This window comes from Magnolia sinica, chromosome 3, assembly GCF_029962835.1.
Source record: "Magnolia sinica isolate HGM2019 chromosome 3, MsV1, whole genome shotgun sequence".
NCBI classification, from domain to species: Eukaryota; Viridiplantae; Streptophyta; class Magnoliopsida; order Magnoliales; family Magnoliaceae; genus Magnolia; species Magnolia sinica.
Genome location: NC_080575.1, coordinates 47,772,882 through 47,844,970, shown reverse-complemented (window position 1 = coordinate 47,844,970; position 72,089 = coordinate 47,772,882). Strand labels below are relative to the sequence as shown.

Below are 72,089 nucleotides of genomic sequence, written 5' to 3'. Positions count from 1 at the left end.
CCATTTAAAATCATGTGAAGTCATGCCTAAACATTAAAAAAAAACACTTGGTGGGGCCTACCTGAAATTTGAATGCGGCTGAAACTTGGTCTGAACCCTCAGCCAAGTGGGATGCACCTAATGAGTGGGTTGGATTTATGAACCACATCATGGTGGGCTCCCTGTCCACGTGATAAAAACATAAAAATAAATAAATAAATAAGTCACGGTGGGCTCCCTGACCGTGTGACCCTGTCAACAGGTTGCATGGCAAATAAACGTTACGGTGGGCCCCAGTCCCACCCAGGTCCACGTGGCCTTGTGAACAGATTGGATGTAAATAAACGTTATGGTGGGCCCTGGACCACGTGATCTTATGTACAGGTTGGATGTAAATAAACATTATGGTGGGCCCTGGTCCACGTGACCTTATGCATAGATTGGATGTAAATAACCATTACAATGGGCCCTAGTTGGGTGGAAAATAAACATTACTGTGGGCCCCAGGTCTGAGTGACCTTATCAATGGGTTGGATGGAAAATAAGCATTTTGGTAGGCCCCACATGGGACCCACTTGTGTATGTATTATAATCCATACCCTCTATTAGTGTGGGCTCCATCATGATGCATGTGTTTCATCCAAACCGTCCAACCATTTTAGAGATAATTTAAGGCCCATTGTTGAGGCCCATCTTGATGTATTGGTAGTCCTTGTTGAGGCCCACCTTAATTTGTATAAGGCCCATATTATGAGGCCCATTGTGATGTATGCAAGGCCCATGTGACTAGGCCCATCTTGATGCATTGTGGCCCGTCGTTGAGGCCCACCTGGATATATATACGAGACCCATGTATGAGGCCCATTTGATGTACTGGAGGCCCATGGGTCAAGGCCCAATATGACGTATATAAGGCCCATTGTAGTGTGATTCCACCATGGTATATGTGTTAATTTTATAGCGGACTATACCTTGGGAGCAATAATGGTTTGATGTCCACATTGTAAGGATGATGTTGGTTAAATGTCTGCATTGTCACTCTCTCCCATGGGCCCATTAATAGGCCCATACCTGTGATGTGTAGGTCATCTAGGCCCATATTCGTTTTGATCAGAACCCATCACCACATAACATGCTTAGTATAGATTCATGATTCATGATCATACGCATCATATGTATGCCTGATGTGAGGATTGACTGATCATTGCACATGCCTTCGGGTAGATGGTTTATGGACTCCCTGATAGGCGGAGTTGCCCTACATGAGCGCGCGGTACGCACAGGATTGTTGCATGTCTGATGGTATGATTCATGCACTTGTATTCTTGTGATTGTGCTCATTGTATGCCCTAGTGACATCAGGGCCATAGCCTCCACAGACACATCGTGGGTGGCTGAATTGATACTGAAAATGTTTGGTTCTAGCATAAGGGGGCCATAAATGTCCCTGGGTGAAAATCTCTAAACTCGATGGTACCAGAGGATGACTCCAACGTCGAGACCGAGTGGATATATGAGCGCACGAGGGCCGAATACTAGGAGGCGACGTCTCCCACTGTGTTGTGGTCGGTTGGAAAGGGGTGTGGCCTTACTCGCCCGAGGGTAGGGGGCAATACTAGGCTGAGTTTGACTAGCTCTGAATGGGTCCGCTATCGACGTCCCGGATAGGTATTGGCAGACTATTGGCCAGCGGATAGTGAGGTTTCTTACGCTCACTTGGACTATGCGGCTAGGAGAGCGACATGCCATTTGGAGTGTACTGAACCCCGCTGATTATCTAGAATGAGAACTGTACTGATACATGATGAGGATTGACATGCTTGAGTTGCATCTCGCATCGCATGGCCGTGTTATGGCCGATAGCATTCATATCTTGCACCGCATAGCCTTGGTACGGCTGATTGCATTCATGTACTCATCACCATGATTTCGCTTTACTCTGACCATGCATTCTGAGCACGCTTATATTACGCACACACTTACACCACCCTCTAAGCTTTCTATAAGCTTATGCACGATTGATGCCTACAGGTGATGCCAGGACGTAGTCGCAGCCATAGTCTCACCGCAGTTGGAGCGTGCAGCCGAGCTTCTGGAGTTTTGTTACTTTTGCTATATTGTATTTCCTTTTCATACGCATTGTACTCAAAAGTTTTTTATTATAGTGGATTTTGTGATGGTGTTTTTGTGGTTATTGTTCGTGGGTTATATGTTTATTTATGCTCATTACAATTAAACTGATGATTTAAAATCCTCCTTATAGCATCCCAGGATCGGAACCTGGTGTATGGGTGCCGGGAGCCGAGAATGGGGTACTACGGAGGCTGTCAGCACCGGATTCGGCGATTGAGAATTTTGTGAGCCCGGTTTCCGAGTTCAGGGCGTAACACTTCTTCCCCTTAAACTTTCCATTACCAAATTAGCCTAAGGTATAGTTTTCATTAGAATTACAAATATTATCTTATAACTTATGGACACTTACACTAGTTATCTACTCTTAAGGGATGACTTACATTTGAATTTTAATTGATAGCTTATAAACCATGATCACATGCAATAATTACTTACATGTTAGCTTCCATCTAAATTCCAATTGATAGCTTATATATTTGATTTATGATCTATTGTGATAATTATGAACTTAATGTTTGACATATATCTTGCATGTTGTATCCATATACTTTCACATGTCAATGAATTGTTTGTAAGTCGCTTATGGAATTCACTTCACCACATCTATTAGTGGGAAACTCCACTTATGTATGTGAACCTGTGATGTAATTGGATAGAATGTGTTAGAAATGGACCCTTAACTTGGAGGTTATCTTGGATGGTGGAATATCAACATGGGTTTACCATCTATAGTTTGTCTTGCCTATGTGGGTCTGGGAATAACTTCTTTACTGCTTTAATTTAACACTACCCTACACAACCTCTTTACCATTTTGATTTAATATTTATTTCATGTAACCTTTTACCGCTTCGACTTGCTATCTGTCCCATGGTTTGATATTTGCCCTGTGTGGCTTCGACAGTTCATTCCCATATAGCCATGCGATGGTAATTCCCACATATTAAATTTGATTGGCCACTAGTCGATGGACTTTCATTGAACATCCTAAGGTGGGAAATCTCATGAGCTAGGGATGGTGGGAATGAGACACTATGCCCAACCTATCGGCCTACGCTAGGTGACGAGCCTCCTGTAGTGACCTTTAAGCTTTCTTAAATTGGTTGGTTGTAATTAGAATAATAATGGTTTAGCTAATCATGTATTCATAGCATATGGACGATGATGGGTGGCTAATTCTGGATGCCATAGCCCTTGCCTTTAGGCCTTACTGTGGTATCGTTTCGCTTACTCCCAAATCATCAACTATCGACTCACATACGTGATGTACGATGGCTTGGTCATTATGCTGTACATGATGTACTCTTGTGATGTGCTATGCTGGTGACCAATCATATGCATGGATGGCGAGCCCAAGTCTGACTGGATGAGCATCCCTAGGTCGATGTGCATTCACATATCCATACATTTAAACAAGACTGCATCATGTATTATTTTGAATGCCTTGTTGTTTTTTTTAACTATACTTAGCTAAGGCGGCGGTGTATAATCTTGAGGGGAATTCACAATGAGTTGACCACTCATTCATTGAACATATAACCATACAGGTAGTATAGGTAGCTTAAAAGATATTCATGTCCAGATTGATTAAGAGCAGGGTACAATTATCAGGGATGCATAGCTGTATCTGCCAAGAGAAGTTGCATGATCTTGCAGCTCAAGTTTATATGCATTTTATTATTTCTCATTTGTAAATTATTTCTTGTATTTGTTAATATATAGACATTGATTTGTATAAGTCATTTGGGCAGCCACTCGTATATTCTAAATGTAAATAAAAATTTTCCTTTATGTTTGATTTATCTATCTTCTGTTAAACTACTAACTCTGAAAGAAAAAGGAAATTAAAAAAAAGACTTGAATTTGACTATCTTTAAAGGTTAACACTCGGGTTTTTGGAGAACGAGTCATATACTCGGGTTTTGAAAACTCGGGGCGTTACATTACGTGTCCTAGAGAGGGGTGAATAGGATAATGCCAAATAATCAAAATAAGTGCTGAATATATAAATAAAACAAAGATTTTAATTACTTGAGTATTGAAACCTTAATTCCAAATAATTCGTAGGACAACATTCACCTAAAGTTTTAGGCAAGCCAACCTTATTTCACAAATTTCTTTAAAAGCAAAACTTCAAACTTGCAAGAGTAAATTAAAGAATTACAACATTCACCATACAATTGAAATTAAATACATTCAACCCACCACAAATAAAAATAAGGCATTCACCATATGGCGCAAAGAATTATAGTGGTTCGGTGCTTTAAAAACAGCCACACCTACTCCACTCCCAAAATTATTTCCCTCGTAATTTTGTCTTTCACTATCAAAAGGTTTTCACAGGGTCACCTTAAAAACCTAATACAATTTCTTGTGATTTTCACAGGCTATCACAATAAAAACCCAAATTGAGATTTTACCAGGCTATCTCAGACAAAACCTTAAACCGAGATTTTCACAGGAGATCTCAAAAAACCTAAAAAGAGTTTAAAGAAGGTATACTTATCTTCACCATAGAAGACAAAGCAGAAACTTGTAGCAAAATGACCTCTTTCTTGAATGTAGAAGGTGCTGAGTTCAGTCAGATAGAAAGGGTCTAGGGTTCTATTGATTTTAATTTTGTTAAACCAAAAAGCTACTTAATTCAATTCTCTTAGATCTCAATAAGTATAGTTTACTCTCTTAGATTAAACTTAAAAGATCTGAGACTGAAGGAAATTGAAAAAGCTATTTAAATAAATTATAGATACTGTCCAATAGCTTTCTAATAACTTGAGATTCTCTCTTTCTCTCTCTCTTATAGAAGAATTCTGATAATTAAATTGTGTAATTCGGAATGAGAGAAGAACTCAATTTATAGGCAAAGAAGTTAGAACTTCGGCTACCCCAAGATAGGCTTCGACTAGCCTAAATTCAGCGGATTCGGTTCAACAAATTTCAGATTGCGCGGGATGAGGATTATCCAAAATTAGGTTGGCTTGAGGTCAACTTTGGCTGGCTGAACAATACAATTCGGCTAGCCAAATTTGATCTTCGACTGGCTGAATTCCTCCAAATTCCAAAAGTTGAAGCTTCTGGAATTTGACCTGAACTTTCTCGGGCTAGCCGAATTCCAAGCTTGAGCTAGCGGAATTTACAGCAAAAGTTATTATTCACTTCGAGCTTGAAGTTGGGCTGATCGAGGAAGCTTAGGCTGGCTGAATTCCACGCAAAATAAGTATAAAATCTCATATTTAAACAATTTTGAAAGCACCTAGTCCTAAGGTCTTTTTAGGGTTTTATATCACCTGAGATATATCAAATATTTGATTCAAATTGGCTTGATCTTTGTCTCAAAATTCATCTTAAATTTAAGCTCGATCTTTATCTCTGATTTCATCTTGAATATGTGCTTGAACTTTTCTTGAACATTAGCCAATCTTGAGCTTAATCTTCTCTTGAACATGGACCGATCTTGAGCTTGATCTTCTTTTGAACATAAATTGATCTTGAGCTTAATCTTCTCTTGAACATAGACCAACCTTGAAGATCTACTATAAAGTGGTTTTGTCTTTATGAAATTTGACAAAAAATCTGTGCTCAACATCCTAGCACCTTCAATCTCTCCCTTTGTAAATTTTGTGACAAAACACTTAACATTACAAATATGCAATTACACACATCTTTTGAAATCATTGTAATCTGAAGTCTTGAAATCTTCAACTCATTAATAGATGATGCTCAACTGACACTTCCCCTGTGAAATACACATATTGCATTCCATACACAAATCATTGCATTCATTTCATACATTTCATAGCATCATCCATGCCATTCATTCCATTTCAAACTCTCCTAAATTCTCTCCCCCAAACTATAACATTGCATATTACGCATATTACTAGCATTGGTATCATTTTCCCCCATACTAGCATATCTCTCCCCATATTTTGTCACAAGTTGACAAAGGAATAATAAGATGAATAAAAAGAGCATGAAGTAAGAGAATAAGGGTAAGCATATTAAATTTTCAAACATATGAAATAATAAAGGTAAGCTTATGAAATCATTAATAAAAAAGGGCAAGTGTCTAGCAAAAGCATTCAATGTACCAAGACAAACACAAATTAAAGTTTAGTACATAACAAACATAAGTTTGAAAAATAAAAGTAATCTAGCTTAATCCGACCCAGAGGAAGAAGAAGTAGGCATCAAGGGATCATTTTAGCTTAAACTCCAGGTGATGTGATGGAAGTACTTCTTCATGTACTTCATTGTAGACTTTTGGGTTTGGGCCAATGAAGCCTACGATACATGCAAGGACTCCACTTTCTCCTCTAGTGCAGTAAGTCTCTCATCAAACTGAGAGAGATGATAGTCAGAACCACTTGGATCATCTGAATCGTCCAACTCATTAAAAATGTCTTCCATGGTGGTGTCTACAACTGGCTGCGCTTCCTCTTCTTCTTCAATTTAACCAGGAAGAGGAGTGAGGTTCATCATATTCAGATTTAAGTTGTTAAATAGGAGTTCTAATTCCGGTGCCTCATATGTAGGAATTTGAACATTGTAGTGAAATGCAATGCAAGTCATGAGATAAATAAAGGGAATTGAACTGTACTTGAGATGCAAGCGAAATTGAATGATGATGTAATAGATTAAGGAAGGCAGGCAGACATGAATACTTGATACAATGGAGTGAAATACTCTAAGCATGGAGGGAGTAAGATCAGTCTTATTCCTGGCTCGAGGATATACATTAGACGCGAAAATCTAATGTAATATGCCATTTTTTGGGAGTATTTGGTTTGCAGGAAAGGCATTACCCAATCGCCATTTAGCATTAAAGCGACATAATTTACGATGATGGCTTTTTTTCAGACTTTGACATTTTCTCTAATAATGTGGCAATTGGTATTCCATCATCCATACAAACTATATCCATTAATGCCGAAATAACGGGCAACGTTATTGTGAATGTCTCTTCAACAAATTTAATTGAGAATGTCAAATTCTTAAGTGAAACATCACAAATGGATGCATACATGCCCTGCATGATGGACAAGTAAGCCATTCTACCCCAACTCAAGATGCGTTCCCATCCAACCTCGAAGAGAATTGGAGCAAGACCAAACTTAGCAATGTGGTCTAAGTTGACAGATTTTTCTATGATTATGTCCCTTGTGCAGAAGTCTCGAACATAATTCAGATCATCCTTCGGTGTCCGTACACTAAGCAAGGTTGATCTAGAAGATGAACTGACATGATTCTTGCGAGCCGTTTTCTTAGTTCTATGCTCCATATTAGATTGCACAAGAAAAATATCAAAGAAAAATAGAAGAAAAAGAGTAGATCATATTTGGATCAAAATCCACAACAAAAAGGGATTCAAATGATGAAAAATCCACTTAAATATGATTTTCTAGCATGAGACCACTAAATACTAGAAGGAATTTGAAAATAAATCACTTACAAGTGAGTTTGTAAGATGGGTTGGTTGAATGGGGCACCGGTTAGCCGAGGAAGAAGATTGTTGAATGAAATAAATTTGGGGATTTTCCACTTTTTGAGTCAAATCCGTGCGATCTTCGGCTAGCCCGAGCCCATGCTCAGCTGGTTAAAAAACCCCAAAATTTTTGAATTTTGAATTTTTTATTTTTATTAAAATTTTATTTTCAATTCATGCATTTCATTATTAAAAATAAACATAAATATAAATGCATAAAAAGAAATAAAATAATTATTTAACGATACATAATCTAATATAATGCTTCAAAATTAAAAATTCAACTTTATTAAGAGGCTTAGTCAGTATATCTGCAAGTTACTTCTCAGTTTGAATGTATTCTAGCATATTAGATTGGTCTTCAACTAATTCTCAAATATAATGGTATCATGTGTTGATATGCTTCGTATGAGAATGTTGAATTAAATTTTTAGAGATATTTATTGTACTAGAATTATCGCAATATAATGTCATCGTATCTTGCATAATTCCAAAGTTAGCTAGCATTCTTTTCATTCATATTAGCTGAGTGCTAGCATTTCCTTCTGTAATATATTCAGCTTCAACAATAGAGAGAGATATGGAATTTTGTTTCTTGCTGAGCCAAGATACTAAACAGTTTCCAACATAGAAAATCCATCGCTGGTAGATTTTCTATCATCAACATTTTCTGCCCAGTCTGCATTTGTATATTCGGTAATTTGTACAGACGTATCATGTGAATACCATCACTACAAGAAATCCCACTTTTACCAATGAAAATTTTCATTGCTAAAAGATAAATTTTCGTAGGTAAAAAGTTTTCCCGACGAAATTTTTTGTCGGTAAAAGACCGACAGTAAAGGCTTTTACTGATGAAAAAAAATTCATCGGCAAAGGTAAGACTTTTACCGACGAAAATTTTCGTCGGAAAAAAATAAGTTAAAAACTTTTACCGACGATTTTTTTCATAGGTAAAACTATTTACAAAACTTTTACCAACAAATTTTTTCGTTGGTAAAAAATAAGTAAAAAACTTTTACTGTCGAATTTTTTCATAGGTAAAAATATTTACAAAACTTTTATCGACGAATTTTTTCATCGGTAAAAAATAAGTAAAAAACTTTTACCGATGAAGTTTTTCGTAGGTAAAAATATGTACAAAACTTTTACCGATGAATTTTTCCATCGGTAAAAAATAAGCAAAAAACTTTTACTTACGATTTCTTTCATAGGTAAAAATATTTCGCGATACTTTTACCTACAAAAATTTTCGTATGTAAAAATATTTACAGAATTTTTACCGACAATTATTTTCGTAGGTAAAATATTTCACAATACTTTTACCTACGAAAATTATCGTAGGTAAAAATATTTACAAAACATTTAAAACATGGATGCGACTTTTACCTACGAAATATTTCGTAGGTAAAAGTCTCCTTTTTTTTTTTTTAGCACAAAATTCCTGATATACACCTGTTACAATATATTTCATCATATTCTTCCTGATATACACCTGTTATATAATATATTTCATCATATTCACATTCACATCCATCTAAACCCAAACTACGTAAATCTATCCAAACATAAACTACATTCATCCAAACATAAACTACATCCATCCAAACACAAACAATCTTATCCACATCACATTCATCCACGCATAAATACATATAAGTTTAACATCATAAATAAAATACAAAAATTATTCATAGCCTATTTCCTAGTGGGGCTCACAAAATTCAGTGTGGTGAACACATCGCCGACTGTGCACACACACCTAGGTCCTTACTCATGCCTTTATGGTAGATTCAAAATAGTTTTAATACAAGGTCATGAGTTCAAGTACCCATTGTGGCCATAAGCGACTCTGGTGTATGAGTGTGTGTTAAAAGAAAAGGAAAGAAAGAAAATGTTGATTTATCTTTTGGGTTGAGCCTAATGGTACTTGGTGATTTCTCATCAGGTAGAAATTATTATTAGTTGTTTTTAGAAAGGTAAGATTAGGCCACTTATAATTATATTAATATGATAAAATGTTGTACATATATTTGAGCAGACACCACAAAATAAACAATCCTATGGAAAAAAAAATAAATGAAAAGAGAGAGAACATATGAGAGGTGATCCTTTATCTCCTTTGATGGATTCAAGCTGCATGTGCCCTACCCAACTTCCTATAAGGAGAAGTTATATGGGTCTTGGAATAATGTTGACAAATCTGCCTTGTCTATTAATATTATCATATTGTGTTAGGACATGAATCTAAAAATGAGATAAATCCAAATCTCAAATAATCTATGCTATAAGAGATATATAGTGGAGATGGAAATAGATGCATTGTGATGCTTGAGTTCGAGTATGCTTGCCAATAAAGCAAGATTTTCTGATTTGTCACCATGTGATTGGGCTACATTATTACATCAATCGGGTTTGGGTTTGAGATTGGGTTTAGGTTTAGGTTTTCAAGTTTAGGTTTAGGTTTAGGTTTAGGTTAGGGAGATGAGATTAGGATTAGGTGTAGGTTTAGGTTTAGGGATTTGAGAATACATTTAGGTTTTAGATTTAGGTTTAGGTTTTAGATTATAGGTTTAGGTCATAGTTTTAGGTTTAGGTTTTAGCTATAGGGAATTGAGAATAGGTTAAGGTTTAGGTTTAGGAAATCGGATTTGAGTTCGGGATTGGGTTTAGGTTTAGGTTTTCAAGTTTACGTTTAGGTTAAGGAGTTAAGATTAGGATTAGGTGTAGGTTTAGGTTTAAGGATTTGAGAATACATTTAGGTTTTAGGTTTAGGTTTAGGTTAAGGTTATAGGTTTAAGTTAAAGGTTTAGGTTAGGTTTAGGTTTAGGTTATAGTTTATAGGCTATATGTTATAGCTTTAGGGAATTGAGAATAGGTTATATGTTATAACTTGAAAACCCAAACATAAACCCAACCCGAACTCGAACCTGATTTCCTAAACCTAAACCTTAACCTATTCTTAATTCCCTAAACCTAAACCTATAACCTAACCTAAACCTAAACCTATAACCTATACTTATAAACCTAAACTTATTCTCAATTCCCAAAAGCTATAACATATAACCTATAAACTATAACCTAAACCTAAACCTAACCTAAACCTATAACCTAAACTTATAACCTTAACCTAATCCTAAACCTAAAACCTAAATGTATTCTCAAATCCTTAAACCAAAACCCACACCTAATCCTAATCTCAACTCCTTAACCTAAACGTAAACTTGAAAACCCAAACCTAAACCCAATCCCGAACTCGAACCCGATTTTCTAAACCTAAACCTTAAACTATTCTCAATTCCCTATAGCTATAACCTAAACCTAAACCTATAACCTTAACCTAAACCTAAAACCTAAATCTAAACCTAAAACCTAAATGTATTCTCAAATCCCTAAACCTAAACCTAAACCTACACCTAATCTTAATCTCAACTCCTTAACCTAAACATAAACTTGAAAACCGAAGCCTAAACCCGATGCCGAACCCGAACCCGATTTCCTAAACTTAAACCTTAACCTATTCTCAATTCCCTATAGCTATAACCTATAAACTATAGCCTATAACCTAAACCTAAACCTATAACCTTAACCTAAACCTAAACCTAAAACCTAAATGTATTCTCAAATCCCTAAACCTAAACCTACACCTAATCCTAATCTCAACTCTTTAACTTAAACCTAAACTTGAAAACCCAAACCTAAACCCGAACCCGAACCCGATTTCCAAAATCTATAACCTACACTTATAACCTAAACCTATAACCTTAACCTAAACGAAAAACCTAAACCTAACCCTAAAACCTAAATGTATTCTCAAATCCCTAAACCTAAACCCAAACCTATAACCTATAACAATAATATAAACTTATAACCTAAACCTATAACCTACAACATTAACCTAAACCTATACTTATAACCTAAACCTATTCTCAAATCCCAAAACCTATGACCTAAACCTAAACCTATAACCTAAACCCAAACCTTAACCTATAACCTAAACCTTAACCTATAATCTATAACCTAAACTCAATTCCCTAAACCTTAACCTATAACCTAACCTAAACCTAAACCTATAACGTACACTTATTACCTAAACTTAAACCTAAACCTAAACTTGTAACCTTAACGAAAATGTAAAACCTAAACCTAAACCTTAAATGTAAATGTATTCTCAAATTCCTAAACCTAAACCTAAACCTATAAACCTAAAACCTATAACCTACAACATTAACATAAACTTATAACCTAAACCTATAACCTACAACATTAACCTAAACCTATACTTATTACATAAACCTATTCTCAAATCCCAAATCCTATAACCAAAACCAAAACCTTAACCTTAACCTAAACCCATAACCTAAACCTAAACCTTAACCTATAAACTAAAGCTTAACCTATAACGTATAACCTATAACCTATAACCTAAACTCAATTCCCTAAACCCTAACCTATAACCTAACCTAAACCTAAAACCTAAACCTAAACCTAAACCTAAAACCTAAACCTAAACCACAAACCTAAATGTATTCTCAAATCCCTAAACCTAAACCTATACCTAATCCTAATCTCAACTCCCTAACCTAAACCTAAATCTAAACTTGAAAATCCAAACCTAAACTTGAAAACCCAAACTAAACCCGATCCCGAACCCGAACCCGATTTCCTAAACCTAAACCTTAACCTATTCTCAATTCCCTAAAGCTATAACTTATAACCTAAACATAAACCTTAACCTAAACCATAACCTAAACCTATAACCTAAACCTAAACCTTAACCTAAACCTAAACCTATAACCTTAACCTAAATCAAAACCTATGACCTAAACCTGAACCTATAACCTATAACCTATAACCTAAACTTATAACCTATAACCTAACCTTAACCTTAACCTAAAACCTAAACCTAAACCTAAAACCTAAATGGATTCTCAAATCCCTAAACCTAAACCTATACCTAATCCTAATCTCAACTCCCTAACCTAAACCTAAACCTTTGAAAACCCAAACCTAAACCCGATCCCGAACACGAACCCGATTTCCTAAACCTAAACCTTAACCAATTCTCAATTCCCTAAAGCTATAACATATAACCTATAAATTATAACCTAAACCTAAACCTAACCTAAACCTATAACCTTAACCTAAACCTAAACCTATAACTTAAATGTATTCCGAAATCCTTAAAACTAAACCTACACCTAATCCTAATCTCAACTCCTTTACCTAAACATAAACTTGAAAACCCAAACCTAAACCCGATCCCGAACTCGAACCCGATTTCCTAAACCTAAACCTTAACCTATTCTCAATTCCCTATAGCTATAACCTAAACCTAAACCTATAACCTTAACCTAAACCTAAAACCTAAACCTAAACCTAAAACCTAAATGTATTCTCAAATCCTTAAACCTAAACCTACACCTAATCCTAATCTCAACTCCTTAACCTAAACGAAAACTTGAAAACCGAAACCTAAACCCGATCTCGAACCTGAACCCGATTTCCTAAACCTAAACCTTAAGCTATTCTCAATTCCCTATAGCTATAACCTATAACCTATAACCTAAACCTAAACCTAAACCTAAACCTAAAGCCTAAATGTATTCTTAAATCCCTAAACCTAAAACTATACCTAATCCTAATCTCAACTCCTTAACTTAAACCTAAACTTGAAAACCAAAACCTAAACCCGAACCCGAACTAGATTTCCTAAACTTATAACCTACACTTATAACCTAAACCTAAACTATAACCTAAACTTGTAACCTTAACCTAAACGTAAAACCTAAACCTAACCCTAAAAGCTAAATGTATTCTCAAATCCCTAAACCTAAACCTAATACCTACAACATTAACATAAACCTATAACCTAAACCTATAACCTACAACATTAACCTAAACCTATTCTCAAATCCCAAAACCTATAACCTAAACCTAAACCTATAACCTAAACATAAATCTTACCTTATAACCTAAATCTTAACCTATAACCTATAACCTATAACTTATAACCTAAACTCAATTCCTTAAACCTTAACTAATAACCTAACCTAAACTTAAACCTATAACCTACACTTATAACCTAAACTTAAACCTAAACCTAAACCTGTAACCTTAACCTAAACGTAAAACCTAAAACTAAACCTAAAACATAAATGTATTCTCAAATTCCTAAACCTAAACCTAAACCTATAATAGACAATATTAACATAAACTTATAACCTAAACCTATAACCTACAACATTAACCTAAACCTATATTTATAACCTAAACCTATTCTAAAATCCCAAAACCTATAACATAAACCTAAACCTTAACCTAAACCTTAACCTATAACCTAAACCTTAACTTATAAACTAAACCTTAACCTATAACGTATAACCTAAACTCAATTCCCTAAACCTTAACCTATAACCTAACCTAAACCTTAACCTATAACTACACTTATAACATAAACCTAAACCTATAACATAAACCTAAACCTAAAACCTAAACCTAAACCTAAACCTAAAAGTATTCTCAAATCCCTAAACCTAAACCTACACCTAATCCTAATCTCAACTCCCTAACCTAAACCTAAATCTAAACTTGAAAACCCAAACCTAAACTTGAAAACCCAAACTAAACCCGATCCCGAACCCGAACCCGATTTCCTAAACCTAAACCTTAACCTATTCTCAATTCCTTAAAGCTATAACATATAACCTAAACATAAACCTTAACCTAAACCTATAACCTAAACCTAAACCTTAACCTAAACCTATAACCTTAACCTAAACCAAAACCTATGACCTAAACCTTAACCTATAACCTATAACCTATAACCTAAACTTATAACCTATAACCTAACCTTAACCTTAACCTACACCTAAAACCTAAACCTTAACCTAAACCTAAACCTAAAACCTAAATGCATTCTCAAATCCCTAAACCTAAACCTACACCTAATCCTAATCTCAACTCCCTAACCTAAACCTAAACCAAAATTTGAAAACCCAAACCTAAACCTGATCCCGAACATGAACCCAATTTCCTAAACCTAAACCTTAACCAATTTTCAATTCCCTAAAGCTATAACATATAACCTATAAATTATAACCTAAACCTAAACCTAACCTAAACCTATAACCTTAACCTAAACCTAAACCTATAACTTAAATGTATTCTGAAATCCTTAAACCTAAACCTACACCTAATTCTAATCCTAATCTCAACTCCTTTACATAAACGTAAACTTGAAAACCCATACCTAAACCCGATCCCGAACTCGAACCCGATTTCCTAAACCTAAACCTTAACCTATTCTCAATTCCCTATAGCTATAACCTATAACCTAAACCTATAACCTTAACCTAAACCTAAAACCTAAACCTAAACCTAAAACCTAAATTTATTCTCAAATCCCTAAACCTAAACCTACACCTAATCCTAATCTCAACTCCTTAACCTAAACGAAAACTTGAAAACCGAAACCTAAACCCGATCTCGAACCTGAACCCGATTTCCTAAACCTAAACCTTAAGCTATTCTCAATTCCCTATAGCTATAACCTATAACCTAAACCTAAACCTAAACCTAAACCTATAACCTTAACCTAAACCTAAACCTAAAGCCTAAATGTATTCTTAAATCCCTAAACCTAAACCTATACCTAATCCTAATCTCAACTCCTTAACTTAAACCTAAACTTGAAAACCCAAACCTAAACCCGAACTCGAACCAGATTTCCTAAACCTATAACCTACACTTATAACCTAAACCTAAACCTATAACCTAAACTTGTAACCTTAACCTAAACGTAAAACCTAAACCTAACCCTAAAAGCTAAATGTATTCTCAAATCCCTAAACCTAAACCTAAACCTAAACCTATTACCTACAATATTAACATAAACCTATAACCTAAACCTATAACCTACAACATTAACCTAAACCTATTCTCAAATCCCAAAACCTATAACCTAAACCTAAACCTATAACCTAACTATAAACCTTATCTTATAACCTAAACCTTAACCTATAACCTATAACCTATAACCTAAACTCAATTCCTTAAACCTTAACCTATGACCTAACCTAAACCTAAACCTATAACCTACACTTATAACCTAAACTTAAACCTAAACCTAAACCTGTAACCTTAACCTAAACGTAAAACCTAAACCTAAAACATAACTGTATTCTCAAATTCCTAAACCTAAACCTAAACCTATAAACCTAAACCTATAACCTACAACATTAACATAAACTTATAACCTAAACCTATAACCTACAACATTAACCTAAACCTATATTTATAACCTAAACCTATTCTAAAATCCCTAAACTTATATTTATAACCTAAACCTATTCTAAAATCCCAAAACCTATAACCTAAACCTAAACCTAAACCTTAACTTATAAACTAAACCTTAACCTATAACATATAACCTAAACTCAATTCCCTAAACCTTAACCTATAACCTAACCTAAACCTAAACCAATAACTTACACTTATAACATAAACCTAAATCTATAACCTAAACCTAAACCTAAAACCTAAACCTAAACCTAAAACCTAAATGTATTCTCAAATCCCTAAACCTAAACCTACACCTAATCTTAATCTCAACTCCCTAACCTAAACCTAAATCTAAACTTAAAAACCCAAACCTAAACTTGAAAACCCAAACCTAAACCCGATCCCAAACCCGAACCCGATTTCCTAAACCTAAACCTTAACCTATTCTCAATTCCCTAAAGCTATAACTTATAACCTAAACATAAGCCTTAACCTAAACCTAAACCTTAACCTAAACTTAAACCTATAACCTTAACCTAAACCAAAACCTATAACCTAAACCTTAACCTATATAACTTATAACCTATAACCTAACCTTAACCTTAACCTAAACCTAAAACCTAAACCTTAACCTAAACCTAAACCTAAAACCTAAATGTATTCTCAAATCCCTAAACCTAAACCAACACCTAGTCCTAATCTCAACTCCCTAACCTAAACCTAAATCTAAACTTGAAAACCCAATCCCGAACCCGAACCTGATTTCCTAAACCTAAACCTTAACCTATTCTCAATTCCCTAAAGCTATAACATATAACCTAAACCTAAACCTTAACCTAAACCTAAACCTAAACCTATAACCTTAACCAAAACCAAAACCTATGACCTAAACCTTAACCTATAACCTAGACTTATAACCTATAACCTAACCTTAATCTTAACCTAAAGCTAAAACCTAAACCTTAACCTATAACCTAAAACCTAAACCTAAACCTAAAACCTAAATGTATTCTCAAATCCCTAAACCTAAACCTACACCTAATCCTAATCTCAATTCCTTAACCTAAACTTGAAAACCCAAACCTAAACCCGATCCTGAACCCGAACCCGATTTCCTAAACCTAAACCTTAACCTATTCCCAATTCCCTAAAGCTATAACCTATAACCTATAACCTATAACCTAAACCTAAACCTTAACCTAAACCTATAAGCTAAACCTATAACCTTAACCTAAACCTAAACCAAAACCTATAACCTAAACCTTAACCTATAACCTATAACCTATAACTTAAACTTATAACCTATAACCTAACCTTAACCTAAACCTAAAATCTAAACCTAAAACTATAACCTAAACCAATAACCTAAAACCTAAACCTAAATCTAAAACCTAAATGTATTCTCAAATCCCTAAACCTAAACCTACACCTAATCCTAATCTCATCTCCCTAACCTAAACCTAAACCTAAACTTGAAAACCCAAACCTAAACCCAATCTCGAACCCGAACCCGATTGATGTAATAATGTAGCCCAATCACATGGCAATAGACCAAAAAATTTTCCTTTGTTGGCAAGCATACTCGAACTCAAGCATCACAATGCATCTATTTCCATCTCCACTATATATCTCTTATAGCATAGATTATTTGAGATTTGGATTTATCTTATTTTTAGATTCATGTCCTAACACAATATGATAGTATTAATAGACAAGGTGGATTTGTCAACATTATTCCAAGACCCATATAACTTCTCCTTATAGGAAGTTGGGTAGGGCACATGTAGCTTGAATCCATCAAAGGAGATAAGGATCACCTCTCATATGTTCTCTCTCTTTTCATTATTTTTTTTCCATAGGATTGTTTATTTTGTGGTGTCTGCTTAAATATACACACAACATTTTATCATATTAATATAATTATAAGTGGCCTAATCTTACCTTTCTAAAAACAACTAATAATAATTTCTACCTGATGAGAAATCACCAAGTACCATTAGGCTCAACCTAAAAGATAAATCAGCATTTTCTTTCTTTCCTTTTCTTTTAACACACACTCATACACCAGAGTCGCTTATGGCCACAATGGGTACTTGAACTCGTGACCTTGTATTGAAACTATTTTGAATCTACCATGAAGGCATGAGTAAGGACCTAGGTGTGTGTGCATAGTCAGTGATGTGTTCACCACACTGAATTTTGTGAGCCCCACCAGGAAATAGGCTATGAATAATTTTTTGTATTTTATTTATGATGTTAAACTTATATGTATTTATGCGTGGATGAATGTGATGTAGATAAGATTGTTTGTGTTTGGATGGATGTAGTTTATGTTTGGATGAATGTAGTTTATGTTTGGATGGATTTATGTAGTTTGGATTTAGATGGATGTGAATGTGAATATGATGAAATATATTATATAACAAGTGTATATCAAGAAGAATATATTGTAACAGGTGTATATTAGGAATTTTGTGCTAGTAAAAAAAAAAAAGAGACTTTTACCTATGAAATATTTCGTTGGTAAAAGTCCCATCCACGTTTTTTACCTACGAATAGTTTCGTAGGTAAAAGTCTTCCGTAGTTTGGGTTTAGATGGATGTGAATGTGAATATGATGAAATATATTATATAATAGATGTATATCAAGAAGAATATATTGTAACAGGTGTATATTAGGAATTTTATGCTGGTAAAAAAAAAGAAGAAAGAGACTTTTACCTACGAAATATTTCGTTGGTAAAAGTCCCATCCACGTTTTTTGCCTACGAATAGTTTCGTAGGTAAAAGTCTCCTCTACGTTTTTGCTAATAATTTCTAAGTGAAAAATATAAGACTTTTACCGATGAAATTTTTTGTCGGTAAAAGTCCCATCCACGTTTTTTACCTACAAATATTTTCGTAGGTAAAAGTCTCCTTTACGTTTTTGCCAATAATTTGTAAGTGAAAAATATAACACTTTTACCGACGAAACTTTTCATTGGTAAAAGTCCCATCCACGTTTTTTACCTACGAATATTTTCGTAGGTAAAAGTCTCCTCTATGTTTTTGCCAATAATTTATAAGTGAAAGATATAAGACTTTTACTGACGAAACTTTTTGTCGGTAAAAGTCCCATCCACACGAATATTTTCATAGGTAAAAGTCTACTAATACTTTCACCGACGAAAAGTTTCGTTGGTAAAAGTCCCATCCACATTTTTTAGCTACGAATATTTTCGTAGGTAAAAGTCTACTTTTCGGTAAAAGTGGTTTTCTGCTTTTTACCGATGAAAATATTCATCGGTAAAACTCTTACCGCTAAATTTTCAAAATAACATGAAAATTTAAAATACTTTTACCAACAAAAATTTTTATTAGTAGAAGTATTATTACCGACGAAAAAAAAAATTCGTCGGTAAAAGTGCAATTTTACCAACGGAAAAAAATTTCGTCGGTAAAAAAGTACTTTTACCGATGAATTTTTTTTTGTCAACAAAAAATTCGTCGGTAAAAGCGCTGTTTCTTGTAGTGCATAGACCTAAGTTTATAGAACTTAGTACATATCTGATTATCCATTTAATTGTAGTTAAGTGTGATTCTTTAGGATTAGATTGATATTTAGCACAAATTCCAACACTAAATGCAATATTAGGTCTACTAGCAGTAAAGTACAAAAGACTACCAATCATACTTCGATATAGTCGAGAGTTTACACTTTTACCTGATTAATCTTTTGAGAGTTTAAGAGTCATACTCATTGGAGTATCAAAATTTTTACTATTCTCAAAGCCAAACCTTATTACAAGGTTTAATGCATATTTAGTCTGTGAGATGAACATTTCATCTTCAAGTTGTTTAACTTGTAATCTAAGGAAATAATTTAGTTCACCAACCATACTCATTTTAAAATTGGATTTCATTAGATCTGCAAACTCAATAGATAAGTTAACGTGCGTAGATCCATAAATAATATCGTTAACATAGATTTGAACTATCAAGATGTGATCAGTATATTTTTTGACGAATAGGGTTTTATCAACACTACCCAAACAAAATTATGACTAAGTATGAATTCAGTCAATATCTCATACCATGCTCTGGGAGCTTGTTTCAAACCGTAAAGATCCTTTTTAAGATGGTAAACATGATTTGGAAGTTTGGGATCTTCAAAACCCTTTGGTTGTTTAACATATACTTCTTCATTCAAATCACCGTTTAAAAATATACTTTTTACATCCATTTGATAAATTTTGAATTTTTATAGCGTGCAATCGAAATAAATAATCTAATTAATTTAAGGCGCACAACTAGTACAAAAGTTTCATCGTAATCAATACCTTCTATTTAAGTATACCCTTGTACAACCAGTCATGCCTTAATTTTTATTATGTTTCCCATTTTATCAATTTTATTCTTAAAAATCCACTTGATTCCAATCACATGTTTATCAATAGGTCTGGAAACCAAATACCATACATTATTTCTAATGAATTGATTTAATTCTTCTTACATGACATTAATCCAACTTTCATCAACGAGTGCTTCATTTACATTACCCAGTTCAATTTGAGAAGTAAAGCAGACATGGTTACATATATTTTTTAATTGTCTTCTTGTCTAAATGTCAGTGCGAGGGTTACCAAGTATTTGATTAGTCGGATGGTCTTTGACTAACCTTAGCTCAGTATTGCCTGATTTAGATGAAGAGTCAAGTATATTAATCAAATTGACATCATCATCATCATCATCATCTTAATTAGGACTGGGTGTGATCTGTTGATTATCTATCACAAAATTTATAGATTCTTGTATCACCCTAGTTCTTTTGTTAAGAACACGGTATGCCCGACTATTTAGAGCATAACATAAAAACATTCCCTCATCGCTCTTGGTTTCAAATTTTCTCAAATTTTCGCGGTCACATAATATAAAACATTTGCTTCCAAAAGTTTGAAAATATTTAACTGTGGGCTTTTTATTAAACCACAATTCATAAGCTGTTTTGTTTTTAGCTTTTCTAATATAAATATGATTTATTATATAACATGCAGTACTAATAGCCTCAGCCCATAAATTTTTTGGTATATTCATACTATTTATCATTACACTAGTAATCTCTTAAAGAATTCTATTTTTTCTTTCAATAATTCCATTGTATTGAGGTGTTTTTAGAGTAGAAAATTCATGTGGTATATCATGATCATTGCGGTATTTCTCAAAATCTCTATTTTTGAATTTGATACCATGATCACTTCTGATTTTGACCACAGATAACTCTTTCTCGGTCCAGATACATTTTAAAAATTTTCTGACTTCATCAAGAGTATCTGATTTTTCTCTTAGAAAGGCTACCCAAGTATATCTACTGTAGTCATCAATTACAACTAGAAAATATTTCTTTCCACAGCTACTCTCCATTCTAATTGGTCTGATTAAATCCATATGGAGAAGTTTAAGAGGTCTAGCTGTGGCTAAGGAGTTCATTTTCTTGTGATTGCTCCTAATTTGCTTGCCTATTTGACATGCGCCACAAACTTTTTCTATCTTTTTCAGTTTTGGTAGGCCACGTAAGTGATCTCTTTTGCTCAATTTATATAGATCTCTATAATTTACATGTTCAAGACGTTTATGCCATAGTTCATTCTCATCTATTTGGACCATGTAAAATGAATAGTTGTTGAGCAAGAATTATCAATTATATAGCAATTTTCAGACGTTCTGTGACCATTTAATATTATACTTCCTTTCTCATTTATAATCTCACATCCGTGATTTAAAAATTTTACACTATGCTTATTATCACATATCTGAGATATGCTCAGAACATTATGTTTTAATCCTTCAACATATAGAACATTTTGAAGAGAGGTAATTAGGAAGTTGTACATTACCTTGGCCAATTATCTTGCAGTTGCTTCCATCTCTGAATGTAATTGAGCCACCATTTACTTTGTTGATGTTTGAGAATATAGCCTTATCACCTGTCATGTGTCTCGAACATCCACTATCTAAGTACTATCTTGAATGGCTATTATTTTTGAAAGTTATGTGGGCAACAAGACACTTAACCTTTGGAACCCATTTCATTACGGTTCTAGTTTAGGAGGATCTCTTATTTTTCGTTGTATTTGGGAGTTAGGATTTCTTCTTTTTTCTATATACTCCGGTCTTATCTGAGTTGGATTTCCATAGCACTTTAAGCAAGTCCACAAATTTTTCAGCTAAAGGAGGTTTATTATTCCTTTGATGTTTGTAAACATTGACATTATTTATTACATTAGAGACTTGAAAAGATTTTGAATTTTTGAAGTAATTTCTTTTACAATTTGAATATCTTAGAGTCTCAGCTTTAGAGTTCGAGGATTCTCCTTTTACAAAGGTATGAGCAGAATCCTTAGATTTCAAAGAATTATTTTTAAGATAACCCAGACCAAACTTGTCACCACATCGTCTCGATAAGGTTAACAATTTTTCAAGTTTTTGGTCACTAAGGGCATATTTCCAAGTATCCTTTGAACTCTGAAGGGAAGAAACTTCAAGTTTTAGTTTCTCATTTTTGGTTTAAGTTTTTGCAATTCAGAAGATTTAAAACTCAAGTCTAATTTTGTTTTTTCAAAACAATCGAAAAAATGAGATTTTTTCTAAAATAACTTTTTCAAGTTCTAATTTTAATTTAGCTTTATTTTCTTTTTGAAGTTTCAATTTGAAAACAATTTGACAACTCTCTGTATAGGGCATTATAAGCATCTTGAAGATCGTCTTCATTTTTAGGGTCACTTCTTAGAGTTTTATAGTTAGACATATTACAGCTATATGATGAAGTGACTCTGGCTATCGTCATAAAGGCTTCCAAATCATTTGCATTTTTCTGGTCTAATTCATCAAATTCAGAATTAGTTTCAGAGTCTAATGATTCATCCCAAGTAGCTATCATGCCTTTTCTTTTAGATTTATCTTTTTTAGGACATTTTGAAGCCAAATGCCCATATTCATAATAGTCGAAACATTGACTGTCTTTTGTTTTAGATTTTCAAAAATTTGATTTTCCTTTTCTTTTATCAGATGGTTTTTGAAAAATATGTTCTTTTCTTATTCTTGAAAAATCTATAAAATTTCTTTGCTAACAATGCCATATCATCTTCATTTTCTTCAAAATCAGAATTTGTATTAGTTTCCTTTAAATTAGATTTAGAAGATTTAAGAGCAATGGACTTGACTTTAGGAGCTTTGAAATTCAGCTCATAAGTTTGAAGAGAACCAACTAACTCCTCGACTTTCATAAAATCTATATCCCTTAACTCCTGTATAGCAGTAACCTTTGAATTAAACCTATCAGGTAGTGATCGCAGTATTTTTGCGCAAACCTTGCTTTCAGGGATTCTACCTCCAAAATCCCACATGGAATTTACTATGTCATTTAATTTCGTAGAGAAGTCGATAAAAGACTCATTTTCTTCCATACAAATCTCCTCAAATTTGGTTATGACGGTTTGAATTTTAGATTTTTTTACTATAGTAGTTCCTTCATGTGTCATTTCAAGAATATCCCATGCTTGTTTAGTTGTATTGTAATAAATAAATTTTTTGAATTCATCAGGTGATAGAGCACAAGTTATAGCATTCAAGGCTTTTTCTTTTGTACTGCTTTCACATTTCTAAACCGTAATCCAAAAAGCAAATGCGGTTTCTTTCATTGATATGGTTCTATCATTGGCTACTACTTCCATCATAGGAGGGATCCACTTAGATACAGTGGCTTGTCACACACTTTCATCTAAGGATTTGAGGAAAATCCCCATCCTGAATTTTCAGTATGAATAATTAGAGCCATAAAATGGAGGTGGCTTGGTAATGGATAAGCTTTCGAAATTTGAAATTTTAAAGCTCTGGATCTAGCTCAAGGAGGTAAATTCAAAAAATAAAAAAAGCAACCCTCTCTGATACCACTTGAAAAGGAGAGCTTATGATGTCTTAAAGAGGTGGTGAATAGGACAATGCCAAATAATTGAAACAAGTGCTGAATATGTAAATAAAATAAAGATCTCAATTGCTTGAGTATTGAAACATTGATTCTAAATAATTCGTATGACAACCTTCACCTAAAGTTTCACTATGCCAAAATTGCGAATTTGCGACAGACCAGATCCGTCGCAAAACCAAATAAATGACGAATTTCATCTGTCGCTTTGTCTGTGGTTGTTTTCTAGGTCGTAAATTTTTTACGACAGTTAAAATCTATTGGAAAAATAAAAAAATCTGTCGCTAAAATTCGGAAAAACCCACCCAAAATATTCATCATTAAAAATATTTGCGATGGATACGGTCCATCGCTAATATGAGAAGAAGCAACAAACCTCAAATCCGTCGTTGATTTTCAACTTGTTCAGAAATTAGTGATGGATTTGGTCCATCACTAAAATATCTGCAAAAAAAATATCATCACATTAAAAAAAATAAAAAATCTTACACTTGATAGTCATTCAAAAAATAATTCACATGATTGTTTAATAAGAATCCCATTCACAAAATTCAAAAGATTGTGCTGAATATGAAACTGGACTAAATATTGCTCAGTAGGCCTGAATAAGAAACTGAACTAAATATATAGTAAATAGCCAAAATTAGGTCATCTACTGATGAAATATGGGAATGTAAAATTGTTGCCTCAATAATATTCAAAGATTAGACATGTGGCCCAATGGTACTAGTCACTTGATCATAATAACTTGGTCTAGAGTTCAGACCATGGTATATCTACAACAGTGTTTAAATATAAAATAGCATGTAGCGTAGTGTTCACCTATCTAAAGCATGAGGTACAAGCTACATAAGATTGTTCTATTCAGTAGATCTTTGGGGAGGCTAATAAATCCATTGGGGCTCATCAGATCAATGATGTGGATAATCGGTACAAATTATACATACTACACGCATATCTTATTAATATCCTTGCTCAAGGATCATATAATTCCTCTTCCTGGATTACCATCTTTCTTTATCATATTGAAACATCAAGAATGCAGCAATAAGCTTGAAATGGCTATATTCCTGAATAAGTTTCTTCAGTGAAGAGGTTTTAAAAAAGAAAATGAAAAGAAAACAGATGGAATGACCTTTAGGAAGTTTGCTGTTGAGCTGGACAATCTAGATTGTAAACAACCTGCACATGACTTGATCCAATATGTAAACACCCCATATTATAGCACAAGTCATGGACTCAAGTCCATTTGTTGTAGACATTTAAATCCGGCCTCAAATGATATGTAATCCTACCATCTAAAAAAGACAAGAGAGGGCTTAAGACCATTTGATATGTAAAACTTTGAACGAGGTTCTGAGTGGCTGTGAGACATAACAAAGGGGCTCAAGTATAACTATTGAAATCCTACATAGACTCAGAAGCAGGTCCACCCACGTATTTCAAATTGGGGTAAACATAAATATCAGGATCATCCTTGAAATCTGTGGATATCATACTAGGTTAGAAAAATATATAAAATAAGAAAATTGGGAGTAAGAACCTGGGACAATTTAATAAAAAAATGTAAAATCTGCATGAACCTGGATTGTCAATCATCAGAGCCTTCCATTTTCTCTTGTAGTTGGGGATTTTAATTTGTTGTTAATGGATGAAATAGAAAATTCAAAATCGTGGTATCTAAAACTCAATTTTTATCTGGATTGGCATTACTAGTTCACAAACCTTTGGGTTCCACGGACCCTTATATTCAGGATTTGGAATGGTTGGAGCTGTCCATTCACCATCTTCTTCATCATCCCAGTCTTCTGGCTACAGCAAACCAATTCAAGTAAAACATACATGTATTGTAAGGAAGCAATTAAGCAAGCCATTCATAAACTGGTGTGCTTCTAGGGAATTGTATTTGTTAAGACTGGGTTGTATTATAACACATGAAAATTATAAATCAGCTACCTTTTTTGGCATCAGCATTGTGTATCTCTTTGGGAATGTCATCGTACCCCTTGTCAAACAGAAAGAATCAGTCAGTCCCTTTGTAAAGGAATGTTTCCTAAAAGTTCAGTCAGTCCCTTCATGAGGGAATGTTTAAAATGAGAAGACTCAACATTACACATGCAAGAGTTTCAACAAGATAGGGACGTCACTGAAAACACCCCATTCTACAGTTTGAATGAGGATCATGTCGCATAAGAATAACCATTAGGCTCAATCCACTAAAACCATCGATTAGCTTAGCAAAATAGAAAAACTAGAAGTTAACTGTGGGGAAAAGGAACAAATAGAAGGTCAAAATCGGTAGTGTTGTTATTCCAACAATACGTGGTAACATGCATCACCTAGAAACATGATACTGTAGTTCCACATATACAAATGGTTACCAGGTTAAATCACCATATAGGGTGAAAAGGAGATAAAATGGAGGACAAAAACACTAGATGAGCATTAATACTAGTTACCTGTAAGGGGTCTCACCACCAAAATTCTTTTGATCAACTGCACCGCTAAGCAACTTCATGTAGCAACCACCACAGTCAAGCTTCTACTCATGTTTTACCTAGAATTGAAAAACCAGAGTCTTGTCCTTGTTACTGAACTCAAGGAACTCTGCCGAAATGGCATAGAACCTATAATCTTCAGTGGTTTGGATTCCCGCATTGAATTGACAGTTGAAATCATCACCAGGCAACCGATAATGCACTTCAAGATCCCTAGAAGAAATCTATGACTTCTGAGAAGAAATAACTAGCACACAGCAAGCTCACAAGGCTATCCAAATGGGCAGCAACACCTTCACCATGATATTCGAAATACAAGAACTAGGAAAGTTATAAGAGTACCTTTGTCACTGGGGCCTCTATTCCATTTACCAGAAGTGTGATTCCAATCACCAGCCATTTTCCCATCTTTCTTCCAATCAGATTTCATCATCGGTTTTCCCATCCATCTTCAAGTTCCATACATCAACATAATATGAATAAATATCACCAGGGAGAAAGTGACATTCAAAAGGGAAAAAATAAATAAAAATTGATGGAGTTTATCTTTAAGAAATGTAAACCATTTAACCTGAAGAAGGGCTTGTTGAACTTCAACATTAACATCTCTTTCTTTTTTCTTTTCTTTTTTTCCCCTTTTTTCCCTCAATGGATCAATTGTTAATGATCAAAAGGTTAAAATGAATAGGCATTTGGGAGTAGAAAATTACTTGGTTGACAAGGACAACACACCAGTCATGAAGCTACTTGATGATCATGTCACAAATAGTAGTCTTCCCTGATGCTGCACCACCAGCAACTCCTGTGCAAAATGCACCAAATGGTGTGAATTTTCTTGACGCCGCACCACCAAAAGTTACTTAGGATACTGATGGGGAATGATTGATTACAACTCACAAGTATATTAAATTGTTGCCTCAACAATATTCATAGATTAGACTTGTGGCCCAATGGCACTAGTCACTTAATCCTAATATTCACAAATTAGACTTGTGAACATTGACCTTTTAACAATTCATTAGAAAACAAGGCTACAAACTAAACAACGGAATCATTTTCTTAAGGTCTCATACGGTTTTTATTTTTTTTTTGAATCATCTTTTCAGCTTTTGGTTGTAAACTAGTACAAAGTTAGCATTTTTTTTTTTCATTTCCTGAGAATTCATAGGTTTATCATCCCGTGTTTTGAATTTTGGTTCCCATATTTTGAATTCTCTTTCTTTTTAGCTTTCATATTGCTAGGATTGGTGCATATGCAAGGTGAATAAGTTATGGCAAGCAGATCAATTAGAATGAGCTCATTCTACAAGTCCTTTAGAGCAAAGGGCCTCTAATAAGGTCATTCTATAAGTTATGGTTTCACTTAGCTAAAAAGCTATCAATGTTTTTACAATCAGCCACCCTCCAGGAATCGGTCTTCCTCTTTTAGTAGGCTCTTGGAGCCAGCCATGGCAGTGGAGGAGAATGGGACCTTAAATCATGGAGGCCCCTTTCATCGCCTCTGAAATTGCCTCATGATCAAGGTTAGCACATGAGGAGAGATAGGGCCCCTTCTCAGAGGGGTCACTCATCGTTCCAGAGGAAAAGGAGCACAAGAGGCAGATCCCCTTTCAGATCTAGAACAAATCAAAGGCAATATCAGAGTGGGTATGGAGTGGGTTGGAGCTTATTCATAGGCAACTTGCCTTTCTCTTGTAATCAAGGTGATCTCCATCGCATTTTCCAAAGGTATGACAAGGTTCTCGACATTTACATACCCTGCTTCCCCAACTCCAACAACCCAAAAGGATACACGTTTGTCTGCTTCCAGTAAGAGGATGATGGGAGAGCAGCAATGGGGGTACTAAATGGCCAACAAATCGATGGGAGAATCGTGCAGGTCTCTTCGACAAAACCTAGAACAACACTTAATGCCTTACCAGTCAATGACCCCAACCTTAGATCTGCGCAGGACCCGTCCTCAGGATCATCATACATAGATGCAGTTCGGAGAAGGGGATCAGAATATACTTCCTACAATGAAGCTCACCTTCAGGAAGGAGTGGATAGTGATATCACCACGGTGGTAGATCCAGAGACGGTAGCCTACAAACTGAAATTACTCCAACTTGCCTTGGTAGCTTATACAGACGATCCATCTATCTCAATTCTTCGTCTAACTGGGGCCATCAAGCAATCAGAATATGTAGCATCAACAATCAATGTAGTGAGACTGTCCCCTTCCCAATTCCTAATAACTCTCAAGACAGTGGAAGAGATGAGAAAATTCAAAGAAGATCTCAACCTGCACAGAATCTTGGGCATAAAAAATGTGGAAAGATGGTCCCCATTGGTTTCTTTTGGCGCAAAGGGAATGTGGATCATACTGTTCAGGTTCCCGGCTCACGCCTGGACTGAAGTGATAATCCTAGACCTGGGAAGCTATTTTGGGAGGGTAGTGACTATAGATACCAACAGCAGTTTTGGCATTTTTCAAACGTTCGCCCATGTCAAAGTTCACCTTCGTCTAGGCATAGACATGGGTAGAGTGCTAAATCTAAAGGTGGAAGATAGGGTATACCCTATTTTTGCGAGGATTGAGGTCGTCAAACAAGAAAGACCTACCATAACTATTTAGAATAGCTTAGAATCATCGCAGGGCACTTCGGAATCTACCAGGGAATGGGTTGAATGTAGTTTCAAGAATGGACAAAGGGCCAACCAGGAATACTCCCAAGGTGTTCGACAATATTCCCAAGAACAACCCTAAGAAAATCCCATAACCCCTACTCGAGATAATGTCATGCCCCAAACTCGAAAACCTGGTTCATAAAATTTTCGATCGCCGAATCCGGTGGCGACAGCCTCCGTAGTACCCCATTCTCGGCTCCTAGTGTCCAAATGCCAGGTTCCAATCCTGGGACCTACAAGGAGGGTTTTCCAACATACATTTGTCTCATAAGAAGCATAATCACCAGTATACCCAAATCATAAAGGCAACATCATCATCACATATCCACTAATATAACATTTGAATACAGTGCTGACAGGGAAATACATATGTCAGTGATCAAAGCTCCAAAAGTTTGCTGCACGCTCCAAGCTCAATGCTGCTGCAACCTAACGCCACCTGCACGCATCTATCATGCATAAGCTTATAGAAAGCTTAGAGGGTGGTGAAAGTGTGTGCGATGCACGTGCCAATTATCCAATACAATGCCATAATCATACAATATCGAAAATACAGACAAGATCATAAATCATACGATAACAGAGTAAGTGAAAATACTGACAAGTCCATGAGTCATACAATATCAGAGTACGCAATACAAATCAACTATGCAAATGACGAGTCATAGAGAGCTAGATATCAGACGCCGAGGGTATAATGGAATATGTAAATCCTGTTAAGTCCGTCTAAGCTATATAAGTGCAGAAACGTAGCAATCCAAAATGCCATATACCGTGGATGAAATGCAATATGCGATGCGAATAAAATGATTAAGCTGGAGTGAAGTCGGGATGATAGTACGTAGTATCACAGGCTATGGGGTCCATCACAAGGGAATTCTATCCAAACCACTCCCATACCTAAATTCGGATAGGCAAACACAATGTGGTAAACTCCTGATCTTAGGTTAGTCGCACGCCCCAACCGAAATCATGGACATTACGAAGGTACACGTAACAAATAGTTGCGCACCACTAGCCTAAGTGGATAGTGAATGGATGAATGAATGAGTATACAACTCCTGCTCAGTAGCTTACCAGCACAATAGCCTGCCAATCACTGGTAGCTCGCCTAGTTTAGTAGCTCGCCCAGGCCTCAGTCCCGCCCACATCAGCGTCCGCCCACGTGTGCACACCCACATGTGCAACAGTGATGGGGTATCATCATGCTAGTCCTCATATCATATCCACATATTAGTACAGTTCCTCTTTGGGATCATCATCGGGGTCTATTACACTCCACACTGACTACTGTCTCCCTAGCCGCACAGCCCAGCGAGTGGAAGAGACCACACTACCTGCCTGACTAGTAGTCTGTCAATACATACCTAGCTCATCGATAGCGGACTCATTTACGAGCTAGTCAAACTCAGCCTAGCTTATAGCCCCCTCACTCGGGCGGATAAGGCTACACCCCCTTCCAACCAACCATGACATAGTGGGAGACACGGCCTCATGGTATAGGCACCGGTGCTCATATTCAACTGGGTCTAGATGTTGAAGCATCTCTTGGTACCAAGGAGGTTCTGAGACTTTCACCCAAGGACATCTTAAGTGCCCACAGTGCTAAAATCAAGTATTTTCGGTGTCCCATCTGGCCATCAACTATGTGTCTATGGAGGCCACAGCCCTGATGTCGCTAGGGTGTACAATGATCATGTCACACAAATGTAAGATGCATGAGTCAAATTTCGTAGGTAAATGATATTATTTCGTAGGCAAAGAATTTTACCTACGAAATATTTCGTCAGTAAATTCGTTGGTAAAAAGCCGTGGCTAAAGACTTTTACCGACGAAAAATGTCATCATCGGCAATGGTAAGACTTTTACCAACGAAATTAAAAACTTTTTTAAAACTTTTACCTACGAAGTGTTAAGACTTTTACCTACGAATGTTTTCGTAGCTAAAAACTTTGTTAAAACTTTTACCTATGAACATTTTCGTAGCTAAAAACTTTGTTAAAACTTTTACCTATAAATTTTTTCGTAGGTACAAATGGTGTTAGGACTTTTACCTACGAACATTTTCGTAGCTACAAACTTTATTAAAACTTTTACCTACGACATGTTTCGTAGGTACAAACTGTATTAAGACCTTTACATACGAATGTTTCCGTAGCTATAAACTTAGTTAAAACTTTTACCTACGAATTTATTCGTAGGTTGAAATGGTGTTAAGACTTTTACCTACAAACGTTTTCGTAGCTACAAACTTTGTTAAAGCTTTTACCTACGACATGTTTCGTAGGTACAAACTGTGTTAAAACTTTTACCTACGAATGTTTTCGTAGCTAATAACTGTGTTAATACTTTTACCTACAAAATTTTGCATAGGTACAAATGGTGTTAAGACGTTTACCTACGAAAGGTTTCGTAGGTACAAACTGTGCTAAGACTTTTTACCTACGAAATTTGACGTAGGTAAAACTGTTGATGAAACTTTTACCTACGAAATGATTCATAGGTAATAAAATGTGAATGAACTTTTTAACTGCGAAAAAATTCGTAGGTAAAAATGTCGATGACACTACGAAAATTTTCGTAGGTAAAAGTCTCTCTTTTTTTCTTTTTTCTTTTTTTGCAAAAATTCTTGTTATACACCTGTTACAATATATTTCATTATATTCATATTTACATTTTTCCAAACAAACATAAACTACATCCATCCAAACACAAATCACATCCATACATACACAAATAGTCTTATCCACATTACATTCATCCACGCACAAATACATATAAGTTTAACATTCGTATATAAAATAAATCATAAATAAAATATGACAAATCACAAAAATGAAGGCGGAGGTGGTGGGGCATCGATGGGTAAGCATGCAGCGAGAACCTGTAATATCTCCTGCATCCGTCGCTCATGCTGCACCCGCATATCCTCCATCCTCCTCTCTTGCTCCTCCCTCTGCCTCTCCTGCTCCTCCTTCTGCCTCTCATGCTCCTCCCTCTGCCTCGCCAATTGGTCTTTGATCTCGTCGACGGCGCCCCGTAGATGTTGAACCTCTTTCTCTGCGATATCAGCTCGGCGTATGGCGCTCTCGCCAGCGACGGATCGGCTGGATGCAACTCTAGCGGGTGCCATGAGCTTGGCACCATGGCCAAGCCCACGCACATATCCAGAACGTGTGCCTCGCTCAGGATCTCTGGCTCACTCCGCTGAGTACCATCGGGAGTGGGCTGACTGCGTATGGCGTCCATCGCCGCCTGTGATGAAAACATGAATTTTTATAACAAATAACATTATTATAATTCAATGCAATTAAATTTTACAATATAACAATTTTTTACCCAATTCTCGCTGGCTGTAGGATGTACCCAAGATCCCGTCACCTGCCGACAACTCTCTGTAGAAGTCTATTGGTCCGGGCTCCTGTCTAGTAACGGAATCTCGCTGCACAATCAAAATGACAATAGAGCTAATATAAATGCATGGAAAAATATATCAACTTAATAATAACCAGTAACTTCTTACTATGTCGCGACGAAGTTGTACAAATGACTTTGAACCAGCTATGTGGTTCACTTCCAACTTTCCCCTGTTCGCAGAATTTATTTTGCTCCTCTTCTGAACACATTATTCATAATATATTATTATTAATTACGAATTTAATTGTTACCTTAAGATATCGTAAATATGTAAATATTACCTAAAAAGACTCAGACGAAAATCTCTCACAGAGTATCCGCCAATCGTCAATGGTCACGTGCGGCGGTGCGGTCAATACGGCCTCCTCGAGGCTCCTGCATCCATCCAAACATAAACTACATCCATCCAAACACAAACAATTTTATCCACATCACATTCATCCACACATAAATACATATAAGTTTAACATCATAAATAAAATAGAAAAAATTATTCATAGCCTATTTCTTGGTGGGGCTCACAAAATTCAGTGTGGTGAACATATCGCCGACTGTGCACACACACCTAAGTCCTTACTCATGCCTTAATTGTATATTTAAATTAGTTTCAATACAACGTCACGATTTCTTGTACCCTTTGTAGCCGTAAGCGACTCTGGTATGTGAGTGTGTGTTAAAAGAAAAAGAAAGAAAGAAAATGCTAATTTATCTTTTTAGGTTGAGCTTAATGGTACTTGGTGATTTCTCATCAATGTAGGTTTAGGTTTAGGTTAAGGTTATAGGTTTAGGTTAATGGTGTGGTCCCTGCAAATACATATATAAACACAGCCTGTCCAAATGGCTAGGCCACTCCAATGCTGTCCATAGGAAATGACAGCTTCATCATAGTCATCACAGCGGTTCCCACCTTCCAGGGACCCCCGCTCATCCGGACAGCTCCGACGTACATCCAGGTTTGCTCCATTAATTTCGAGCAAATACATAAACACGGCCTGTCCAAATGGTCAGGCCCCTCCAATGGTCATAACAGTTCCCACCTTCCAGGGACCCCCGCTCATCCTGATAGTTCCAACGCACATCCGGGTCTGCTCTATTAATTTTGAACAAATACATAAACACGGCCTGTCCAAGTTGTCCATAGGAATTGGGCGTTGGCTACCAACACATATAACATGACCAACAGGAAAGTTCACAAGTAAAGTCAATCTCATTCAGCATCATTTTCAAAAGTAAAATTTGCAACTCAATATTCAACAAGTACCTGAAGATGTGAAGTAGTTGTTGCAGCTCCGAGTCACCTAGAAATAAAGCTTGCCTTCTTACCATTTCCACTGCACAGAATAGATAATTGTATTAAGATCTAAATCATCCTAAATTAGAATCCATAGAGAGTGGACAGCTAAGATTTCTGCAAACCCAACTCAACCTAACCCTAAGAAATATACCCCATCTAAAAAAGAAGCTAGTATTTATAAGAAAATCTCTCCTGACACTAGCTAGTAATGCACATTAAAAGGAGAGAAAATGACAATATTTCACACTTCACAGAATCCCACTTCCAAACATCTTAATAACTAGTCCATTTGAATGTCACGTATGCAACTTGTAAGCAGTTTCTAAGCGCATGCGTATCATCAATCACACTCTGCCGGAGTATCAAATTAAAATTCCAAATGAAATCAGAATTCCAAAGAAAGCCCAATTCAGCTACAAATTATAGATTGTTGTCATTCCAAAATCACAATTGGATATTAACTTACAAAAACAATAAGCAGCACAAAAGAAAGCCAATGCTTACATGCTAAGGCAATGCAACTGTCACCCTGCACTAGTGGACATGGCTCGTGTGCAAATGGAGTAACACAAGGCTTGATGCAATGTTTGGCAAGAATGCCAAATGGTGAGATGGATTTGTTGGTGGAAGGAGGGCTCAGGTTCTAAAGCCTTCAAGATTAGAATTCAACATGCAGCTTCAGCAATCTACAACATGAGAAATCAATCATTTGGGTTGATTGGTCAGAAGTACCTTAGAATAGGAACAATTCATAAAGAACTCAAATTCAACAAAAAAAGCAAAAAAAGAAAAGCCTATAAAATAGTGGCATGGCTCTGGATCATTTGGTTTTTATGATTTCAGACATATGGAGTATCCACAGTTAGGTATAATAGATGAACGGTTTGGATCTCATACATATGTGCCTTACGTACCTGACATAACTAAGATATTAGCATCTAGCACTGGATACTTGATGATTCATACAACAATGAAGCACTTTGGCATCTGCAAAAAACAAATTGACTAGTGGAATTCTGCATATTAGTGGTTTGCATTGGAACAAATAACCAACCAAATGGACTATAAAATGAAAATTAAAGAATGAAACACATTGAAAGAATAAATTTTCATTACTCGGAGGTTAAAACTTACAATTTCCCAAACAATCTTAATTTGAGGCCCTGTTGGAGTGAAGAGAAAACTATCCTTAACCGGGAGCGCATCTTCGATCGTTGCAGCGAAAGCTGAGGCATCATCGGTTGCCATCAACGCCGATGTTGCATTTGGTACAGAGGGAGGAAGAGAGATATCAGTCAAGGAGAATGATGCTTTTACGATTGATGGGGGTAGTTTCAAGTAGATTTTGGTGAAATGGGATCTACTTAATGGGTTGGTCATAAGATTCTTGAATTAATTGATATGAGTGTTGGCACCATAGTTTAAAAACCCAAAAAACTTAAGACTCAACTCGATGAGCAGCTGGGTTGGATCAACTCCAAGGTTCAACTTGATATTTGATTATTAGATTAATAATTATAATGAAGTGATAATAGCTATTTAATGGGTTAGGAATATATATAAAAAATGGCAAAAAAAACAGTCATAGATGAAGTGCATGACTTGAAGAGTCACTCGACTCTCCAAGTAAGGTCAGTTGTCAATCTGTCACTCCATCCTCTACTTTTAATATTCTGAAAAGTAATTACCCAGTTAGTGGCTGAGTTTGAGTCACTGCCGGTTGCTTTTGAGTTGATTGAGTCTATGATCTGACTCTACGGAGTTGTGGACGAGTCATGATTGAGTTGAGCTCACCAGCGAGTTTTGTGGTGACTCTACCAAAGTTTTTGAGTCAAGTCACTGAGTTTTAGAACTATGGTCGGCACTAGACTTCGGCCGGTTGCCCGGTTCTCCTTTTCTGGGGAGTGCACAATTTTTCCTACAAAGTAGCCTATTAATAATTTAAAAAGAAAGAAAGAAAAAAAAAAAAAAAGAGCAGGAGGGAGAGCTGGTGGTAAATATATGAATAAGTTGTGGATCCTACCATGACGTCAGTGTTAAATCTGTTATGTAGCACATGTTAGGATGTCTGCCCCAAAACTAGGCAGGTTGAAAAGTCATGGTGGCCTGCAACACAGGAAAACTATAGATTGGGGACATGCAGGCGCCCCCAGGACTTCAACCTGTGGAATCTGGGCCATCTTCCAATTAAGAAAATTTGATTATTTCATTTCTTTGACTATTTGGCTTTGTGCTTTTAAAATGGACGGTCACCATAACCTTTGTATGATTAATGGGTTGAAATATTTAATTAGAAATTTTCTGGGCTTTTCACATCCATGATGTACCCTATCCCATAAACGGTTTGGGTCACTGAAACGAACCCAAAGCCAATGGGATCGAAGGGTTGAATATACATTCCACTTGTAAAGTGTACCCTATCCTATGACCAGTGTGGGTCATTGAAAGAACCGTAATCCAACAGCTAAAATCACGTACTCTCTCCAGCTGTGTTGCACAAGCCATACCCACCTGTACATTGGTCATCGATGCATTAGATAAACATTAGAAACTGACTCCCATGCCAATCTACTATAGGCTAAAATCTAGTTCAAAAACCATAAACACGACTTGACTCGATGTTCATCCAAGACTGATAATTGATAGATATTTTGAAAACTTGTGGATTAGTTGTTACCCAGGTAACACCTTAGTGGGTGTTACCCTAACCATGAGGAGCCCACATTGATGTATTTGTTGTTTATCACGCCATCCATCTGTTTTTTTTAAAGGATAGAACATACATATAGAACAAAATAACATACAACCGATGTACATATAGAAATATATAAAGAAAGAAAAAGAGGACTTTTTTTAAAAGAATAGAAAGAGGACAAAATAACAACAACCGATGTAATAAACGGATAGACAATAAGCAATTGGAAGCACTGTGAAATCAAATTACAGTTAGTATTCCACTAATGAGGAAAGAGAACTCACTTGCAACACTCCCAGTGGTAAAGGGTGTTCTTAGCCATAGAATTGTAAAGAAACATGGAAAGAACAAGAGTTGCATTCCAGGTTGGCATGTTTTCCATGAATTACCACTTCAACCTCTCCATTGATTTTATTAATTAGATATTAATAAAGTACAATCAGCAAAAAACAAAAAAATAGAACAGCTGCACATGGGATGGGTACACACCTCGAAAGACTGTCCACAGATTGAATGCCTGCCTCCAATTCCTCTTCCTCCATCTGTTCTTCCTCTTCCTCTTCTTCCTCCTCTTCTTCCTCCAAATCACCCCAATGCTTGCTCCTATCAACAGGCTCTTCCTGATTTTGGAAGCAACACAAACTAACACATAAGTTTGGGAAAGCGAATTGATAGAAAATATTGATCGCAAGCTGATGACGCTTTAATGTTCTGCTCAGAAATAGTAGGACTAAAGCTGAATAAGCATTAACAAGTTGAACCTGAATAATGAATCAAAGTCTTCTTCTATTGAATTTTGGGGAGAAGTAGAAAAGAGATGTGAAAATACCTCATAGTTGAGTTGTTCATGTTGTTGGACACCAAATACATCTCCGTATAAAGGACGCCCATACTGTTTAGCACAAAATGGAATTTCAGGGGATAAACAGATACAGAAAGAAACATATCACATCTGATAGAAAACTATGGCATGTTAAGTACTCATGAAAGCAAAATTAACAACTCACTTCATCAACAGGAGGTTTACCCCAGCCTCCAAGATGATAACCAAAGCTAGCTCTAGGAGGGATCGGAGCATTCAAGCCAGCAATTTTGAGATGCGGATAAGAAGGTGGAGGACCATATCTCTGATAAAAGATAAAATATGTTAGTCCAATTAAAACTGGAAGGTAGAAAGTCGTCAAATAGAACATCTGCCGGTTATTTTCTCATCCCACCTGCATGTTGATAAGCCAGGGAGGAGGGGCACCATCTGGCATACCAAGAGCTTCTTTTAGTTCCTGTGACAAGACACCTGGCTTCATCTCCCTAAGCTTCACCTGTAAAACCAGAAAAGACAGTACTATGAATTGCTAATGATTCCAAGCTTGCAATCAGCATTTCCCAACCAGAATAAAGGTATTATCTACACTAGCGTACTAAGATTTCACATGTTGTTGATACTGAAGGCAGAGAAAATACTAAAACCAGAGGAAGTGAATTTTTAAGGCCCCTCTTGAAACTGACAATGTGCTGGCATTTTTCCATAATTGGTTACAAATAACCAGCCTACAAGTGGGTCCTTACTCTTGCTTGGGTGGTAGACTCTCAGGAGTTTCAACACCCGGTCAAGGGTTCGAGTACCCATGGGTGGTGAAATTCCACTAGCATGAGTGTGTAGGGTGTGTGTGAGTGTGAGTGTGTAAAATATATTAAAAAAATAATTTAAAAACCCAGCCTACAAGCAACCCTTAGAAGCACAATCCAAACATGGCCACAAACAGAAACACAAAATCAGCACTACAACACAATTGGTGGCAATCCCATAGGAAACCATCTCGACTCCTTGTTGGCCAATAAAAAGAATCACTTAAAATTAGAGAAATTAGAAATTTTACTTGTCCCAGTTGATTTCCCTATGACCAATGGATTGTCTTGGAGGAGGAGAAAATCTATGGATGACAAAATAAAATTTTGCTGAAATTTTTTAGTAGATAACACAAAGATAGCTGCAACTTACAGTTAATATATTGGAAATGCACATCCTACAATCATATCCCATAAAAATTAAATTTAAAGTTTTTTTAAAAAAAAAGAGAACATATTAGAGATAATCTGCCACCAACCTGTGATTTTCAAGCAGCATCTTTCATTTCTTCTTTACACAATGGGCAATGCAGGCCATGTGATTTCAGCTTCAAAATGAATGGTCAAAAGTGTAACAGCCAACAGTCCATATACAATTGGAATATGTTCACCGACTGTATGGGACTAGATGGAGAAGTGTTTGGATGCACAATCAAATTGAATTGAAATAATTAGTTCGATAGAGTAGAAATTAACAAAATTGCAATTGTTTAAGGTAGTCTTCAAATTGTGATTACAACTATTTCAAATTAACAAAATAGCTTCCATGTCCCTGAGTACACATGACAGGCGAATGTTGAATCTTGATATGCCTTCTAGTGTCGTTTAATGTGAATGGCCCACGGATCCAAACACCACATCAATCAGAGAAAAAAAATGATTAATGTAGCCGACCCCAATTAGTTGGGATAAGGCTTAATGATGATGATGTTGATGATTGAGATGGCAGAGTATGAACTTCCATCTCAAGCAGACCTCATACACAGAGGAAGCCAATAGTTAATAATGCAGGCCCTAAATTCTTGCCACCTCCACCCTTTAAAGAATGCAGGAATCAAGCAATGCAGCGTGTGGCCCATCATACCAATGGCCTAGATCACAGAAAAGCATAAAGATAACAAATCATGAGTGATATAGAATTTTTTTGAAGAATTCAAAAGGGTCAGCCTGACTCTACATACATCTATCATGAGGAGTTATGGTCAGCTGAAGCATTTGGCTAACAACCCTAATGCTTAAAAAAATCACTAGAATTAAATGCTTATATTCTAGCATTGAAACAAGAGTTCTAGAATGCAAAAATCTGAGGATAGAAGAAGAATCAGTTCTCTCTGAATTTGATTGTCGAGAAATCCCAAATCCCTTCATCTTTTGTGAATTGCAGTACAAAAATGTGGTATTTAAAAATGGAAAAATGGGGGCATTAAAACCAATCAATTAGGGGTTTATATCCTTTCCCCAAGGGGAAAAAACACATCAAGAGAAATTCCAATTCCCAAAACCTAACCTAAAATGGGTGCATGAAAATCCATCAGGGTGGATGCAAATATCATTTCCAAAATACAAAGTAATATCAATAAAGATGAAATCCACCATATCCATATCAAAAATCCAAAATTTTAAAAATTAAAAGAAAAAACAAATACCAGCATGCTTGGAGAGATGATGTGCTTCTGCAGCCTCCCATTTCCCAAACTGCTCTCCACACTTATGGCAACTCACAATAGAAGAAGATCCATTTGAATCAGCCTCATGAGAAGCTCTTGGAGCTGATGAAACAGCAGTAACTCCACCACCACCACCACTAGAAACAACATTTGAAATAGCAGAACCTCCAAAGTTAGGGACTTCTCTATCTGAAAGGAAGCCGGGAGTAGCCGTCCGATCGGAAGAAGAGAGATCGATGGCGGAGGATTTCTCTGATCGGAGAAAAGAGGGATTTGGTAGTGCGGCTTGTATTCCATAAATCTCTGATCGGAGAAAAGAGGGTCGGGCGCGCGCGCGCGCGAGAGAGAGAGAGAGAGGGGGGGTTTGGGAGGGGGGTGGGCGCGCGAGAGAGGTTTGAGGGATTTGGGTTTTGGGAGGGGCGGGCGGGCGGGCGCAGGATTTGGTTTTGGGAGGGGCTTAGTTTTTAGGAAACGGATTCAGCCACTAGCCATTGGCTAGTGGTCGGTGCTCCGTGGGCCCCACTATGATGTATGTGTTTCATCCATTCCATCCATCTATTTTTATAGATCATTTTATAGCAAAAAATAAAAAATGAGTTATATCTCAATCTCAAGTGGACCACATTACAGGAAATAGTGTTTAATGAACGTTGACCGTTAAAAACACTTTGGGGGCCATAAAAGTTTTGGATCAAGATGATATTTATTTTTTCCCTTCATCTGGGTATTTATGACCTAATCAACAGATTGGATGTCAAATAAACAGTACATTAGGCCTTAGGAGGATTTTAATAGTGGATATTCAATCATTATTTTTTTCATGTGGTGTGGTTTACCTAAGATTTATATCCCTATAATTCTTTTTTGTAAATTACTAAAATGATTAGTAAAAATGGATGAATGGAATGGATGAAACACGTACATCATGGTGGGCCCCACGGAGCACCGACCACCAGCCAGGGGCGGGTGTCAGAGGCAGTAGCCAATTCGTCTCCTAGTTTTTAAGTTTTGTGGGGCCCATCGTGATGTATGTTATTTATCCACTCTGTCCATTCATTTTAACGGATTATTTTAACAGTTGATCCAAAAAAAAGAGTCAAATCTGAATTCGAGCCGAGTCAAGTTTATTTTTTAGCTTGAAAAAATTTCGAACCGAGTTCGAGTTTTTTTTTTTTTAGCTTGTTAGTACACCCACGGTCAGTTCACACTTCATTGTCAGTTCAAGCTTGCCTGAGCTTGACTCGACTCAGATCGAACCCAACTCAAATTGAACCAATTCAGTGACTCGGTTACTTTAATATTGTTGTTGCTCACCGAGTGTTTGATGAAATGACTCAATGAAGTGTGGCTGGTGGCAAGGAAGGTACGTATATGAAAAAATACCATTTTTTTTCTTGGTTTTTATGTTGCTTACAAGATGTTTTAAATCACATACTACCATAACTTTCTATGATCACATTCTAATGTATCATATGGACATTATTGTGGAACTATATAGGCCTCACCTAAATGACTATAGCTGTGACCAATGTTTCCTATGGTGTCGTCCACCAAAGTCTCCTATCTGCCTCCTTTTTGGTATCATAGCTAAAATGATCTGTCAAAATATATGGACAGAGTGGAGGTGTAGGATTTGCACGCAGTTTGGCAAGTGACCCCAACACCAGCAGTCCACGAGTCAAAGCTCTATAGGCTACGATGATTTATGTGTTTTCTCCATATCGTCCATCCATTTTTCTATATAAAGTTAGGGCATAAGCTCAAAAATGAGTTAGATTAAAATCTCAAGTGGACCACACCGCAGGAAAACAATGATGATCAAACGTCAGCATTTAAAAACTTCCCATGGCCTACTATAATGTTTATTTCTCATCCAACCTGTTGATAACATCACAAGCATGGATGAAAGGAAAACACATATATCAGCATGATCCATAATTTTTGTGGCCCCAAAAAGTTTCCATAATTTTCCAGAGATTTGAATTTGCCCTATTTTTGGCCTCATTGGCTAAAATAAGTTGGCAAAATGGATGGACAGGGTAAATGACACACGCATCGTGGTAGGGCCCACATAGCTTTGACACCAGTTGGTTGGCTAGCCTTGAGTGCACTAGTCAAACCACCTATTAATTTCCAGCAAACATCATGTACGCCCCACCATGAGGATTTTAATGATGGATATGAGACAAAAAATGAGGCATGTACCAATTTGAAATGGACCACATTACAAGAAATAATGTTGAATTAGTGTCAACCATTTAAAACATTTTAGGGGCCATAAAAGTTTTGCATTGAGATGATTTTTGTTTTTCCCCTTCATTTAGGCCTGTATGACCTAATGAACAGATTGGATGCCAAATAAACAGTACAGTGGGCCTTAGATTTTAATGATGGATATCCAACACTATTGTTTTCATGTGGTGTGGTCCACCTAATATTTATATACCTCTCATTTTTGGGCCCCACCATGATGTATGTTTTATATCCACACCTTCCATCCATTTGGAGAGATCATTTTAGGGCAATATACATAGTTAAATCTAAAGCTCCAGTGGACCCCAGCACAGAAAACAGTGGGGACAGTGACACCCACCATTAAAAACTTTTAAAGGCCACGAAAGTTTTAGATCAAGCTGCTATTTGTGTTTTACCTTATTTCATATCTTTTTTAACTTTTGCATAAGTTGGATTTCAAATAAAAATTATGGTGGGCCTTAGGATAGTTTCAATGGTGGGCACTCTCTCCAGTGTTTTCTGTGGTGAGGTCCACTACATGTTTTTATGCCCTAAAATAATATCTCAAAATGGATAGCCAGAGTATCAAAGTATTTCTCCTTTCGTTTGCCCAAACGTGGAGACGTCTCCTTAGAAACCGGCGGCCCAAACGGCTTCGACCACCTCCAATAACGAGAGAGAACCTCTCTCTCTCTCTCTCTCTCTCTCTCTTCTCTCGCCGTAATCCTCTCTCTCTCTCTCTCTCTCTCTCTCTCTCTCGTCAGTAGCTAATCCGCGTTCCCCTCTCCTCTCTCTCTCGCCCTAATCCTCTCTCTCTCTCTCAACCTGTCAATAGCTAATCCGCGTCCTCGTCTCCTCTCTCTCGCCCTAATCCTCTCTCTCTCTCTCTCTCTCTCTCAATACAAATTTTCCAGAAAGTTGAAAGCTGCATACAAGTCATGCAGGTGCTTCTCCCATTTGGTGATTGATCTTGCAATAATCTTTCTAATCAGGACATGCTCTTCTATTTGTCAACTTCTCCCATCCAGAGATGCTTTTGTGAAGGAGATTGAGGGGTTACCTTCAACTCGATTTGTCAGTGATGTTCCTCCAGAATTGCATTGCCCACTGTGTAAAGAAGTAATGAAAGATGCTGCCATGACTGTCAGTGAACTGTTAGGGGTTACCTTCAACTCGATCTTAGTATGCCCAATATCTTTTTTAGTATGCTAAGGCTAATGAGTTTCAGCCGCATTCAAAACTCATTTGGGCCCCACCAAGTGCTTTTATATTTTTTAGGATGTCTGCAAATAGTTTTAATAGGTCGAGTCTAAGTGTAGGAGGACTTAGACTTGGTCCATGAAAGAAATGGTTGTACTTGAACTATACATTGGCTGTTTGCATTAACCACATCAGTTGTCCATGCATTGCCCCACTAGGGCCCATATGCCAAGATGATCTGATGATCAGGAACGTCCATGATTTAGGTTCGGTATTGTGAATGGAAATTGTTTATCAATAATATAAAAGAACTTGATGGATGTCAAATAAAAGAACTCATCATTACCCTTACTAGAGTAAACTCTGTGGGGCCCACCGTTTTTTATTTATTTTATCCACTCCATTAATCTATGTTAACAGATAATGAACATGTTGGATGTCAAATAAAATTACTGCTTTGATTCTCATTTCCTCTATCTCGCATCCTCTATCTTCTCTCTCTCTCTCTCTCTCTCTCTCTCTCTCTCTCTGTATCTCTATTCTTCTCTCTCTGATCTCTCTCTTGCTGACCATTGCCGAGCGCCCTACCTACGCACGCCCTCTCTCTCTCTCTCTTTGAAGCTCGGTTAACCGTGAGGTATCTCTCTCTCTCTCTCTCTCTCTCTCTCAATCTCAATACCGATTTAGGGATTTAGGGTTGGATGGCAAATAAACCTTACATTGGACCCTAGGAAGTTTTTAATGGTGTCCATGGACCCTACGTTGGGTTTTTAATGGCAAATATCTCTCTCTCTCTCTCTCTCTTAGGTAAGCAAAAATCACCAATACTGCTTTGATTCTCCTTTCCTTTGTTGGGTTTGTTTTCGAATTTGAAATGATAGGAGAAAATTTTAGTTTTTTTTCTCATTTATGTTGCGATTTCTGCTTCTTATTGTTGTTTGGATCCAAGAACAGTAGTTTTCGAGATTTCTTTTTCTTTTTTTACTTTTTCGAGCACATCATGTTTGGATTTTTGTGTTGGTTGCTTGATATGGATGAATTATATTCTAGGTATTTTTCGTTTTTTATTTTTTTGTTGATTTTATGGGTTTTGTATTTGGAATGTGCTGAGATAATGTTACTGGATTAATTATAATCTGGGTATTTTTCATTTTCTGTTGTTTTTATGGGTCTTTTGTTGTTTTTTATGGGTATATATGGTCCATTTAAGCAACGCCACCGGATGATTGTTTCGGATTTCATACACATTTACCACATTTAGAAATGGTGACTTTGATACAAAAAAAAAAGAAAGAAAAGAGAATGGGTCTGGCCTTTTTGATGATCTTCTCTCTTGAGTAAAGCCATTTTTAACATGTACAAGGTTCCCATCCACAAGCCACTACATGTCTCAGTTCAGCATGAGGGAACAAGATCCAAGCCGTTGATTAGATGGGTCTGGCCTTTTTGATGATCTGGTTCAACAAATGAGTTGGTTAGGCCACAATGTTAGAAATAGGCAGATGGCCGAGCAAAACCTTGCCTAGTTTTTGTAGCCATCAATGTCTCATAAACTGTGGCCTATTGCCTGCATAATAAGTGAATGGCAAGGAACTTAGGACATCCTACCGGTGTGATTTTTACATGGTGGCACTGTGTAGGGAGTTCTACAATGAATGGACGGTCTAGATTGGCATTGGACCATCCAAGTGTCCACATGTGGCTAGTAAATTAGTAAGTTTGTACAATTATAGGTGCCATGGAACACGTATATATCCTTATATCAATCAGACCATCTTTCCGCACTCTGTGCACAGCAGAGGGTAACTGTCTATTGACAAATGATCTGTTAATAGATATTGTACTACAATATTCTCTAGCTTTATGTCATCTAAGAGAAGGATATGAATGTTTTTCTTCAATTTATTGGTAATGAACTATTGCAAAATCAATGATGCTTTCATTCATGGTTATACGAATGGTTGTGTTAGATGGCGTAAATATACAAGCGTCTGCCACATTCATGTTAACTGTATCTGGTGAGGAAAAAAGGCTCATATTTTATTATTGGATGCAATACAAAACCCATAGCCTTAACATATCTCTGAATGCAAATATATCCTATCAGTGAAAGATGTAAATATCTCATTAGCTATGGCCTTAACAGAATTCCAAAACATGTTTTGAACATAAGCATGATGCATGATGCATGATCCTCAGCTCCTGAAATTGGATGGTCTCTATGAGAAATACCCTTCAGTAGAACAATGAATGCTCTTTTTCCAGATTGTCACCGGCTGCCATGGCCAATTTTCTGTTGAATTTGTATATCCTTTTCTTTTATAGTCCTCAAATTACATCAATTGAGATGCATTTTGTTCATGGTATGAAAAGGTTTTCGACAAATGTGAAGAAGAGAGTGAAGATGATCTTCGCAGCACATCTATTCAATACCCTGACCATTCGTTGGGCGGGCTCACCACATACATTCACTGGCCCAAAAATCAGGCTGGACCACTTATCTATAAGGCAACAGTACGAGAAAACATTCAATTGTGCAACATAAACATGCTTCCCACCAGACGAGTCATGAGTGGAGCAGCCTAATTTCTGCAACATAAACATGCTGCCCATCTGATGAATGGACAGGATCTTGTACACATGGAATGTGTACCACAAAGATCCTCTTTATTACTCTTCCACCGATCTCCTTACTTCTTACCTACCCACTGTGGTCCGTCTGATAAATGGAGCCACAAAGATCCTCTTTATTACTTTTCCACTTATCTCCTTAGATCTTACTTTCCCATTACTCTTATGTTAAACATGAATAGGGACAGAACATGTCATTTTACCCTCTAAAGTACAAATTTGGTGGCTGATGCAGGACAATTGGCCCTCTGTTTTGTTTGCAATGGCTGGCGGGATAGTTCTTAGCCTTGGGAACCTATCTACTCAGTATGCTTGGGCTTTCGTTGGTCTATCAGTGACCGAGGTCATCACTTCAAGCATAACAGTTGTTATAGGTATCTATGACTCAAACTGCTATATAGTTTCGTCATAACACTTCCATGGCTGAAAAGATATAACTTGATTCCATTTCGTGCTAAATTTTCATGCTATGGATTTCATATTTTGTAAATATGAAGTCGTAAATCTAGAGAATTGGTGAAATCTTGCAAAACTAGACTAGTTCTTCCATTTTGATATATATCTCCAAATATGGTTACCCTGTAATGGTCTGAGCTCTCTCTTTTTTTCTTCTTTTTCTTTTTTTTTTTCTTTTTTTTTTTTTTTAATTCAGCCCACATATCAGTTATTAAACTGATGAGATGGTACTGAACTCTAGGTAGTACGGATAACATGGAAAAACTGATTTAACATGGACATTGTGTCTATGTCAATTGAAGAATCAAACTCATCTTTAATCTAGAAATGCTAGTTTCATGGGTAGACTATTTATGAGTGGTTTTGTGCCAGTCGGTTTCATTTTTGCATATCCCCTCTTCATAAAGATGTTATTTTAATGCTCTCATTGTGAGAGTGCAGTCAAAATGTATCTCTTGTGAATTTGGTTTCCTCTTGTCATGTGGGATTTTGAGGCTTCCTCTCTTATAGTGTCCCTTTGAATTTCGTATGTGTAGTTTGATTATTCTCAGTTTTATTCGTGGACCATTTTTTTTTTATTAACTCATGTATGTTACTGCTATAGGATCATTGAAATCTGCTCACCATCCCAAAAGTGTCACATGTAGACTATATCAAGTAAAAGCTCCTCATAAGATGTTGTGGGAAAATGTATATAGATGATTATACATACCAGTCACAAAACTTGTTGTAGAACTCAAGCTTTTGACCAAATTTCTTCTAAAAGAGTGTCTTTCTTGGATATGCCAAAACTCAAAGAAGATATAACTGCTATTGTCCTCTTTTTTTCTTTTTTTCTTTTTTTAAGTTTGTTACCAAAGATGTCACATTTCTTGTACCTTATTGTTCTTCACAAGAGAATCTCTCTTACAACGAGTCTCCAGATGAGTTGTTTCCTCTTCCAATGATCCCCCCCAAATAAGTCCCACTCAAAATATCTCACTGGAGAAAATCTAAGCATGCGATATTGGGGGCCATCGATTGTTGTCAATGTTCTCCTCCTTGTCCAGATGCACTTGATTACTCCAGATCTCCCTATTGCATTGAGAAAATTAATAAGAAAAAAAAAGGGTCAAGCACTTCTCATACGATTAGTATCTTTGTTTCACGTCGATCAAAGCTCTCTCTTCCCTTGTTCTGGTTATTACTTCTTTCCCATTCTAATAACATGAAAAATCCATAGAGAGGAATGATGAAAAAGTATGAAACTATATGGGAGTTTATTACCTTTAGAACTTGAGGATGGCTTTACTCAAGAGAGAAGATTCACTTCTAAAAATTTTATGGGAGTTTATTACCATTTTTAACATGTACAAGGTTCCCATCCACAAGCCACTGCATGTCTCAGTTCAGCATGAGGGAACAAGATCCAAGCTGTCGATTAGATGGATCTGGCCTTTTTGATGATCTGGTTCAACAAACGAGTTGGTTAGGCCACAATGTTAGAAATAGGCAGATGGCCGAGCAAAACCTTGCCTAGTTTTTGTAGCCATCATGTCTCATAAACTGTGGGCTATTGCCTGCATAATAAGTGAATCGGTTGGATATTTTGGGCAAGGCATTGTTACAGTGGGAATCTTGTACCAATATGCCATGATTGCATGTAGATGAGCTGCCTTGTACATGCCTGCAGGCTTAGTGACCCCCTTATTTAGATGGTCACATTTTCATTGAATGCAGACATAAAAAGCTTGAGATTGGTTCGTACTGAAAAATGGATTTCACTTTCAAGGCTTGGTGACTTCTGCCTTTACATCATTCTCATTACCTGTTTATTTTTCAGATTGTGAAGGAGACTTGGGTGCGGGCTGGACGGTGTGTCAGGGATTTCACTCTCTACACTGGCTCCCTTGGGACAGCATTCTTACTTTTCAAAGCATATGAAGTCACCAAGAACAAGAATGATCTCAATCTCTGCATTGAAATTGTGAGGGCTTGTGATACTGCTTCACGAGAATCAGGGTACTTGTGTTCTCCTTTTTCTTAGTTAATTTCCTATATCTTTCACCTATCTTACTCGATTGATGTGAATCTTTGCATAGGTACAATTTCCAGGCTATCTCTAAAATGATTCTGAAGAATGTTTAGTATGAGAAATCATTGAAAAACTCTGCATTGATCTTTCAAAATAAAATAAAAATAAAATAAAAAATCTGCATTGCCTGGGTGACTATATGGTGTAATAACAAACGATCTTGGGATATGCTGTGGATTGTGCGTGAAAGGAGCCTCTAGAAGGAGCATTTTGTTTTAAGGTTGACCTTGACGGGTATTGCACTATTATCATCTTGTTGCTTACTGTGTGCATCTTTGTATATACAGACATGTGACATTCATCTGTGGTCGGGCTGGTGTGTGCACCATTGGTGCCGTGGCTGCAAAGAACACTGGGGATCATGCACTGCTCAACCACTACCTATCCCAGTTCAAAGCGGTAATGCTTTGAAAAGTTGTTGGCTAGAAAGTTCGTAATGGTTGCCTTCTCGAGCCGAAAAATATATTTATGCAGTAGTAAACCATTGTTTCTTTGTTTGGAATTCTAAATGCTTATTGGTTACCCTTGTAACTCGTGTACTATCCATTTTTTGTTCCTCGTCAGATGTACTACCGAATGCATCATGGCCCTTCCATTTTTTCCATCAAATGCTGTCTCTTTTCGCCAATGGTAGGCCCTTAATGCAAATGGAAGATTTAAACCCAACAAATAAGATAGACATGAAGGATAATGATTTCTTCCAGTGAAATGTGGTTAGAGTTATAGCTAACAAATGTTACTCAGAAATGTCTATTGCAATGTTAATATACACTGGTCTTAGTTTGCATTTTCTACCCTTCCCAAAGCCACACCAATACCACTATCATACAAAAGTAATATCACTGTTTTTCAGGTCTCTGGACATTTCTAAACCTTACATTCCTGCCCTGTTTCCCATCGGTCAAAAACTTGAAATGGGTCTCTATCTCTTGCATGAAAGATCAAGATCAACGGTCTTGATCATCGAATTTGTGTACAGTAGCGGAGGTAAACTGACCACCAGGATTAGATGGCTCTTTGCTTCTTCTCTTCCTTGTTATGTTTCCACCAGGTTCGCAAAACTATATAAATTCAGAAAATCTACGAAGCTTCTATTAGAATTTTAGAAATTCTATGAATTCGGCTACATCAACATAGAGGTTGAATTCAACTACCCAATGAAGACAAAATTTTGTGAGTTCCGTCTTCATTAGGTAGACCAATTTCAAGGGAAGCTGGAGGGAATGGAACCTGAAGTCATGGGTCCTCTACTGCTGCTGGAAAATACTCCGACATGCCAGTATTTGTGTTCTTGTAATTAAAAAATGTTAATAAAATCCTTGATGAAAACTTATGTTCCATTTATACCATATGGGGCAAAGATTGTGATTCAGTCCTTTTTGTTCTTGTTTTGTAGCTTAACAAGGAGTACCAACAAATTATTTTTTTTTTTTCTGATATAGATGATAGATATGGACAACCTACAATAATTGGATCATTTGGTAAAACTGGAGTACCCAACTCAGATGCTTGGATATTTGTGTAAGGTATTTGCCACACAGACTTGGAATTCTAATTCAGTTGGGTTTTTTTTTTTTTTTTTTGAAGACACAGGGTGTCCCCACCTCTTTTTTGAAGTGAGACTAATTCAGTTGGGGTTTTGAACTGCATCTTCTTTATAGCTATTAACAAATAATAATCCTTGGGCATCAGCTTCAAGAATGATCGTCCAGAAGAATTGGATGCTAGGAAACAGTTCTATGGGGCAGCATCTGCACTGCACAGGTCATGCACCAAGCTAGCAAAGTCCCCTACTTATTGGGCCTTGATTCTCATGACCTATTACAGCTGGCAATGCAGAATTTTTGAGTTTGCCACTTGAGAGTCTTGTGTATGTTGCGAAATTGGATAAATCACGAGGAATGCATGCAAGACCCAGTCATCAGAATCTGGAAGTTAGTCATGCACCAAGCTAGCAAAGTTTCTTTCTGCTTGTTTAGCTTCATTTATGTTTAGAAAATACTGATGTTTATTGAAAGTTGAAACAATTGATTGAGATTTTTAATATCATCCGTTGTTTCTTTGATGAATGGGCATCAGATGAAAAAAAAAAGTCGGATCCACAACGCATAATAAAGTACACAACATTGCAATGTTTTGGATGTGGGTCTATGCACTTCCACCTGTCTTGGCTTTGATACACATACTCATGGGCAGTATAGGTGCATGCTGGATGACTTGAATGGTTAGTCATATTTACTTGTGTTTGTGCTTGTTGCTTAATTCAATTTGTTTTGTTTTCCAAGTTAGTGAACTTTATTTTCTAAATAGAAGTTATAAATTGTTGAGTATCTTTGGTTTTATGATTTTACTTGTACATTCCTGTATTGATTACTCAAGTATGACGATAAATTGTTGAAAAATTTCTTGTAGTATATATGTTTGGGTTTAGATGGATGTGAATGTGAATATGATGAAATATATTATGCAACCGGTGTATATCAGGAAGAATATGATGAACTATATTGGAATAGGTGTAAAAAAAAAAAGAGACTTTTATTTACGAAACATTTTGATTTCAACCATTCGTAGGTAAAAGTCGCATCCACGTATTTTTACCTATGAATAATTTCGTAGGTAGGCGTCTCATTAAATATTATTATTTTTAAAAAAAATAGTCGTAGATAATATTTTTACCTACGCAACATTTAGTAGGTAAAAGTCCGTAAATAATAAATTTTTACCTACGAACATATATCGTAGGGAAAAGTCTCATACATTTGACTTAATATTATATTTTTACCTACGAACTATTTCGTAAGTAAGAGTGCCATACACGTTTTTTACCTGCGAAAATAGTCGTAAGTAAAAAAAAAAAATTATATTTTTACCTACGAAACATTTCGTAGGTATAAGTCTCGTACACGTCTTTTACCTACGAAACCTTTGGTAGGTAAAAAGTAAACTTTTCGATTTTAAGTTTTAAAAAAAAAATCAAAACACCCTTTATCTACGAAAATTTTCTTCGGTAAAGATGGCTTTTACCTACGAAATTATACTTCGTTGGTAAAAGTAAACTTTTCAATTGTTTGTTTTTTAAAAAATATAAAACACCTTTACCTACGAAACGTTTCGTCAGTAAAGATGGCTTTTACCTATAAAATTATATTTTGTAGGTAAAAGTAAATTTTTCAATTTTTTTATTTTTTCAAAAATTCAAAATACCCTTTACCTACGAACATTTTCGTAGGTAAAGATGACTTTTACCGTAAAACTAAACTTTTCGGTTTTTTGGAAGATGGAAAGCGGAAAAGAGCTTTCACCTACGAAAATTTTCATAGGTAAAAATGACTTTTACCTACAAAACGTTATTTCGTTGGTAAAAGTTTACTTTTACCTACGAAAAAATATTTCGTCGGTAAAATTCATCTTTACCTACGAAAATTATTTTCGTAGGTAAAAGTTTCGTCGGTAAAAACCATATTTCTTGTAGTGTGTTGAATGACCGATTAGGCTCTGAAGCTAATTAACTCGTGATTTAGTGGGACATACCGTGTGCTCATGTGGGGCAACTCCGCCTATCAGGGAGTCCCATGAATAACCTGCCCTATGGCATATGCAATGGTCAATCACATCTCATAACAAACATGCAGATGATGCGTATGTGCATGTATTATAATGCTATGCTATCACATACTCATACTCGTACCAATAACTAGCCTCAATAATCGTCATCGACAATCGGCCTCGACAATGTGGAGATTTAACTAACATTGCTCCCAAGGAGTGGCCCACATAGAGCCTAACATATAGTGGACTCATGGCCTCACAAAGTGCTTGATATACAACACCATGGGCCTTACTCAAGAGCTTAATACATATCACGATGAGTCTTTCACATGGGCCTAACATACCTCATAATGGGCTCTATTGCCTGGCCCCTTAAATGCATCACAATGAGCCTCATCACATAGACCTCATATACATCACATTAGGCCTTAAACACGGGCTAAATACACATCACAATGGGTCTCAACTATGGGTCGTATATACATCACATAGGCCTCGACAATCGAAATCAGCCTCAACAATTAGAATCGACACTCGAAATCAGACTCGACAATCAGAATCGGCCTTGATACTCGGCCTTGATAATTGGGATCGACCTATGCAATCGGCCTCAACAATCAGAATCAGCCTCGATACTCGGCCTTGATAATCGGAATCGGCCTTGATACTCGGCCTCGATAATTGGGATCGACCTATGCAATCGGCCTCAACAATCAGAATCTGCCTCGATACTCGGCCTCAATAATTGGAATCGGCTTATACAATCGGCCTCGACAAATCAGAGTCGGCCTCGATACTCGGCCTCGACAATCAGAATCGGCCTATACAATCGGGCTTCACAATCAGCATCGGCATCGATAATTGACACCGATAAGCAGTATCGATAATCGGCACCGACCATCAACATATAAACAAGGTGGGGTCCATAGATGAACAGCCGATCATTCATAGTATAAGGATCGACTCGACCGTGGTTATATTAAATCCGATAGCATGGAGTCATCCATCTACGGTGAATGGGGCCCACTTATTTTGGTTAATCCACTAAGGGAATGATGAGAATGAGCCTAACAAGGCCTAAGGGAAGGTCTCAATGTGGACATCCAACCATCATTGCCCATCAATGTGGACATCTAACCAACATTGTTCCCAAGGAGTGGCCCACATAAGGGATTCATATACAACTTAACGGGCCCTACATACATCGCACTGGGCCTCAACCATGGTCCATGAATACATCACAATGGGCCTTGCCAAATGGGTCATAAATATATTACTATAGGCCACGTCCCATGGGCCTCAAATATATCACAATGGGCCTCTACACATGAGCTCCAAATACATCACAATGGGCCTCAACCCACAGGCCCTAATACATCACAATGGGCCTCGAATACATCACATTGGGCCTCGTCCATGGACCTCGAATACATCACAACGGGCCTCGCCCATGGGCCTCGAATACATTAAATGGGTTGTATCAACGGGTTGATTCAAATGGGCTGAATCAAATGGGCTTCATGTATATCAATTGGGCCCACCCTTATATATTTTTGAGATCCAACCTATCCATAAGTTAACATAGAGATAGCAGGAACATCAGCTTGATCGGAACTACCGTGGCCCTTAAGAAGTTTGAACGGTGAATGTCACTATCCCCACTATTTTAAATGGTGGGGTCTACTTGAACTATAGATCTGACTCATTCTTTAGCTCATGCCATAAAATGAGCTTTCAAAATGGTTGGACGGCTTGGATGTAGCACATGCATCATGGCTGGCCTCACGTCTTAAAAATGGACGGACGGCCAGGATATAAATCACATACATCACATGGGTCCTATCCTACGGATGGTGCGAATAAGTCCAATACATCATAGAGTCCCACATGTAGAAAAACAGACGGACGGCGGGATTATACAATACATACACTCAAGGTAGGCCCCACCCCACATGTACCACACGTGCAAGGTGGGCCCCACTGTCTAACAAAGGGATGGAGAGTCTGGGTATAACTTATACCTCACGATTAGACCCATTACTTGCTGACATCTTTACAACAACTAAGTAGCTGCTATAAAGTACACCAGCTAATCCGTTAACAGAGGTGGGTCCCACGTGGGGCCCACCATAATGTTTATTTTCCATTCAATCTGTTCATAGGGTCACGCCGACCCAGATGAAGAGGAAAACCAAATTTCATAATGATCCAAAACTTCTGGACCATAAAAGGGTTCTAATGGTAGACGTTTAATCAACACTGTTTCGTAGTGTGGACCACCTGAGTTCCACCTACGACTGATTTTTGGGGTGGCCCACTGGTCAGAGGGGACCCAACAAATGTACGGTGTTGATGTGCCATACACACCACGGTGGGGCCCACGGTTGGGACCGTGGTCCCTGGCCCTTCCGTCAAACGCAGGAGCATCCTGCTGCTGGACGCTGTAGTAGCAGGTGCTACCTGTTATATGTTGTTTTTTAAAAAAAATAGTGTTTTCGCAGTTTTTCACATGTGGGGCCCACATTAGGTGAATCTACTCCATCCATTGCATTCCATGGCCCAAGACAGACCAAACAAGCCCAATATTCAATTGTCTTGGGGTGTAGAAAGATCAGAGTGCATTTTAATGGTGAAAACCACTATTTTCTAAGCTATGGCCCGCCAGATAGTCAGATTGACTTCATTTTTTGGCTCAACGCCTAAAATGAGCTTGGGAATGGAATGGACGGTGTGGATTAAACTTATACATCAAGGTGGGGCTTGCATGAGTGGCCCACCCCAAGGCTTGAACCAAGCTAATATTTTTGTTTGGTTTTCACGTGCAGACACCACGCTGTCAGTTCATACATCACTGAGTGGCCACGTCCAGCGTCCCTGGACGCCGGACCGTTTGGGTAACACATTTTTAAGGTGGGCCCCACCCATAGACGTGCTACCAGGGTGGGCCACCAAATGGTTGGATGGTGTGCATAAGATACACATCAAGGTGGGGTCCATTTGATGAACGGTTTGGACATCTCATAACTCATTAAGTGGGCCACAAAATAAGGAAGGAGAGAAAGAGAGAGAAAGAGAGAGTCGAGTGATGGAGGGACCCCGCCACTATGGGCCCTCCCTTGCATGATTTACAACATACATCAAGTGAGTCATATTTCATATGGGCCCACCGATCAAAATCAATGGTGGAGATTCCTTCTCCACCAAAATTGAAAGGTCTAGATGACCTCTTTCAAACTAGAAAGTAAGCATTATGATGGGGCCCATGGAGAATGACCCCATCATGAAATGATCATGATAATCAAGGTGGGCCATCGACCACATCAAGGGTCCAAAGTGTGATCCATACCATCAATCGGTAGGCTTCACTTGGCTCATCATAAAATTAGTGAAATCTATGCCTATAGAAACACCCACCTTTGATCTCCTCTTCCGTCTTCCGCCAACGCATTCTATAGCTCTAAAGAATGTGATCCAATGGTTGAGATGAGGCTTGGAGGGTGGGATTGGGTGGTAGAAGGTGGGTCACACATGACTTTCTCCTCTCCCTTGGATGTCCATTTTTTTTCTTTGCTTGGTTGCTTAGAAAAATGTGAAGAGAAAGAGAGAGAGAGAGAGAGAGAGAGAGAGAGAGAGAGAGAGAGAGAGAGAGAGGGTTGTAAGGAGAGAGAGTGATGGATGATGGATGTGAGGTGAGTGACTTGTTGACTTTTGGGGTAGATTGCTTGACTTGTGGAGAAAGAAAGCATGGGTTGCTCTTGTTCTTGACATGAGGTGATTGATTGATTGATTGAGTGATTGATTGATGGAACATGTTGTAGAGATTCTCTTAGGATTGCAAACGCGTGGTGTTTTTCCTCGAATTGAACGCGGGCCCACATCTCTTAGCTTAGGTATTGCCTTGGCGCGTGAGACGCGGCGTCAGAACCGTGGCGACAGCGCGGTTGCAAGGGTACAAGTCTTGGGTCGAGCCGACTCTGGAATACGAGATACAACTTAGGGTTGCGTACAAATGCTGATTACAGATCGCGTGTCGCCGAAATTTGACCGGGAGGACCGCGGAAGCCCACGGAATGGTACGGGCTAGGATACGGGCCTTACAGATAAGGCTACAGGAAGTGAATGCCTATATGTGGGAGATAAAATAACGTCGTTTGGAGGAAGCCCTCATCATTCTCAAGGTAGAGAAATTGTTCCTACTCACAGCAGGGGTAGGGACCCAGCCATAGCCCTAGAAATGCCTCCTGACAGCACAATTCTTAGAACCATCGAGGCTGGAGGCCCAAGCCAAGTCAGAATTATGGAGATGGGTAATTCACTAGTAGGTGAGTAGGGCATTTTGCCCTTTTTGATTTCCTTAGGTAATCGATCCCCAGATAATCAAAATGATCAGATGTATCAAGGTAACCGAACCCAAGCAATTATCCCATGCAAGCAACAAACAGACAGGTTCTCAGACAGTCCGAGACTATCTACAAGATCATGATGAGAAGGGAATTCACTGTTTACATCCCTAGAGAAAATCAAAGCAATAGGAAACTCTCCACAGTTCAAAAGGCCACAGGAATTTTGGGACCTTGATAGGATGGAAATTAGAACTCCTCCAGATACAGGTCAGCACAAACCCGGAGAAACTTATGACAACCTGGGTTTAGAAATCGATCTCTCCCCATTCTTTGTAGAGGAAGCCAAAAGGATGAATCAAAACTAGGCCCGAAACTCTGTCTAAAGTAACCAGCTGCCTCAGACATCAGACAAGCAGGGAAACCTAGGTAACAGGGTCGAGATAGATGACAGCATCTAATCCAAGCAGACAGTACAATGATCCATGATCATGGGGATAAGAATCTTCAGAAGAACCAGGATTCAGCTTAAAAAATAGTGACCTAGATGAAGAAAAAGAGAAGAAACAGAATTATCCTAAAAATAATGGGAAATACAGAAGCAGGGGACTGGTATGGTAGACTAAGAAGACTTAAGAGGCGAGCTGTGAACACGGGATGTATCATGGATAGATAACACCCTCGTGTGGAATGCCCGAGGGGTGGGCAATGCACCCACCATTAGGACTGCCTCTAGGATCATTAGAAGGCATAATCCTTGGATTGTGGTCATCCTCAAGCCCATGATCAGCGATGACAGGCGAGTTTGGACTGGCGTAAAGCTGGGTTTTCAATCTTCCTTCTCTAATGCAAATTCACGGGAAAAATATGGGGTATTCTTTAAAAACTCTATTAACATTTCACTTATTGGTGCTACTAACCAGATGTTAACTGTGTTGATTAGCCTGCAAAATTCTCAATCCCCTATCAGGCTTTCTTTTGTCTACTCTCAATGGAACAGGTTCCAGAGAAGATCCTTGTGGCAAGACGTGGCAGTCATTTCCAATTCGTCTCAGCATTCGTGGGTAGTCTGCGGTGATTTCAACGTAGTCTCTGGCATTGTTAAGAGAAGAGGTAATGGGAATCTAGATATCTCCAGCTCTAGGGAATTTGTGGAAGCCATAAACGCAGCAGCTCTCCAAGATGTCGGCTTCAATGAAAATAGGTTCACCTGGAGCAACAATCAGCAGGGCAGTGCTAGAGTCTGGGCTAGGCTGGATAGGGTTCTTCTCAATGTTCAATAGGTGACTGTCTTCCCTTGGTTTAGGGTAGAGCACCTTACTAGGGCCTCCTTGGACCATGCTTCCCTTCTTCTGTCATTCCCCAGAGGCAATTCAAGCTCGGCTAGGCCTTTCAGATTCCAACGTATGTGGACTTTTCACGACTCCTTTTTGCAGGTGGTCCGTTAGGCTTGGGAGGGTGAGGCAGTGACTGAGCTTATGCTCAACATCCAACTAAAAATGAAGAAAGTGAAGCAGATTCTTAAGATGTGGAATAAAGAGACTTTTGGCAACATCCAGCTTCAAGTCAAGGTTGCAGAGCAGGCCCTGGAGAGAACAAAACTGATGATGCAGAATTCTCCACATGCAGACCTTCAGCGTCAACTTGGGGAGGCCAAGCTTCACCTCCAAGACATGGAGCTTAGGGAGGAAGTATTCTGGTAGCAGAAGGCAAGAAATTCTTCGCTAAAGGAAGGAGAAAAGAACAGAAAGTTCTTTCATGCTTCTGCTTCAGACAAATCTAAAAGAGCTGAAATCAGATCTATTAAAATTCAGGGAGGGAATCTTATTTCTAACCCCATCCAGATCAAGCTGGAAGCCATAAAATTCTTTGAAGCTGCATTCAAGTCAGAAGATACTTCCCCCATGTTAGCCCCCCTAAATTCCATCCCAACTATTCTATCAGATAGTGATAATAATGTCCTCTTGCCACCCCCAAAGAGGTTCTCCTTGCAGTTAACTCCATCCTAGTAGACGGAGCTCCTGGTCTAGATGGTTTTTCTGATAGTTTCTTCCAGTCCTGCTTAGCCTATTGTGGGTGCAGACTTCCACAAAGCAGTCACTCATCTATTCCATGGAGGTAGTATACCCAGGGCCTTTACTTCATATCTCATTTGCCTCGTCCTAAAAGTGGAAGCCCCATCCACTTTCTCAGATTTCTGCCCCATCAGCTTATGAAAATGCGTCTATAAGATCCTTTCAAAGATCATCGCCTCTAGGCCGAACCTCCTTCTCCCTGTCCTTGTCTCTCCTGAGCAAGGAGCATTCATGAAGAGAGGTCTATAGTGGAGAAAATTACCTTGGCACCGGAAATGTTCAGGGATATTAATAGGAAGGTTGGAGGAGGTAATGTGGTGATGAAGCTTGATTTGGAGAAAGAATATGGTAGGGTGGAATGGTCCTTTCTCAAATAGGTTCTCAAAAAGTTTGGATTTAGTGATTCATGGGTGAATATGGTTGAGAAATGCGGAGCAAATAGCTGGTTCTCTGTTCTAGTTAATGGTGAGGTGACAGGTTTCTTCAAATCCTCTAGGGGGCTTAGACAAGGAGATCCTCTATCGCCGAGCCTATTTATTCTAGCTGCTGAAGCTCTTAGTAGAGGCTTTAAATCTTTCATGGCCCAAGGAACATGCTCCCCTTACAAGCTAAAGCAATGTTGCCCGGTCATTTCCCACCTTCTCTTTGCGGATGACACACTTCTTTTCACAAATGGAAGCTTATCGTCACTGCGGGTAGTAAAGACCTTTCTATTGGAATTCCAATATGCCTTGGGCCAGCTTGTAAACTAGGGCAAAAGCTCCTTTAAGTGCTTTGACAAACTTTCAAATGCCAGGATTAGAAGTATTGAACGTTGCTTGGGGATAAAAAAGGCCACCGCTACTACCTCCTATCTAGGCGTTCTGATTTCCAGGGGCAGGGTGAGAAGTGCAATCCTTCAACCTCTTCTCAGCAAAATAGAAGCCAGAATCTCCGGCTAGAAGGCCAAATGCCTATCATAGGCAGGTAGGAACACCTTAATCCACCATGTGCTATGCAGCATCCCAGTCCATACATTGACAGCCACCCAGGTCCCGGCTCAGGTATTATATTCTTTAGAGAAATGCCTAGCAAATTTATTCTGGGGTTGGTCAGACGGCAACAGGAAACTGCATTGGGTTAGCTGAAAGAGGATTTCCAAACCCAAGATTGAAGGTGGGTTGGGTATCCGCCCCCTTAAAGATATCATGAAGGCAATCAGAGTAAAGCTAGCATGGACGGTAAAATTTGGTCAGGTGGACAGCCCATGGGTGACTTTAATGAAGTCCAAATACCAACAAGACCTGATAGAGTTGAACGATGGCCCTGCATCATCTCCTATGCCACCCCCTTTGTGAAAAAGTATCAGAGCTTCCTTCCCCTTCATAGTTAGTTCAATTCAGTGCTAGGTGGGCCAGGGTAAATGCAACTTATGGAGGGATAATTGGACTAATCTGGGTCGCCTTTAGCAGCATGCTACACGCCCGATTCCAGTGGGATTGCTAGACATGAAGGTTGGTGATTTCCTTAGGCCTAATGGCCCACTCTCCCCTTCATCTATCTTCTCTTTCCTCCCTTAGGAGGTCATCAATTTTATTTTCTAAGGTGGTTTCTACACCTCAGAGGATCCAGATTCTTTTGTTTGGCCGTTGGATCTGTCGGGTTGATTTTCAATAAAATCAGTGTGGCAGGCCAGCCGCTTAAGTGGTCAGAGGAAGAGTTGGGTAGCATGGGTCTGGCACTCTACATTTCCCCCCTAAGATTTTATGTTTTGCTTGGAGAGTTTTGCAGGACGCCGTCCCGACTGATTCCAAAATTTAGTCCAGGGGAGTGTGTATGTTATCCAAGTGCATGTGTTGTGGGGCAGATGGGAGGCATCGTCCATCTATTGAATCAGACCTCTTCCTTTCGGGCTCTCTAGCTAATGCAGTTTGGATCCACTTCGGCTTGCTATTTGGGATTGCAATCTTATGCAGCCAGTCAGTGGAAGCTAGATTTACGGCCTGGTGGGCAGCCTCTACTTCCTAAGGTAAATCATCCATCCTGCAAGGCCTAGCTCCTATTATTATCATTTGGGAGATTTGGAAGACCAGGAATAAAGAAAGATTCGAAGGATCGAAGGCCCTCCCCTCTAAAACTATCCTCAAAATTTCAGGTTGGTTTAGAAATCTCTGTTTGGCGGTTCCATCTTCATCCAGAAAATCGCTGGCCAATAGAAATACTTTTCAGGCCCTGGGAATCGAGGCTCGTCCTCCTCAGAAGGTAGTTTCTTTGGTTGTGAAATGGCTTCATCCAATGATGGGATGGTACAAATTGAATGTAGATGGATTGTCTAGGGGTAAAACCCATGGAATTACATGACGACCAAGAGGGTCTCTACCCAGAGTGCATTACGTCCATGATATAATAATTGAGTCACTAGTTGTGATACCTCTTAACACATCGCTTGCACTTATAGAGAATATAAATTGAATCACGGGGGTTCTGAAATATCAAGACCCATGCCCAAGCCTTAAATATAAATAGCACAAGGCTTAAAAGAGGATAGTAGAAATGGCTAACTCAATATAGAGGAGAGTAGCAATGGCCAACTCATCAAAGAGGAGAGTAACAATAGCTAACTCAACAAATAGGATAGTGACAATGACCAACTCAATAATAAGAAGAGCGGCAATGGCCAACTCAATAAACAGAGGAGCGGCAATAGCCGGCTCAATAAAGAGAATAGTAAGGGCTAACTTAATAAATTTATAAAGGTAAGGGCAAGGCTTGTATCCATTGCCTCACGTAAATTCTTAAAGATCACGCGTAATATCATAATTCCCAAAGGATAAGTAAATGATGGTAGTAACTAAATCAATTGAAAGGATAACTCTCAGAAATATGTAAACATAAAAAGGCAGGATAATTCATATCAATTAAATCAAAGTAAAATTAAAGGATAAAACCCTCACCTCTAGTTGTTCAGCCGTTCATAAAACCTGTTTCTCTTTACCCTAATCCACAGGATTCGAGTAGTTAGGATTGGAATATAGTTGTAACTAAATTTCGTTTAGATTTAAGAAATACGAAGGATATCTTAGTGTGCTCTATCCTAGAATTCTCACGTCCATAGTTGAGAAAAGGGGAGAAGGATTTTAGGAAAGGAGGAGAGAGTTGAAGGTTTCAGACCTAGTTTGGAAATAGAAAACGCACACGTTAGATCGGCGTTGGCCTTCCTCATTTCTTTCTTTTTTCTTCTGTCTTCCCTTCCTTACTTCTTTCTTTCTTACTTCTCCCTGTGGTGCATTTTACAGCATAGATGGAGTCCTTTTTTATACCAGCTGGGGCCTTCCAGGCCTTTCTTGTGTAAGTTGTGTAAGAGGCAGCTATTTTACGCACATTCTCTTGGTTTTCCTTGCGGTAACCAATTGCTCAATTTTCTTTATTTCGGAGGAGGTTTTGTTGAATCCTAGGAATGTTTTAAAAGATCGTGGGTCCTACCAATTGGACGTCTTCGATCAGTCCCTGCTTCTCTAATACTAGCCGTAAGTATATCCTGCAGCGGCCTGTTTCTCTTGCCAGGGTGTGACAGCGAAGAAGATTTGAATTGGAGATGCCCATCCGATCCTTTTGAGAATCTACGCTAGAGTTGGAATCATCCCAGTCGTGGATTGGACGGCTTAGATTGCATCCAGAACGTCCTCTTGTAGTTTCTTACGCGTGAGGAAGAAACATATGCGTTTCCTCTTTCGTTGCAGAAGGAGAGCGGATAGTTCGCAGGACGGCTCAATCTCTTGCTGGATTTCTTGCGGTCCACTATCCTGGACATCCAGGAAATCTGGTCCCTCCATCCGGTTCTTCGTGATATCCCTATCCAAAGAATAAGATATGTGGTGGGTCCGAGGTCTGGATAGTCTACACAACTTATCATGGTGCCTATCCGTTTACAGTCGGTTGTTTGTGCTTGAAACCGTGCGTGCACGACTGCTTGGAAATGGATGGCGAGGACTAAGGTCTGGTCGATTTTTGGACATGTGGCCACCATGGACGGTTCAGATCATCTGGAATGATGACAATGGTGGGCCACATCGTTTTCAAACAGACACTGTAACAACGTCTGATTCCACTCGTTTTGGAAGTGGATGGGGACGCAACTGATCCTCTCTGACGAGGTTTTTTTTCTTAGGTTTGTTAGGAGGTGGGGTCCACATGTGGTGGACGATTCAGATTGCCGTGATGGGTGGTGGGTCCCATCTTCATTGCGGTGTAGTTGGGTTTGAATCTCGCAGCGCGACAGTTGGCGAGAAAGGTGTGAGGAATTGAGTTTGGTCCGGTCAAACGTGTTTTGACCGGACTTATATTTTGGTGTGGTGTGAGTGCGCACTCTCGGTGCACACGCACCGTCAATATGTGGGGCCCAAAGCTATGTTTTGAGAGATTAACTCCGTCCATTCGTTTTTTCATCTCATTCTAGGGCCCCTCCTGAAGTTCGAGGTGTATCCTTTTTTTTTGTTAGCTCGTTAGTATACCCACTATCAGTTCACACTTCAATGTTAGCCACCCCCACTACGGATCGATACCAAGACCTCATTGTTGAAACGAGGTATCTTTCACCCACTTGAACGTATCTTGAGATCAAGTGAATCATAACACATAAAACAACCGTTACATATGGTTTCCGCCGCTAAAACCTATCTAGGCCCTCAGTGATATTTATTTGTCATCCAACCTGTCCATAGGATCATATAGACATAGATGAAGGAAAATGTCTTACTACGACTACCTATGACCTTTGATAGATACCAAAATCAACGGTTAAGGGGCTGGTATGTCAATTGGGTCACTTTTACAATGATCCAAGGGCTAAAATTCGATGTGCATGGTTCATTTATGATGCATAGATAAGGTATAAGATTTCACATCAAACAGATCGTGGGAACCATGTGATCAGAATTCAACGGTCTAGGTTAGTAACATTTTCATAATTGTTGTTGATATAAGAGTTTTGTGAAACCTAATGGTTCTACGTGGTTGTATGCATCTTTCTAAACAATTCTTACAAATGAACTTACATCTAAATCATTACGAATGGAGAGTTATTTGCCAATTCATTTATAGGAAAGTTCATGTGTCAAATCACAAGTGGAGGGTCTTGTCTTACAATCAATGGTCAGATGACTTAATTTATGGATGGAGACTGTTCTCAAGGGTTAGATTCATATCAAGGAATAGACATAAGGGTAGGATAGTTAGCTCGGTATCATACACATGTACATATTAAATTAACTTTGTGGTAACACTCGAGAACTTTCAATACTCGGGTATTAAAATGTTGGAGGTGTTACACGAGTGGTTTGCTCGACTAGTCGAAGGACAATCTTCGACCAGTCGAGAGTTTCTCGGCTCGAAGTTCAACAACTGAATTAGGTCGGATTTTGACTTCCTCGACCAGTCGAAGACCACCTTCGACCAGTTAAATAAAATCTTCGACCAGTCGAAGATTTGTTAAATCTTATCCCGCTCAAATCTGAAAATCCATTAGAACTGAATCTGGTGCTTGGGCGAGTCGAAGAAACAACTTTTTTTTCCTATAGATTGAGGTTCTCTCTCAATTCAAAAATTCATTCAAGATATCTAAATCCTTCTACAAGTGAGAGAGAAGCCTCATTTATTGTCAAGCTATTGAACGGTATTTATAAATTATTTTATAGCTTTTTTTATTTAATTCTCTTAATCTCAAACTCTGTCATTCTAATTCTAAAAAGAGAGTGAATACTCTTCTTATTGAGATTTAAGAGAATTAATACAAGTAGCTACTTGGTTTAAATTTAATTAAAATCAATAGAACCTTGAACCTTTTCTATCGGACTGAACATTGAACATTCGACATTCAAGAAAAACAGTTCTTTGGCTACAACTTCTTCTACGGTGAAGCTAAGTATACATTTATTTTCTTTATTTGGTTTTTCTGAGATAGGCAGAAAATTTCACTGTTGATTTTTCTGAGATAAGCCAGAAAATATCAGTGAGGGGTTTCTTTGTTTGTGATAGCCTGGTAAAATCACAACTGTATCAGGTTTTAAGGTGACCATATGAAAACTCTGTTCTTAGTGAAAGCCAAGATTACGCGGATAGTAATTTTGGGAGTGGAGTAGGTGTGGCCGTTTGAGAATATTTGTTGACAAACCGAACCACTATAATTCTTGGTGTTTTGGTGAATGCTTGTAATTTCTTTTATGTTAAAGTAGTGAATGCTTGTAATATTTAGTTTTATTTACTCTTGCTCAATTTGGAATTTTGATTCTTATCACATTCGTGAAATAAGGTTGTCCTACCTAAACTTGTTTGGGTGAAGGTTGTCCTATGAATCAGTTCGAATCAACGTTTCAATACTGGTGCAATTGAGATCTCTTATTTATTTACTTATTCAGCACTTTATTTGATTATTTGGCATAGTCTTGTTCACCCCCCCTCTAGGACTTCTTAAGCTCTCATTTTCAAGTGGTGTCAGAGCAGGTTACTCTATTTTATTATGGATTAACTTTCTTGAGTTTAGATCCAGAGCTTTATTATGTCAAATTTCAGCAGTTTATCTATGATCAGGCCACCTCCTTTTAATGTCTCTAATTATTTATACCAGAAAGCCAGAATGAGGAGTTTTCTAAAATCCTTAGATGAAAGTGTGTGGCAAGCCATTTTGACTAAATGAAAACCTCTTATGACTGAAGTATTAGCCAGTGATGGAACTAAATCTATAAGAGAAACTGCATTTTATTTATGGATTGCGGCTAAGAAAAGTGAAAGCAATGTTAATGTTAAAGCCTTAAATCACTACCAAAAAAAGGGGCAAAGGCTACGAATAAAATCCGTAGCCATAGACCTATGGCTACGGTTTTAGTCCGTAGCTAGTCCGTAACACGACCGTCGTCGTAGGTGCCGTAACAATAGGTTTGGAACCTATGGCTACGGATTTAATCTGTAGCTATAGGTTAAAAACTATAGATATAATCCGTAGCAATTATATCTGTAGCGAAAACTTCAAACAGCTACGGATATTATTTGTAGCTGAAAGTCCGTAGTAATATGCCAAAATTGAAAAGGCTACACCTGTCTGATTAGTGGCTACGGTCAATATCCGTAGCTATATTGTACACTGAAAAATTAAATCCTTTGTTCATTCAATTACCACCTGTATAATCATTCATTCATTCAATTACAATCCTTCATTCAATCAATTACATCATTCATTCATTCAATTACAATCCTTCATTCAATCAATTACAATTACAATCCTTCATTCAATCAATTACAATTACAATTACAATAATGCTGAAAATACAAATCTTTGGCTTCATTAGAGAAATTTGCTCGACTTTACCCTTAAATTTCAATGATAAAGAATTGAAAGAGAAGATATATCATGTTATTCATAAATTAGAATGCCCATTGGGGAAAAGAAAGACAGTGAAAGAAGTGCATCACGTATAACCACTTTTTTTTTCTTAATGAATTAAAAAAATAAAAATTTAAAGAGGAATGAAATTAACACAAAAGAAATGGTCTCATCATATGTTTACAGGTTTTGGTTTAGGTTTAGGTTATAGGTTTAGGTTAAGGTTAGGGTATAGGTTATAATTAAGTTTAGGTTATAGGTTTTGGTTTTGGTTTAGGTTATAGGTTTAGGTTTAGGTTATAGGTTATAGGTTATAGCTTTTGGGAACTTGATTATAGGTTCAGGTTTAGGTTTAGGAATCGGGTTCGGGTTCGGGATCGGGTTTAGGTTTGAGTTTTCAACTTTAGGTTTAGGTTAAGGAGTTGAGATTATGATTTGGTGTAGGTTTGGGTTTAAGGATTTAAGAATACATTTAGGTTTTAAGTTTAGGTTTAAGTTAAAGGTTTAGGGAAAGGTTATAAGTTTAGGTTAGGTTTAGGTTTAGGTTTAAGTTTAGGTTATAGGTTATAGCTTTACGGAATTGAGAATGGGTTATGAATTAGGTTTAGGAAATCGGGTTCAGGTTCGGGATTGGGTTTAAGTTTGGGTTTTCAAGTTTAGGTTTAGGTTTAGGTTAGGGTGTTGAGATTAGGATTAGGTGTAGGTTTAGGTTTAGGGAATTGAGTTTAGCTTGTAGGTTTAGTGAGAGGTTAGGCTTAGGTTATAGGTTTTGGGATTTGGGAATAGTTTTAGGTTATAAGTATAGGTTTAGGTTAGGTTATAGTTTAAGGTTTAGGGATTTGAGTTTAGGTTATAGGATTAGGTTACGGTTTGGGTTTAGGTTATAGGTTTTGGGATTTGAGAATGGGTTCGGGTTTAGGTTATAGGTTTTGGTTTTGGTTTTGGTTATAGGTTTTAGTTTAGGTTATAGGTTTTTGGATTTGAGAATGGGTTCAGGTTTAGGTTATAGGTTTTGATTTTAGTTTAGGTTATAGGTTTTGATTTAGGTTATAGGTTATAGGTTTATGTTAAGGTTTAGGTTTAGGTTATAGGTTTTGGGATTTGAGAATGAGTTCAAGTTTAGGTTATAGGTTTTGGTTTTGGTTTAAGTTATAAGTTTTGGTTTAGGTTATAAGTTTAGGTTTAGGTTATAGGTTTTAGGATTTGAGAATGGGTTCGGGCTTAGGTTATAGGTTTTAGTTTTGGTTTAGGTTATAGGTTTTGGGATTTGAGAATGGGTTCGGGTTTAGGTTATAAGTTTTGGTTTTGGTTTAGGTTTAAGTTATAGGTTTTTGGATTTGAGAATGGGTTATGGTTTAGGTTTAGGAAATCGGGTTCAGGTTCGGGATTGGGTTTAAGTTTGGGTTTTCAAGTTTAGGTTTAGGTTTAGGTTAGGGAGTTGAGATTAGGATTAGGTGTAGGTTTCACTTTAGGGAATTGAGTTTAGGTTATAGGTTTAGGGAAAGGTTAGGTTTAGGTTATAGGTTTTGGGGTTTGGGACTAGTTTTAGGCTATAAGTATAGGTTTAGGTTAGGTTATAGGTATAGGTTTAGGGATTTGAGTTTAGGCTATAGTTTAGGTTTAGGTCTAGGTTTAGGTTTAGTGAATTGAGTTTAGGTTATAGGTTTAGGGAAAGGTTAGGTTTAGGTTATAGGTTTTGGGATTTGGGAATAGTTTTAGGTTATAAGTATAGGTTTAGGTTAGGTTATAGGTTAAGGTTTAGGGATTTGAGTTTAGGCTATAGGTTTAGGTTTAGGTCTAGGTTTAGGTTTAGTGAATTGAGTTTAGGTTATAGGTTTAGGGAAAGGTTAGGTTTAGGTTATAGGTTTTGGGATTTAGGAATAGTTTTAGGTTATAAGTATAGGTTTAGGTTAGGTTATAGGTTAAGGTTTAGGGATTTGAGTTTAGGCTATAGGTTTAGGTTTAGGTCTAGGTTTAGGGATTTGAGTTTAGGTTATAGGTTTAGGTTTAGGTTTTAGGTTTAGGTTTAGGTTTAGGTTTGGGTTTGGGATTTGTGAATGGGTTCGGGTTTAGGTTATAGGTTTTGGTTTCGGTTTAAGTTATAGGTTTTGGGATTTGATAATGGGTTCGGGTTTAGGTTATAGGTTATAGGTTTTGGTTTTGGTTTACATTATAGGCTTTTATTTAGGTTATAGGTTAACGGTTTAGGTTTAGGTTATAGGTTTTTTGGATTTGAGAATGGGTACGGGTTTAGGCTATAGGTATTGGTTTTGATTTAGGTTATAGGTTTTGGTTTAGGTTATAGGTTTTAGGTTTAGGTTATAGGTTATAGGATTTGAGATTGTGTTCGGGTTTAGGATATAGGTTTAGGTTTTGGTTTTGGTTATATGTTTTGATTTAGGTTATAGGTTATAGGTTTAGGTTTTAGGTTTTGGTTTTGGTTTTGATTTAGGTTATAGGTTATAGGTTTAGGTTAAGGTTTAGGGAAAGGTAATAGATTTTGATTTAGGTTATAGGTTATAGGTTTAGGTTAAGGTTTAGGGAAAGGTAATAGATTTTGATTTATGTTATAGGTTATAGGTTTAGGTTATAGGTTTAGGTTTAGGTTATAGTTTTGATTTAGGTTATAGGTTTTAGGTTTAGGTTAAGGTTAAGGTTTAGGTTTAGGTTACAGGTTAAGGTTTTGGGACTTGAGAATGGGTTCGGGTTTAGGTTATAGGTTTTGGTTATAGGTTATAGGTTTAGGTTAAGGTTTAGGTTTAGGTTATAGGTTTTGGGATTTGAGAATAGGTTCGGGTTTAGGTTATAGGTTTTGGTTTTGGTTTAGGTTATAGGTTTTGGGATTTGAGAATGGGTTTGGGTTTAGGTTATAAGTTTTGGTTTTAGTTTAGGTTTAGGTTATAGGTTTTTGGATTTGAGAATGGGTTATGGTTTAGGTTTAGGAAATCAGGTTCAAGTTCGGGATTGGATTTAAGTTTGGGTTTTCAAGTTTATGTTTAGGTTTAGGTTAGGGAGTTGAGATTATGATTAGGTGTAGGTTTAGCTTTAGGGAATTGAGTTTAGCTTATAGGTTTAGGGAAATGTTAGGTTTAGGTTATAGATTTTAGGATTTGGGAATAGTTTTAGGTTATAAGTATAGGTTTAGGTTAGGTTATAGGTTAAGGTTTAGGGATTTGAGAATGAGTTCGGGTTTAGGTTATAGGTTTTGGTTTGGGTTTAGGTTATAGGTTTTGGGATTTGATAATGGGTTTGGGTTTAGGTTATAGGTTATAGGTTTAGGTTTTGGTTTAGGTTATAGGCTTTTATTTAGGTTATAGGTTAATGGTTTAGGTTAAGGTTTAGGTTTAGGTTATAGGTTTTTTGGATTTGAGAATGGGTTCGGGTTTAGGCTATAGGTATTGGTTTTGGTTTAGGTTATAGGTTTTAGGATTTGAGACTGTGTTCGGGTTTAGGATATACGTTTTGGTTTTGGTTTTGGTTTTGGTTATATGTTTTGATTTAGGTTATAGTTTATAGGTTTAGGTTTTAGGTTTTGGTTTTGGTTTTGATTTAGGTTATAGGTTATAGGTTTAGGTTAAGGTTTAGGGAAAGGTAATAGGTTTTGATTTATGTTATAGGTTATAGGTTTAGGTTTTAGGTTTAGGTTTAGGTTTTAGTTTTGATTTAGGTTATAGGTTATAGGTTTAGGTTAAAGGTATAGTCCCTGCAAATACAGATATAAACACGGCCATCCGGCACAAATGGCCAGGCCCTTCCAATGTTGTCCATAAAAAATGGACAGCTTCATCATGGTCATAACAACGGTTCCCTCCTTCCAAGGACCCCTGCTCATCCGAATAGCTCCGACGCACATCCGGGTCTGCTCCATTAATTTCGAGCAAATACATAAACACGGCCTGTCCAAATGGCCAGGCCCCTCCAATGCTGTTCATAGGAAATGGACAGCTTCATCATGGTCATAACAGCGGTTCCCACCTTCCAGGGACCCCCGCTCATCCGAATAGCTCCGACGCACATCCGGGTCTGCTCCATTAATTTCGAGCAAATTTAATGGAGCAAATACATAACCACTTGGCCCCAAATACTTACTTTATAAAAGAAATTTTTTTCTATTTTCTCAAATTTTTTATTTCGATCGTTTTTGGCCCAAATCCATGTCAATGCATGAGAATCATGCATAAACATTGATTTTAAGCAAAATATATGAGGGAAATTACAACATAGATATCATGCACATGATATCACATAATGTATTGTTTGATGAACTACACATGTGCATTCTTTATAAGAGACGTACCAGATGCTTGAATCTGAAATATGCAGCTCCAACCCTCCCACATGCAACATCCACCTGAAAGAATGCGCATAACCGTCATGCATGAGTAATCAATACAAGAATGTATAAGTAAAACTATAAAACCAGAGATACTCACCGCATTTTTAGGATCTCCTCCATAGTTGACGATTCATTCTAAAGCCCTTCTCCCTCCTCCTTTACCCGGGCTTGGGACCGGCAATGCAAGGAGTTGCATTGGCGGAGTTAAAAATGGCTTAGGCTCCATTTGGTTTTCAAAAAAAAAAAAAAAAATTTCATAAATACTAATGTGATGACCAAATGGAGCCTAAGACTATAAATACGTTCAAATATAGAAAACAAAATTCATTCAATATTTAAAAAAAATAAAAAAACAAGTGCCAAATTAGTTCAAAATTAGTTCAAAATGCACACAACATATGTTCAATTAACATTATAACGACAACCACATTAGCTTTAGCTACCCAGATACAGATTATGGGCAGGTAGAAACCTAGTTATCCTTTAGCTAATGACAACCAACCTGAATTCACACGTTCACTGCAAGGCCCACCTGATGGACAAGACCTATATTTAAAACAAGCATAAATCAACTATGCATCATGAGAAGACTTATTTCCGCAAGCACAGGGTATTTTCTTGCTATTATGGTAAGCCTAAAACAAGTGGAGAAATTTTCAAAAGCAAATAACAAAAGCAACATTTCATAAGCAGGATTTATAAAAACAACATTCCTTCCTAAAAAGCATAAATCCCGTAAAAAGTTTGTTCAAAACAAAACAGAATCACAATTTTTTTTTTTTTTAAAAAAAAAGGTAAAATAGAGTATATATCCTCATCCCCTTAGAACATGTAGACAGACGAAACTCTAGATAAAAAACAACCACTTAGCCAACAGAGACTGGCAGCATCTGAACCAAACAAGAACATATATCATGTACCTCATCATCATCACCTTTGAATTCTCCTGTTGTTGTTCTTTGGGAGTTAGTAGTGAAGAGTCATCATCATCATCACAACCACCACCTTGTCCCAGCAATTTTTGTTTGCTTCTGGAGTCCTATTTCACCAATCATTCCTATCTAAGGCCCAGATCAGAAACAGGAACTCTCATGATTGCTTGGTGAAATTTTGAAACAGTACAGGATGATATGAATTGGATAAAGTCTTCAGAAACTAGCTGTTCAGACCATATGGAGATGAATACCTGTACTTTAAAGCAAATAGCACCCTGCCAAATTAAATGCTTCTTGGAAGTTAAAGTTATTAGAGATCCATATACTTTAAAGGTATTAATAGATAACACCAAATCTGGCCACTGTTGACATTTTTAGAAGAATTAGATTCATTAAGCACCTCAAGAATCCAAACTGCAAACTGAACCTGAACTAAACTGAACCATGACTATGAAACTGTGTGACATGACATCCCAGCCATCTTTCATATGGGCTCACCACATAGATGACTTGGTCCTAGAGTCAGGTCATTCTACTCATCGAAAGATTAATTCATCCAGTGGCATCAAATTGATAAGATAATTGGAATAGTCCAATCGTAGTCAACTACTAAACAGAGGCAAGTGAATGCCAGTTAATTATCATATAATTGAATGATACATGTGCCAATGCTTACATGCTAAGGCAATGTAACTATCTCCCTTTCACCAGGAAGCACCAACAAGCATGCATGTATTTTATCCACATGTTCACAAATTTCAACTAACTGATTTAATCCTTTCTCACTTTTCTTTTCCTTTTTTCAAGAAGAACAAGGAAAAGATCAAAGGCAATCTCAAATAGCTGGTAGAAAGTTATGACAATGGCAATGATGGTGGCCAACAAGGAAAATGCTTGGGCCAAGAGCTTGTCTAGTGAGCTTGGGTTTTCAGCATGAATAGGAGAGGCCCATGCATCAGTGATCCAATTATACAATGCTGGGTCTCAACATGGATGGTCCATGCGCTGAAAATCCTGAATGTGCATCTGCCCATGCATATATTGCAGGTGGGCCCCACATTTTCAACATATTGGCTCCACTATGAGCATGACTTGGGCCAAAGCTTAGGCCAATTGTGCCTGAGAGAAATGGATGATAGGACAAATATGACCAATGTTATGCAATCAACATATATGAAGAACAAGGGGTGAACCTCATAA

At 37.5% G+C, this 72,089-nt stretch overlaps 2 protein-coding genes and 2 long non-coding RNA genes across 7 annotated transcripts; 1 reads left to right on the top strand and 3 right to left on the bottom strand.

Moving 5' to 3' along the window:
- Nucleotides 1–24,931: 24,931 nt before the first annotated feature.
- LOC131241545 (uncharacterized) lies at nt 24,932–26,941 on the bottom strand. 2 transcript variants are annotated; one of them, XR_009169107.1, is made up of 4 exons: nt 26,678–26,941; nt 26,297–26,568; nt 25,794–25,842; nt 24,932–25,649 (listed from the first exon to the last, which is right to left on the bottom strand). It is a non-coding gene; the product is annotated as an uncharacterized LOC131241545 (long non-coding RNA). The 2 variants fall into 2 exon arrangements; XR_009169106.1 differs by having other exon boundaries at nt 26,297–26,548; nt 26,678–26,938.
- A 6,711-nt stretch (nt 26,942–33,652) lies between these two features.
- LOC131241544 (uncharacterized) lies at nt 33,653–34,882 on the bottom strand. The gene is made up of 4 exons (XR_009169105.1): nt 34,851–34,882; nt 34,631–34,703; nt 34,221–34,402; nt 33,653–33,753 (listed from the first exon to the last, which is right to left on the bottom strand). It is a non-coding gene; the product is annotated as an uncharacterized LOC131241544 (long non-coding RNA).
- Nucleotides 34,883–36,836: 1,954 nt separating this feature from the next.
- LOC131238878 (pre-mRNA-splicing factor sap145-like) lies at nt 36,837–37,785 on the bottom strand. The gene is made up of 4 exons (XM_058236467.1): nt 37,629–37,785; nt 37,419–37,538; nt 37,241–37,303; nt 36,837–37,031 (listed from the first exon to the last, which is right to left on the bottom strand). Exons 1-4 carry the CDS (start codon nt 37,713–37,715, stop codon nt 36,837–36,839), a joined length of 465 nt encoding a protein of 154 aa, XP_058092450.1. The 5' UTR covers nt 37,716–37,785.
- An 11,145-nt stretch (nt 37,786–48,930) lies between these two features.
- LOC131241542 (uncharacterized) lies at nt 48,931–50,172 on the top strand. Of its 3 annotated transcripts, none has more exons than XR_009169104.1 (3): nt 48,931–49,287; nt 49,743–49,826; nt 49,993–50,172. XR_009169104.1 is itself a non-coding variant. In XM_058240301.1 (3 exons), exons 1-3 carry the CDS (start codon nt 49,047–49,049, stop codon nt 50,159–50,161), a joined length of 489 nt encoding a protein of 162 aa, XP_058096284.1. In that variant the 5' UTR covers nt 48,931–49,046; the 3' UTR covers nt 50,162–50,172. The 3 variants fall into 3 exon arrangements, 1 of the variants encoding a protein (XP_058096284.1); XM_058240301.1 differs by having other exon boundaries at nt 49,743–49,821; XR_009169103.1 differs by having other exon boundaries at nt 48,931–49,826.
- The last annotated feature ends 21,917 nt before the right edge of the window (nt 50,173–72,089 follow it).

What these genes read in the sequence shown, in the direction of transcription:
- LOC131238878 (XM_058236467.1), bottom strand. Translation starts at nt 37,715, where the DNA reads ATGAAGCCAGGTGTCTTGTCACAGGAACTAAAAGAAGCTCTTGGTATG. An exon ending in CCTGGCTTATCAACATGCAG is followed by an intron (nt 37,539 to 37,628) that starts GTGGGATGAGAA and finishes ATCTTTTATCAG; the next exon opens with AGATATGGTCCTCCACCTTC. An exon ending in ATGAACAACTCAACTATGAG is followed by an intron (nt 37,032 to 37,240) that starts GTATTTTCACAT and finishes TTCCAAAATCAG; the next exon opens with GAAGAGCCTGTTGATAGGAG.
- LOC131241542 (XM_058240301.1), top strand. Translation starts at nt 49,047, where the DNA reads ATGTCTATTGCAATGTTAATATACACTGGTCTTAGTTTGCATTTTCTA. An exon ending in ATTTGTGTACAGTAGCGGAG is followed by an intron (nt 49,288 to 49,742) that starts GTAAACTGACCA and finishes TTTCTGATATAG; the next exon opens with ATGATAGATATGGACAACCT. An exon ending in TCAGATGCTTGGATATTTGT is followed by an intron (nt 49,822 to 49,992) that starts GTAAGGTATTTG and finishes CTTGGGCATCAG; the next exon opens with CTTCAAGAATGATCGTCCAG.